Source organism: Cricetulus griseus, assembly GCF_003668045.3.
Source record: "Cricetulus griseus strain 17A/GY chromosome 1 unlocalized genomic scaffold, alternate assembly CriGri-PICRH-1.0 chr1_1, whole genome shotgun sequence".
Taxonomy (NCBI): domain Eukaryota; kingdom Metazoa; phylum Chordata; class Mammalia; order Rodentia; family Cricetidae; genus Cricetulus; species Cricetulus griseus.
Genome location: NW_023276807.1, coordinates 102,357,121 through 102,418,068, shown reverse-complemented (window position 1 = coordinate 102,418,068; position 60,948 = coordinate 102,357,121). Strand labels below are relative to the sequence as shown.

Here is a 60,948-nt window from a genome sequence, read left to right as displayed (position 1 = left end):
CACAGTTGAACTGAAGTGCACGTGTTTGGCTCCACTGGCAGAACTGAGTGATGTGGCCAATGCAGTTGCCATGCAGGAAGAGTCAGAACTGCAGAGTTCAACAGAGAAGAGCAGACAGTGTCCTGAGTGGTATGAGGAAGTGAACACTCAGGACACCTGCTTGCTGGTGTCTACAGTTTGAACCTTTACCTCAGCAATGGCTCCCAAGATCCCCAAAACAGAGACAACAGGAATTGCTATTAAGATCCACTTTGGTTCTCCCAAAACCAGCAATGTTTCAGCTCCAAGTGGGCTCTGGGTAGGCCAGCAGGAGCCAGCTGTTACCTTAGGCCTCTTGGTATTTATACCCCAATTCCTCAGAAGATTCCCTTAGAGATTAACAGTCTAAGTTGTGTATAATGGACCAGGATAGGTGTGCCAAGTCCTCTTCACTATAGTGATAGGACAAACCCAGGTACCATATAGGTGCTGCATGGCCTACTGGCTGGCAGGGTAAACAAACATAAGAGACCTAAGGTCTTACAAACACCTCACACAAAAAATGAGAAATAGAAAGCTATTTTATTAACACGCTTTACATTTACAGTTCATTAGCTAATCAACATCAACATGCAAAAATAAGCGCTAGATACAAACCTCTACATATGGTTGTATGTGAATTACAATGGTTCATCTGTTCTGAAAACCCGTCAGTACTTATTTTAGCTCAACTATCAGTTTTCTGTAATGAAAAGCATTTACACTCTAGGACTACAGAACCACCTGGCAAGGCCTCTGCAGAAACTCAGTCCAGTGGCTTTCCCGTGAATACATTCTCAAAGCAGGAGATAAGGCGGTGCTGGAAGGTGAAATATTGAACCTGTGCACAGACACAGCCCCAGACACCCTGGCCATGTGGGCAGAGCCTCCTCAAGTAGCAGCCCAGGCGTGTGAGGTGCATGGTGCTTTGGCAGCAGCTAGACAGTGAAGTCAGGAAAGGCCTCGGCACCACGTCACAAGTCACTGCAGCCAACCTGGTGTGGCAACACTTAGCCCAGGCTGTGGCCAACAGGAGTTGGCAAAGGACCAGCCTGCTCCTCAAGCTCCCCTGAGTCCCATCACTAGCAAAAGGAAGGAAATGGAGAAACACAGGGAAATAACTGATGAACCAATTCCTACTTCTGAGATGCTCTGGATTTCCTTGCTGTTCAGGTCACACTGTAGAGAAGTTTCCTTTGAGAGGTGCAAGAATTTGCAGAGGCATCAGTCGACTTATGTTACAAAATCCTACCAATCAAACGCTGTTGTCAAGCACAGACTTATTAAATCTCACTTCCTCTTTTTCTAAGAGTATTTGCCGTTGCTCACTGATCTTTGGTCGCAAGAAACAAATGCCAAGACAGGCTGGGGTCTGGGGTCTGGGGTCAGGGTAGGAGGGTATGGCTCCCACCCACCACAGCCTCTGGCCGGAGGCGTGCACATGGCAACGCAGGGCCTACATGATATATACTTTCTCAGCTTGAGAGAAGTGGAAGACTTCTTTGGTTCTTGGGCAAACAACTTTATCATCTTGACGGATAGAAAGCAGAGACTGAAAAACAAGACCAGAGTTAGGCATTACAATGAGAAAATCCTGCACAAAGTAAGTTAAAGTTCATTCCAAATAAGCTACCATAGAATAAACCATCTAATCTTACTTTTAACTTTTAGATTTACATGTATGAGTATTTTGCATGCATGTATGTACACGTTGCCTAATGCTTGTGAAAGTCAGAAAAGGGTGTCAGATCTCATGGAACTTGAGTTATTCATGGAACTGGAGTTATGGAAAAGTGTGAGCTACCATGCAGATGTTTGTAACCAAACCTAGCTCCTCTACAATAGCAACAAATGCTCTTAACCACTGAGTCATCTCTTCAGTCTCAAGCTATCTAATATTACAAAGTCACTTGAAGATACACTTGTCAAAGTTGTTCAAATGTGTTGCTACACCCACCCTGAGGTCCCCTTATCTTCCACTCTGCCAACCCAGCCTAGCCCACAGCCCCAGTCATCCGGCCCCTCACATTGTAGCCATAGACGTAGCCATTAGGCAGCATCATGGGTGGGTTGTTCTCATTCATCACATCACCAGAGATCTTGCAGACCAGGCGGGAGTTGGCACAGTGAGCCATGGGCAGGGGCTGTGCCAGTTTGTTCAGAGAGCGGCTGCACACAGGGCAGTCAGGGCTCTTGGAGCTGCCATCCTCTTTGTAGCACTGCCTATACACATGGTTAAGGAAAAACTGTACCAACAAGGTAAGCAACAAGGTAGGCATGTTGTGACCATGGCTGTCTAGACATAGGGCATCCTCATGGCCAAAGGGACACCATGCAGAACACAAATATGGCTATCATCGAAGGAAAAAAAGAATGTTATAGCCATTCAATAACAAATGCTCCAGGTCACCAAGACCTGACTGACTCAAGACAACCCACTAGCATGGACACCCAGTGGTACCATGCACCCTTGCTGGCCTTCTCACCCAAGTGTGAGACAGGGATATGCTGGAGACTGTGAGAAGGTGGCAGACAAACATAGGCTTATTCTCCAGGGTCCACCAGAGATGGTGAGAAGGATGGGCCTTGAGCCCCAGCTTGGAGCACAGCACAACAGGTACCAGCTGTGATCCCAGATCAGCCACTACTTTATGGGACAGCCAGTCACACACTGAATAGGTAGCAATCAAGCCAGGCACATAAGGGACAGGTTAAGCCAGAGAGGTAGGGTTTAGCCACACAATAGATCCAGGTAATCCACATGAGTCACTCACATGAGGGAGCTGGGACAGACCCATAGAGATGAGGTCAACCTGAGTTCTGACTACAGGAATGGGTTGGAGTCAAACATATTTGGGAAGGTCAGCCACACAAAGGACGAGAATCTACCTTGTGTGTGTGTGTGTGGGGGGGGGTTCGTCCAATCACAGGAAGGACTAGGTCAGCTAAGCAAAGGGGAATCATACAAGGGTTGGGTCAGTCACCTGCAGGGCTTGGTATGCCAAATATAAACAAAGGAGGGATCAGCCTTTTTTGTCTTTCCTAGGGAGGGAGGCTGTCCTTGCCAGAGCCATAACCATTACGAATCAAGCTGAGAAGTCAGGTTGGCTGGGCAGCTGGGGCTCAGGTCTTAAGGACTCTTGGGAAGCCTGCATCAGATACATAGCAACTCTTGAGATGCAAAAACCATGAAGAGTACACAGACCAAGGAAAGACCAAGCTGTGGGTCCTAGGCTCTCTCAATCTTTACCCCCAGAGGACAAGATGGGATAGGGAGGATACGGTGTCTTTATTGCCGAGAGCCCAGCCTGTAGAGTGAGGGTGAAGACAGAGCTGTTTCCTAGCTGGTGTAGTCGGTAGTTGTCATATCGGAACTGCTGGATCAGCATTCGCCACCGGGCTGGGTCCAGAAGGTCCTGAAAGACAATGAGGAAGCGCTAGGATCCTCCCCTGGCAGTTACTGGCAGGCCCAGCCAGTACAGACACCCCAACAGCCATTGCAAGACCCCTGCTGGCTTAATGTTCCAGAATACTCCCTGTTTTGTATCCTGTGGTCTTGCAACTATAAAATAGAATCACAGAGAATAAAAACTGAAAGGGAGGTCACTCCAGAGAAAAAAATGCTAGACAGATAATAGCAGATGACCTCAGCCCGGAAGAACTATGCCTGGCTAATGTGTGTGTCTTAGGAACACATATACACGAGCAAAGGAGATAAAACCTAAACACCATCAGGGTCACAACACACTTTACTTCCACCTTTCTATAAAACATCGTTTTCAGTATTACTTCTATAAAAGCAGTCTATGGAAGGCCCTCATAGAAGGAATAGCATCAGCCTTCAGGGTCCCTTTCCTCAGGCTAGACCACCACTTCCTCTGAAGGAAGCTTCTCTGCCTTCCTCACTACTGCCCTGGTTCTTCCCTCCTTAATTTACCAAAGCCATTCATTCTTCCACTTCTCTTTTAGATTGCTGTACACCCTAAATTGCCTGACTGCCCCTAAGACAAAGGTTTCCACTATGATCTTGGTCTTTCTCTTTCAGGTCACCAAATTTCTGTCACTGGCAGGACTTCACATGCTATCCCTATTAACCAGCTGACCTTGACCCCATTAGGAATCTTCTCTCTGTGCTCACTGGTGGGAAATCGGGTATGCCCCACCCCTCCCTTTGCTATGAGCCCTTGCATCAGACAGAAATGGTTCATCTTCTAACTCAGATGCCTCAGGTCCAAACCAAACCTTTTCCAATGCACTGAAGCGAAGTTTATGACACCAGTTTAAAAAATGAGTTTAGACATTCCTGACACTCTGGCCTGATGGCATTTCAATACACAATGCCCCATACCTCAAAGCTGGGCAGGTTTATTACTAGGACCCAGAGCAAATCTAACATCTTCAAAAAGGTACTAACCGGGTCTACTCAGGCATGCTGGCACTGTGGGTGAGCCTGCAGGGCAGACACAAAAGCCTCTGACAGAGACCAGGCTCAAGGCTCAGGGAACAAAGTATGTAACTCTATTAGCAAAGCCTGTACCTAATGCCTTCAGAGGTCTACACTCAACAGAGGTAAAAGCCTTAAGATGCTCACTTGGCTAGGCACAGATACCCCTAGTGAGGCTCAAGTTCATACAAAGCTGTCTGAGTAATGGAGCATGACCACATCTTCTCCCAGAACCTTCCTCACCAATGGTCAGAGAACAGAGGGCTGAAAGCAACAGCCTGCACCTGGAAAAAGACCAGGAACAGCCAAGGAAGAGCAAGATCACCACCCCGACCCTCTAGTGCCCTTTAGACCCAGAACTCTGGCCTTACAGAAAAAGCAAGGAAGTCAGAGAGAATAGAGCAGGAGACAGGCTGAGGACATGGCAAAAAGACTACAGGAAGAGAACACCAAGGAAGGGTGGCAGGGTGTGGAGACCCAGAGCCTGCCAGGTTGAAGCCTCCTGACTTCAACCTGTTTACCCCAAACTTTGCACCAGCTGGATGGGAATAAAGCAAGAAAAGCATAGCTGGGTAGGACAAACTTTGAGGTTTGGAGAAGTGATAACAGATGGGCCCTCAGGAGCTAGCCAGCACCCTCTAATCCATCCCAGTGGACCCGACTCCAATGTCTAGCAGAACTTAGATAACAGCTCCAATGTCTAGCAAAACTTAGATAACAGGATCATGAACATTACCTTGTATGGGGAGATGTGTGTATCTGGCGGGAAGGCCAACATGCCCATGACCTGGCGGACCTCATCTAGCTGGCTCCCTTCAGCCTGACTGAAGTGCTTTCTTGCATGTCTGCAAAACAACAGTTTGGTACATTTAAGTTTGTATTCCCAGTCTTTCAATAATTAATCTCTTCATCAAGTCAGAGGTTAAAAGACAACTTGTGAGTTAGATATATATCCTTCTACTATGTGGATCCCGAGGTTACACCCAAGTCACCAGGCTTGGAGGCAAGTGCCTTTACCTGCTAAGCCAATTCTCTAATGCCCGAATTTCCAATTTTAAGGAATCCCATCCCAGAAGATGTCCTGGGTGGGGCCTGAGGGGTTAAGACATCAGGAAATGGGTTCAATTAGTGCTAGAATTATTGTCTGAGCTCTCAAGTGATTCCAATTGCCCTGAGTGCTTACCTTTCAGGCCCAGGGACTTCCAGCCCAGCATTTTCAATTGTAAGTTGTTCAGAGTGACTCGGGCCCACAAATGGACTCCAAGGCCTATCTAGTCCATCATGTCAAGCAAACACACACTGTGGTCTTTCACACGTGACATGGCTGGCTTCAGACCAGGGCCTGTTTTACCTGGAAGGGCTGGACAGTCAGGAGGAGTATGAGACTCTCTTCTACTGGCCAAGCCCTGAAGGCCTTAGGTTTCATATCTTTCCACAAGGCCTCATTCGCTGTCATGTCTTGTATACCCTGAGTCCCTCTTGCAGAACCAGTCCCTCTAACCAGTGGCCAGTGACACAGCAGAACCCACAGAACCAAGTCTCTATGTAGGTCAGCCCTGTGCTAAGTCAGGGGGGGGAAAAAAGAGCTAGAAGGCCCTGGGAACCTGAGGCAGCACTGAGGTGAGTATGGTTAGATAGAGAATAAAGTAGACAATGTCACCAAGCAGTCCCCAGGGAGTAGCAAGATGGTCACAAAGCCAGAGAAGTAAGAGGTATGTCCAGGTTTAGGATACAACCACATAGTCTACATAGCTTCCCACTCAACAGAAGCAGTGAGCTGAGACCAGTATCAGGCCTAGGACTCTGACATCTTTTACCTAAATCCTAAGTTAAAAGAAGCAGTCTCACCTTAATGATCACAGACAGTATAAGAAAAACAAAATAGTTTCGCTCTTCATCATCTCCCAAGGGCTATAGGTTGAAAGCTTGGCTGTCAGCCTATGGCACGATTTGAGGAATCAGAAAGTTTAGAAGGCGGGGCCCACTGGAGAAAGTTAGTTCACTTGGGGGTGTTCTTGAAGGCCCTTGCTATTTTCTTTCCTGGTTGTTCTGAATTAAGCAGCTGTGCTTCACTATGTATTTCTGCCATAGTTCTTCCTCATTATAGGTGCCACACAATGGGACTAAGTGACAAAACATAAGCCAAATCGACCTTGTTTCACCTTTGAAGTTGTTTGCCTCAGGTATACATCATATTGATAAAACTGGCAGTGGCATATAGTTACACCAAATCTTTCTTTGAAAACATAAATGACTGACACACCTGAATCAACCAGTCAGTCCCCAAAGTCTGAGGAGAGTGACAATCCCTGAAACACTGTAGAGACACAGGTCAAGTCTCAGGTATCAGGCACAGTGCCCTTTCCAAACTCCTAGTGGTTCAGGAAGCTGAGGAAAGGACTGCTTGAGCTCAGTAAGCTCAGGAGTTTGATGAGTAGGCAGCAAAATGTGATCTTATCTTTTTTTATTTTATTTTTTTTAGGGGGAGAGAGTCTTACTATATGTAGCCCTGGCTGGCCTGGAACTGGCTATGTAGACCAGGCTGTCCTCAAATTCACAGGGATCCACTTGCCTCTGTAGTCTAAGTACTATGATCTGAGGCATATATCACCACTCTAGGCATGACCAGGTCTCTTAAAAAAAGAAATGAGAGAGCAGAAAATAACTTAATGATAGAGCACTTGTTTACCATGCTCAAGGTCTAGAAAGAGGCTGGGCGGTGGTGGTGCACGTCTTTAATCCCAGCACTTGGAAGGCAGAGGCAGGCAGATCTCTATGAGTTCGAGCCTAGCCTGGTCTACAAGAGCTAGTTCCAGGACAGCCTACAAAGCCACAGGGAAACCCTGTCTCAGAAAAAACAAAACAAAACAAACAAACCAACAACAACACAAAAAACCAAACCAAACCAAACCAAAAAACCCCCAAAAAACAAAACAAACAAACAAACAAAGTCTAGAAAGAAGGGGCATCAGTAACAGCAGCAGTAAGGTCCATAGCCAGCTCTAGGTCTCATGCTCCTAGGGATAGCAGTCCTGGGTTCACTAAAAGATAAATTTGGGCTGGGCCTGCAAGACGCACTGCTCCCCTTATCCAGGGTTCTCTGGTGGGACATGTCACCGATGAGTGTCAGCAATAACAGACAAGACATCTTCTAGAAGATATATATTCCTTCATTGCCCATGCTGAGAGATGCCACCAGCTCAGCACATGTCTAGGGAGCAGCATGTCATGTTTTCACTGGTCTACCATGTGGCCCTGGCCACAGTGTTTATCCCTGTTCACACTCCAGGACTAATTGGGCAGGAGCCTTGGCAAAGCTGGAATTGGAGAACCCCAGCAACGCAAAGAAGTTACTGCTCTAGCTTTGGCACACACTAACCAGATACCTGGTGGACATGGGAAGGCTTCATGAAGCTGACCGAAAGCAAGTAGTTCGGGGGGAAGGAGAGGAACTGGCATGTGGGACTCTCTGTGACACTCCAACCAAAAAAGTCTGATGTCTGACTGCTAGAGACCCACTAGGGACCTGCTAAGTAGAGGCCACATGATCAGCCAGCCACTGTTTCCTGGACTCTTAGGACAGAGATAAGACCTCAGAAGCTCAGATATGCCTGCAGAAAGGTATTCTTCCTGACTCAAGAATGCTCTCAGATGGCCACAATGAAAACTTTGAACTGACCAAGGGTCAGTCCCTTGGAGCATACTTGTTACTTAAAGCTGATGGTTATTTCCCAAGTGGAAAAGATGGGACCTGGAGCCCCAATCACAGGTTTACATGGTGGATGGGATACCAGTCTAGCTTACTTGACAGCTATGAGGGTCTGAACTGTCACACGAAACTGTCTGGGGAACAGAGGGCCTCAATCTCTGGCTTAGAACACAGAAATGTAGTTAGCACGTAGGATTGAAGCCATCAGACTAGAGTGCCCTAACCTGTGTGTTTCTTTCTCCAGCACTCCAACCAAAAGGACAGGGAAAGAGGAATGACAACTGAGTGTACTGTCCTAATGTAAGAAACCTTGTGTATAGCATATCCTACCGCACAGCATCCAGACGTTTGTTCTGCCGGACAAGTTCAATGAACTCTTGAATCCTGAGGCTGAACTCCAGGCAGCTCTGAGGGCAAAGACAGAAAGGGTTAGAAGGTGCCACCTGTCAGCAGTGCCATGGCCTAGGCACCTGGGCTCAGGATCCACAGATACTGCAGTGTGGCTCCTCCACTATTTCTCTGATGTGTGCATTCAAATTATACAGATAGCATATGTAATGTGATGAGCAGGCCTGTCACTAGGCACTTTTAGAGTGTTTCTGGACAACTGCTAACACTCCCTTCTACCTCACTTCTTAGACACTAAGGCAATGCTCACCTGCTCAACATTCAATCAACACCTTAATTTCTCAGGCTCTGTCTACCCAGATTGTCTATCCCTGGTCCACATGGAGCACTCATAGTAAATTTAGCAAGCCTGTAGAAACACTGCCTAGAGAGGTCAAAGCTTGGGTGATCACTTCATGGAAGAGATAAAAGCCCAGTGTTCTTTCTCTGGGAGGGAATGAAGATGGAACTAAGTAGGCCAGATTGTTACATATCAATTCTGGCTTTCATTTTAGGGGTTCCACTAAGATCCTCACTTGTGGCTCTACTCTTTTGTTCCATCTTCGCCTTGTGCTCACTTTGGTAACCCTCAGTGGCAGAGTGTGTCACTCTTGGCTGGTGACTACATGCACCTCAACAAACTCAAATAGATGGACTAAAGCATCATTCAGTTTAGAAAACACAGCTCCTCTGGTGGAAGCAGGGGGTCCTAGGATAATTTTCAGTGAGGTTTAAGTTCTATGGTCTGTGTTTTACTTTTAAAGAATGTCTTAAATGTAAAAAGCATATATTCAGTAGAACATCACATACCAGAGTTCTGCAGCCCTTATCTGACTGGGTGGGGAACCCACAGGCTGCCTCAACTCTAGTGCAGTGTGCATGAACATGATACACATGTGATGGGACTCCATACTTCACTCCTGAACCAAACCAACAGACGAGGCTACTCCTCAAGGTTTTTACCTAAAGGTGAAGCACCATCACCTAAACAACATCCCAAACCCAACAACTCAATCTTATAAACCAAAAGGCTACAAGCAAGTAAGGGCATGATGGTCCTGGGTAGGTAGCAAAGCTTCTACCAAACTTTGGCCTCTCCTCCAATAGAGACCCACCCCTACCAGAAGCCCAACCAGGAAAGCCCACACACCTTCATCTTCCGGAGTCGGGACTTGTTATCATGGCACCATGCAAGGCAGGTGGCTGTCTCACGCCTCTCCAAAGACTCCTCCACTTCTTTGGCTGTCAGGAACATCTCGATATTCACAAGGTCCTTAGAGGAAGGGGCAGCTCAGGTCACAACATGCCTGTGGCCTACAAGCAGGGGCAACTGGTTTCTACCCTCTTCACCCCTGTCTCCTTTCTACTCAAGAGTTTAGGCTTGGCTCTAGTGCACACTTGCCTCCAGTCCAACCTGTCTAGGGCACTGCTCATAGAAAGTACCCAGGGAATAAGATTCCAGGGAGCATAAATGGTCCTCGAGGACTTGGACACTTACACGTGGCAGATGCCTACTGATTAGGGGAACCAGACCCATCCTGTTGTAAGAAAGAAAGCCCAACAAAGATCATAAGCACTAGACTGCTATAGACACACTTGGAGTGGCTCCCAGCACAGAGTACAGGCACTCTGTGGTTGATCTTGGCAATTTGGTGAGTTTTAGAATCACCATGGAAATTAATCTCTGGGCATGTCTGTAAGGAATTACCTAGGTCAGGTAAATTTTAGAGCTGAGAAAATTCATCTTAAATGTGGGTTATGCTATTCCAAGGTCTGGGGTCTCAAAACTAAGACAGAGAATGCAAACTGGGCACCAGTAATCATCTCTATTTCCTAACTGTGTACACACATAAACAGCTGCCTCCTGCTTCTGTTGCCGTGCCTTCTCTAGCATGCTGAATATTTCCTGTAACACTAAGACAAATTAAACCTTCCTTCATTAAATTGGTTTTGTTAAGGCATTTTGTGCAGCAACAACAAAAATAACTAACACCCCAACCAAAACCCCAATGCCCCCACAGCCTACATCCTAAAGTTCTCTTTTGCTTTGTCTGTCTAAACATACCTGAAAGTGTGTGTAGGTGTGTGTGTGTGTGTGTGTGTTTGGGGGGGTGGGGGTAGAGGATAGGGGAGAGTGATACAACACTCTTCTCAGTGCCTATGTTCTTTGAAAAGGGCCAAAGACAGAAAATCTCCTGAGCTCTGGAGGGTTCATACAAGGTCAGGCCCCCTCTTCATTAAAAGGGTCCAGCAAGATTAGCAAGGATGAGTGGCCTGGGACAATGAGATGTATGCACATTATGAGAAAAGCAGGGAAGCTACTTGAAGAAAATGGAAATTTCTTTTAACTTTTAAAAATCACACTGATTAGTGACCAGTATTCAGAGGTTGGAAAATGACTCAAAGGAGTTTGTTCTCTTTCCACCCTGCTGTTCACAGGGATCAAAATCAGTTAAGTTTTGGCAATTAAGTGTCTTTACTTGTTGAACCATCTCCTCAGCCTGAAAACACAATTTCAAAAGTGAAATTTCTTTCCTGTCTGGGATGTACGCCAACAAAAACATATTAACAAAACAATTTCTCAACTAACAAGAATGCCAGCACAAAACAGTTGATAATTCCTAGTTGAGCCATGTACAGTATGCTCTGGCCAGGATCTACTACAAGGGACCTACCTGATAGTCCTCCTGCCAATCCCCATGACATCACATCCCAAGCACTGGACTCTACACATGCAGGACAATGACCAGAGGAGGGAGAAAGGAGTTTAAAGTTATGGGAAGCTCCTTCCAGAGACATGGCTGGGCGGGGCATGTGAAGGTAACTGCTGAACACAGTACAGACACAGGCTTTAAGTAAAAGAAATTATAGCAAGACTCCCTTTTCCTATTTTAAGGTAAACAATTATAAGCGGCAGACTAGAGCTAATACCAATGCAATTAAAACCAATGGCCTGGATGGTGTGAGATAGCACACCTGGGAAAAGATGCTTGCCACCAAAGCCTGACAATCTCCAAGACTCACATGGCAGAAAGAGAAAATTGACTCCCAAAAGTTGCCCTCTAACTTCTACATGTCATGATGTACTACCTCAAAATAAATTTAATGAAAATTTAAAAATAATAATGGCTTACAAGAAAACCAAGAAAAAAATGGGGTAACCCATGGGCTGAGTGATACACTCTGGTGGTCAAGCACAGGCCATGTATTCAATGTCTAATGGCAGTGGCTATAGCCAGTGGTCACTAGTCAGGGGCAAGAAGGTTAACAATACTTTTCCCTGATTATATGGGCACGACACTGACTCCAGGGAGCTCCTGTCAAGAACACCAACTGGCTGGCCTCTTCAGGCAATACAAGGCCAACAAGTTCAAGTTCAGCTGCAAATTCAAGTTGGCCAAAAGCAAGTTAATTGTATCCTATGATCTTTCGGTGACTAGGGGGCATGCTAACAGGTGGGAAGAGAAAGGAATGTGATGGCGCTCACATCCAAGCAGGGGACCAAGAGTTCAAAGAGCCCCCACCTCAATGCCGCTCTGGCGAGCCAACTTCACAGCTGTGTTGTAGTAGCCACAGCGCAGCAGATGTTCTACCATCATGCGGTCCATGCGCTTCCGTTTCCACATGCTGGCTGCTGCTGGCTGGTCACTGCTGTGCTCCTTGAGGTGCTCGATCCTACGTTTGCAGAGTTTGGCACTCTCATCCTCAGCCTGGATGGATTCCACTGCCTAAGTCACAACAAACACACTTGAGATGATTTGTTCCATGACCACCACCAGCCATGAAAACATATGTATGCACTTCCTTTTCTGTATGCGTTCAAGAAGACAAGCAAGGTAAAAGATGAGGATGTTGTTGGACTACATGATAAAGGTAAAAGAAATCAGGCTCTACATTTGTCTGGGGTGAATTTGTATGCGATGGTAATTACTGAGGGGCATGACACACTACCACCACCTCACTTACTTGATGAGCACATTGAGGCCCTATTTCCCTCAAAAAGGCCTAAAATGCATGTGTATGTATCTTTTTTGTTTTAAGCTACACTGTCAGATGCTTAAAATTTGAAATCTGTTGTACTTTCCTTGTCTTATTATTTACTGGACTATTTTATTTTAAGACAGGCTCCAATTATGTAGGGGCCTGGAGCTTGCTATGTAAACCAGTCTATCTTCAAACTCACAAAATCTTTCTGGCTCTGGCTCTGCCTCTTGATTGTGGGGATTAAAAGCATGTGTTATCTATCATGTTTGGTCTGACTTTTAAATACTTTGTATTTTTGTTAGAGCCCCCCCACCCCCCAGTTTTTGTTTCTTTGAGACAGGATTTCTCTGTGTAGCCCTGGCTGTCCTAGAACTAGCTCTATAGATAGACCAGGCTAACCTTGACTTCAGAGATCCACCTGCCTCTGCCTCCTACGTGCAGGGATTAACGGCGTGCACTGCCACCACCACCCAGCTACACACACACACACACACACTAATATACATATACATGTGTATATTAAGTCAATTTTATTCAAAATTAATTTCTAGGTAGCTCAACCTATATGGCCCAACATGGCTGCTACCACCCTGTGTACCACTGAATTGTTGGAAGGCCAGTGACACAGAGGAACCACATCTACGTCATTGCGAGTAAAATTTCATAGCCATGGAGCTAACAGCTAAACTGAGACACCACAAACCAGGCTCCTGCTGACTTTCTGTTCCTGCTTCCAGGTTGGCTGCTGGGCTACAGTTCTGTTGGGAGTGGGCATTTGCTTGGTTATTGTTGGGGTTGATCTCAGTCTGAGCTCTTTAGTCTCACCATGTGACACACTAGGTTAAGTTTATCTTCACCTGTGTTATGTAGGTCTATGAGCCAATGATTTCAGTAGCCACTGTCATTCTCCCTGTCCTTTCTCTGCCTTCTCTGGGCTCTAGCCAACCATGGCAGAAGTCCATGATCTCTCATGGACTTACCTTTCTGTCTACACTGTATCCTAGACTATTTCTTTAGAACCCCTTTCCCATTGCGGTACTCTAGCACTTAACACCACCACCTGCCTGGTTATTGTTTGTGACATATTCTCACTATGTAGCCCTGGCCAGCATGGAGCTTGCTATGTAGACCAGGCTGGCCTTGAACTCAGAGACTGCATGTCTCTTCTTCCCAAGTGCAGGGATTAAAGATGTGTGCTATCATGTCCAGCCCTGGCTACAGTTTTTTAACATATGACATTCTCTGATTCTTTTCAAAACTCGAAATATTTGTATAATTTCTGTTCCCTGCAGCCAGCCAGCCTTCCTTCCTTCCTTCCTTCCTTCCTTCCTTCCTTACTTCCTTCCTTCCTTCCTTCCTTCCTCTTTCAAGACAGGGTTTCTATGTGTAAACAGCCCTAGCTGTCTTGAAACTAGCTCTGTAAACCAGATTGGCCTCGAACACACAGGGATCCATCTGCCTCTCCCTCCCAAGTTTTGGAATTAAAGTTATGCACCACCATCACCTGACCCTTGCAGGTTTAAGTTGTGTTTTGGCCCACTTTCCTGGGCCCCCACAGTCATCTGTCACATGATCTCTCATGCTCAAGACAATGCTCCTAGACAGTTGTAGTCCCTGACCTTTTCTTTTATCTGACCCCTATCTATGACCAGGATTGAGTTCTATAACCCTTTTAGGAAGATGTTTTGAAGACTATTCAAGTCTTTAAGGGTCATCCTAAGTGGCTAGGTCATTTCAACAGTCCGAGGAAGTTCTGGAGTGAAACCCAGCCAGTGCCCAATCCCAGAGGACAAACCTTCCTCTTGAGGACACTCAGCTTCTCCACCACACCATCCAGTAGGCTGACCACAGAGTCGACAGCTGGGCAACTACTCAAGGTCTTCTCAAGCTCAGCTACCACCATGGTGACGTGGCTGGTTTCCCGATCAATGTTTTTCTGGGCAGCTCGGAAGCGTTTATTCAGTGTCTCATAGGGCACCTAGACAAGAAAAGGCAGAAAGAACCTCAGCCCCGACCTTCAGTGCACGGATACATCCCAGGCACTGCACACGGGCCTCCTTCATATCAGCACAGGCAGCCTAAGACCCTCAGCTCTCAAATCACAGCACCCTGGACCAGGACCCACAAACATGAAGACTGACATGGTCCAGAGCCCGGAAGGGAGACTGACACTAAGACATATGCTACCCTAGTCTTTGAATAATGCTGAGTCACAATCTTTTCACATAAAAAGAAGAAAACATCAAGTATATTCAGACAAAATAACAGCAGTTTTTTTTTTATCTAGAAAAACAAACAGTAAAAAAGTAACCAAAAAGATGATGAGAGAAAGGGTTTCTCATTCAGTCAATGGGGAGCTGGAGGTGAGGACAACACTGGGCAGGGCAGTTAGGATGGGTCCAAAAAGCATCATCCATTCAGGTTAATGTGAAATCATATTTCATGTGGAATTACAAATGCACATTAACATTTCTCCTCCATAAAAAGTTTATCCTAACTATAAAACAAAAACAAAAAATAAAAACCATTTCCTACAGAAAAATTGCAAAGTAAGGGATATGTAAAGAATTGTCAATTAGATGTGATTTTCTGCCCTTCCAGAGAATCACTGTCACACTTGTCTCTCATGTCCTGGACCATGACTGCAGGCATAACACATTAAGCTGTGCTTGAGCAACATGCCCCATCTCTGTGGCAGGCTATGCTACAGCCTTGGCTCATCTACTTTCAAGTACTGCTAGCATTAACCTTGCTGTCACAGCAAACTCACCTATGAAAACACACTTTTTTTTTTTTTTTTTCTTTTTTGAGACAAGGCTTCTGTGTAGTCCTGGCTGTCCTGAAACTCTGTAAACCAGGCTATCCTGGAACTCACAGAGATCCACCTGCTTCTGCCTCCATAGTGTTGGGATTAAAGGTGTGTACCACCACACTCAATATCCAGATCACCTTCGATCTTAACCCCACTCAGCAACATGGGCAGACTCATGGAGTCTCTGTACTCCTCAACATGAGGCAGGCATGGACCCTGCACAGTCAGCCACTGAGCTCATGGTGAGGCCTGACAAAGGCAGAAATGTAGACAGAGATACCTAGGCATGGTTCACCTTGGAACCTAGGCTTCTTGAGAGTAGGGACTGTAAAGACAAACAATGACAGACATGGGAAAAGGACTAGGCTTTATTTCCCCTGATTCCAAACCTGCTTTTCTCCAGCACTGTGTTGCTGTTACTCCCTAGTCAGCTTCAGGCAGGGACATGCAATGTGTACTAATTCCTGTCTAATCTTAAGGCTTCATTGGTATCAGAGGCAAAATGCCACTAGACAAACCTTGTTTGTTATGAGAAAGGTACAGCAAAATGGCAGTGAGCAAGTAAATCTTGCAGTGTTGGGAATGAAGATGGAGAAGTTGTCAAAGAGCAGCATGTTCACTACTAAACAGGGTAATAAGAAACAAGAGACTAGTGTGGCCAGTGCAGCTCCTGGGTCAGGGAGGGAATAGCACAGGATGTGCATCCTCTCTGGAGGCTCTGTGATATGCTTCCTAAGTGGTCAGCTTGCCACAGTATGGGTGGCCAAGGCAACCTGCATCACCTTGGTCAGCCAACACTGTTTGCCTTCATGGATATGTTCTCCTGAGGATTCAGCACTTCTCACCGAAGGGGGAAAAAATGTGTGTGTGTTCAAGCCTGTATGCAAAAGAGACTCTATTCCTGTCTATCCAACAGATAAGGATGTATCCAAAATAGCTTTTGTCTCATGCTTTCCTACTGTGGACACTTAGGAATGACCTAATAGAGTAGACAGTCATAAGACCCAGTGTGAGACTCTGGCAGCCACCGAGACCCTGAGCCATGATGGTACCTGGCACCTTTGCCAAGTCCAACTCTCCCTGCAAGGAGGCAGAATTCTGGCAGGCAAATCACAATTAAACCTAGCCTACCAAACAACAGGGTATACAGTTAAAGGCTTCATGTATACAGATACCTTCCCCAGACCTAACACAGTCCAATCTGTGGCCAGGAGTACCCTCTCTGGTTGTTGCTGGATGCCTGAAGAATGTCTGCCTTGCTATCAAGCCTATTTGGTGCAATAACAAGACAAAACAAATACTACCAATAGGTTGCAGACACAGGATACTGTCCTTTATGACCAAAGGATAAGGGTTTAGTTTTGCCTAACATTATGTCAACATACAAAGTTTATAAGGTCAAAATAAATGAAAAGAGCATTTGCTAAAACCCCTCTGGCAGGAGTCATGCTTTAAGAAGAATGAGCTGTCGCCACAGCAGATGGGACATTGACTGACACCTGCATGTGCTGCCAAGCTCTGGGATTTAGTCCTAAGTACAGGAGAAAATACTAGGCTCTCAAGAGAGAAAACACCACTATCCAGCTGTGGTCATGGGTACTCCCACAAGCAACATTTAGAAAATTCCACCATGTGTGGCTTAGCTGTAAAGAGCACTTGCTACTGTTGTAGAGGACCTGGGTTCAGTTCCCAGCACCCATATGAGGTGGCTCACAACTGCAGGTAACTCCAGTTTCAGGGATGTGACACTCTCTCGGGGCATCCTTGGGTACCTACATGCACATGGTACACACACATACACCCAGGGACATACATATAAATTGATATAAGCAACCCTTTAAAAAAGAAAACAAAAACAACAGACTACAAACTATAAGGCAGGAGCACTGAGCAAGCAAAGGCAATCCCACTAGCCCCCTGTGCAGTGCAGGAGTTTGTCCTTTCTCCCTTTTGACGGCCATCCTTTAGGAGGTTTCCTTCTGACCTGGACCCACACTGTCCTTCTATGCAGTAATACCAAGTTACTAAAAATTAAAATGAAACAACAAACAAAAAATCCAATCCACACAATAAACAAAAGCCCCCCAAATTTATCATAGCCACACATTAAAATTATATTTCAATAAATATAAAAAAACATGATTATAAACCTATACACAAGTTCCATCTAGGTGGCACTGGGTGAAGTGAATAGACTCTCAACAGAACAAGAACCCTGCTGACTCTTCTGCCCCATGAAGACCCTGAGTGAAACCTAGCATATAACACCTACAGGTTTCAGGTGTTATAAAACCTGTCAGCAGATCAGTTGACTACTGGGACTAAATCATCCACATAGCCCCACACTTACTGATGTGGTCTACCAACAGAGGTAATGACAACAAAACCCATCAGTTCAGGATGTCCATCTAACTTTTATCTAGAGAAAAGATAGTCATCTACTCTTAAGTTCACGGCTCCATTTAGTATCTTTTGAGAAAACAAAATCTAAGATCCAATATACTAAAGTGAGGTGTGAACAAAACTACCATATCCATGTAGAATCTATGAGAAGGCTGTACAGCATTGTACATGGTTCACACAACCCACAACACAGATGTCACTGGGCTAATGTGATGGTATAGACCTGAAAGGTACTGTGACAGCTCCTAACTCTGTCAGCTGAGTGCGTGCCCTCCTGGGGTTCTGCAATGAACATTTATCTCTTCCCAGCCAGCCACCACTACTAAGTCTAATCTCAGAGTAGCCCAATGTCAACTTCCTTTAGTCAGACTTAAGACACATGCTTGTCAGGCACACCTCTTTACTCCCTTCTTTAGCTTACCTTCCCCCTCCCCAGGCTCCAACATGATGGACTGGTGTGCTCCTCCTAGCTCCTGGGCCAGGTGCCTGAATCTCATCTAAGACTAGAGGATGGGTTAAAAAAAAAAAAAAAAAAAAAAAAAAAAAAAGAAAAGAAAAAGAAAAGAAAAGAAAGCTCTGTCTATTCCTAGGAACATGTCATACTATGGCCAACAAATCAGGAAGAAGCTTCCCAAACCAACTTCTTCCTTGTACCCACACCTTTCCCAGATCTGGGAGGCAGTCCTCTTCCCTTTGCCCCTTTCTAGGAGCAAATGCTTCCCCACCGGCTGTGCCAGGCAATTCCAAACTGTAAGTTCCAACAGCTCCTTCCAAAGGGCTCTTGAGAATGAAGAAGCAGGATTCTGAGCCCAGCTAAATCACCACTCACAGATGAGGCAGGATAAGGACACTTCCAGATATTTCAGGCTGAAAAGTTTAGCAAGCACAAGCCTTCTCTGGGAGGAAAACTGCTGAAGACAGTACTCAGTGAGGTGAAACAGGAAGTCTATGAGGGAAGACAACAGACACAAGACATGGTAATAAAAAAGAAACCAAGAAAAGATGCAATTCCCCTAAACAAAGATGGTAACCAACATGCCTATATATGTAATAGACCTTAAGGAAAAACTGGAGAAATGAAGACAAAATCCTAAATATATACTCTTAAAAAAAGAGACAAATGAGACAACATCAAGGATGTTTCCAAAGTAGCAGAAAACAATAACAAAAAACAGGATGGCATGTAAGCCATGTGACCAACACTTGCATTCCTGGCACTTGGAGGTAGGAGGAGGATTACAAGTACAAAGCCAGTCTAGATGATATGCAGCAAATTCCAGGGACACCTAGGATATATAGATCTTGTCTCAAAAACAACAAAAATATCTCCTAAACTCAGAAAAAAAAAAGTATGCAAAGTGTCTAAAATGATATGCAAGAATATAAACTCTGTGTGTGTGTGTGTGTGTGTGTGTGTGTGTGTGTGTGTGTGTGTAGAGAGAGAGAGAAAGAGAGAGAGATGGCTCATTCCTAGAACCTACATCAGGCAGCTCAAAACAGTTTGTACTCTTCTGGCCTCCAACCCTCAACCCCCCCCACACACACACACACAAAGGGGGTGGGGTAAAAAGAAAACTAATCTTTTTTTTTTTCTTTCTGTTTTTAGAGACAGGGTTTCTCTGTGTAGCCCTGGGTGTCCTGGAGCTCACTTTGTAGACCAAGGTAGCCTTGAACCCACAGAGATCTGCCTGTCTTCACCCCCTGAGTGCTGGAATTAAAGACATGTGCCATTTCACCCATCAAGAAAAGGAATCTAAAAACAAACCTGTAAAAGATGCTATTATCACTAGAGTGGAAAAATACAAATCAAAACCACAATGAAGCATTACCTCATATCTGTTAGGATGGCTCTTACCAAATCAAAATGCAGTGTAGTAGCACATACCTTTATTACCAGCTCTCAGAAGAGCAGAGGCAGGCTAGTCACTATGAGTTCAAGGCCAGCCTGGTCTACACAGCAAGTTCCAGGCCAATGTCTCAAAACAATACCAAAATCACAAAATGTATTAGCAAAGTGTTTTGCTGGTGGGGATAAGAATGGTGTTGTTATGGTGAACCATCAGAAGATTACTATGAACTGTTGAAGTCTCCTCAGAGTTCTGCATTCAGAACAACTTCAAAGCTGCTGGCTAAGATGGTCTAACCTCACAAGACTATCTAGGACTTCACATAAGCCTTGCACTTTCCCATTACACAAAGGACTGGACAACAAATGTTATAACTAGTTTTCTTAGGACTTGACCATTATCTCAATTTTCTCAGGGTCCACAGTCACCCCAAGACAACAGGAAGCAGTTTAGAGAACACAATGCCCACGTTCTCAAGAGGTAGGGTGGGTGGTTTGTTATCAGTGGGTTATGGATGTTTGCTATCATTTCTTGGGGATATAGGAATATAGGATTAAAAAGACAACTATTCATCTCAAATATTTTACACTGGTATGGAATTTGTATATTGATACAAATTTATGGTTATTTTTGTTATACCATATACATGTTTCTCCTCTTGTTTAAGGCATTGTACCTATGCAGCTCATTTAAAAATGTAACATAAAGTTCTAGTCCTTGAAAGCTATTATTACAAACTATTTAAGATAATAAACTTATGTTAGGTATATTTTCAAGGTTAAACAGATATTTTAGATAGGTGATCTTCAAATACCAAATAGCTACAGAATATGGCACTTAAGATGTTTAATAACCTAAAGCTTTTCATGAGTGTGAGACATGTCTGTTCCTGGCAACACCAATCTACGTCATAAAAGGATGACGGGCGTCAAAGAACCTCCATATGGAGTTCACTTTCCCTGTGGCAGAGCTAGCCATTTGAGCAAGAAACTGCCCTTGCCTTGATTGCTGAACTTTGCCAAGATAAAGTGGGACAGTCCTTCAAAATTCCTGCTTCACAGAAAAGTCTTTAAGATATTCTAGGCCTGTAGGCCGAAGATGGATGCCCCAATGGTACAGAGGAACCTTGGTGACTGTCCAGTCAGCCAGGTGCTTCTGTAATTTCTATAGTTTTGGAAGTTGCTTGTTCTGCACTTACTGTTTATTCATGTGATATTATATCCTTTTCAGGTCTCTGATGGAGTTGAAGACAAAACAGTTATAGTTTTCCTTGTTACCAAAGTCAGAGAAGAAACTTACATAAGAGATGTAAAATTTAAAAGGCTGAAAAACATAAAAGTTTAAATTGTTTACCTAAGAAAACGTTTTGAAGACTAAACATAATTTTAGGTTGGTAATACAGTAAATTAGGTACATAACTTTGAACTCCCCAAGATAGAATAGATATTTTCTCTGAAATGAAAATGGACTGGATATTATAAATGTAATTATTACTTGATAATTGTTCTTAATGTATATAGTCTTACTATGTTAAAGTTAAAAACCTTTCTTTATATTTAGACAAAAAGGAAGAAATGTTGTAGAATATTTGTTTAACTATGTAAATATGTGCTGGGTGTTGGTGGCGCACGCCTTTAATCCCGCACTTGGGAGGCAGAGGCAGGTGGATCTCTGTGAGTTCGAGACCAGCCTGGTCTACAAGAACTAGTTCCAGGACACACTCCAAAGCCACAGAGAAACCCTGTCTCGAAAAACCAAGGAAGGAAGGAAGGAAGGAAGGAAGGAAGGAAGGAAGGAAGGAAGGAAGGAAGGAAGGAAATCCAAATAACTATGTAAAGATATGTTGCATTTGTTGTTTATATAAGGATATGTTGCTATTTTACCTTGCCTGCCTATGGTACATGACTGGTTTCATAAAAAGCTGAATGGCCATTAGTGTGAGAGGAGGTACAGGAGGAACTTCCAGGCAGGGAGAGTGAGTAGGAGGAAGAATTTTGGCTCAGGGAGAAGGAAGAAAAGGGAGATGACAGGGACACACCAGAGGCCAGCCATCTAGACACAGAGGGAGCAGGAAAATAGAACATACAGAATTAAAGGTAAAAGCCCAAGGCAAAATGTGGATGAATAGAAACAGGTTATATTAAAAGAGCTAGCAGGACAAGCATAAGCTAAGGCCAAGCATTCATAATAATAAGTCCTCATGTCTTTATTTGGGAGCTTGTTGCCCACCCCCTCAAAACACAAACACACACACACACACACAACAAAAAAAAAAAAAAAAAAAAAAAAAAAAAAAAAAAAAAAACTACACACAACCACATAGCAGGCCCACTTCTGGGTATGCATCTAAAAGAGCGGGAGCTCTACAAGATGTTTGCATACCATGTTTACTGCAACATCCCCAACAGCAGCCATGTGGGTGTTCATTGACAAATAATGAAGAAAATGCAGCACATACATATAATTCAGTTTTACAATGGAAAATCCTGCCACGTACCAAAATATCAATGAAACCTGAGGATGCTGTGTCTGACCATCCCCCCCCCCCACTTTGTACTAAGTCTTTAAAACCAGTCATCTTAATTCAGAGCCTGTAACGTTCCCAGTTATGTAAGTTCACAGCTATGTAAGTTCACAGCTACCTTGATAGAAGATAGTATACATAGTGATGGGTAAAAGTGTCTGGGCCTCACATCTAAATGAGCAAGTGCCACAGGCAGAGAGAGCATCAACAGCATCTGGGGATTTCAATTTCTCCACATTGTTCCCCTGCAGCCATTCTAGCAGAAGGAAGTAGTATGTCCCAGTGGCTTGGGTTGCATTTCCTTTATTACTAAAGACACTGAGTATCTTCTTGTGTGCTTACTGGTTATCTGTGTATCTTTTCTGAAGAAAGCCTTCAAATTGTTTTGGTTTTTGGAATGCATGTAGGTACACATACACCAGTGTGTGTACAGGCCAGAGGTTGACATTTATGGTGTCTCCTTAATCACTATTTTATCAGGGCAGGGTCTATTGCCCAATCTGGAGTTTTGTCAGTTTGGCTAGTTTAGATAGCCATGGGATAACCCTGTCTCAGCTTCCCACATGCTAAGATTACAGGTGGGCTACAGGTAGCCTACCATATCACAGCTTTATATGGGTCCTGTGATCTGAACTCAGGTCCTCAAGCTTGCACAATGAGAACTTTGCTTTATCCACCGTTTGTTCATTTTTAAAATTTAAATTATTACTTAACAGGAAGACTTCTTCATAGACTCTGAACACCTGCTCTTATCAGATAGGTGACTTGCAAATGTTTCTTCCTATTTTTGAGCAACTGTCTTGGTCAGCTCAGCTTACACAAACAATCTTTACCATATAAAGTTAAAAAGGCTGCAAGTCTTGGAGCAAGGTCCTGGCAGAGCTGGGTCTAGCAAAAATCCTCTTGCTTGTTATGGCCTCACATTTTCTTTTGGTATACACGCAGAGAGCTTTAGTCATCTATCTTATAAGAACACTAGGTGGTAGGAAGATGGCTCACTGGGCGAAAGGACTTGCTTCCAAGAATGCTGATCTGAGTTTAATGCCTGGAAGGAGGGAACTGATTGCTGAAAGCTCTTCTGACTAGTGCCACTCAAGGTAATGCTTGAGTAACACGCACAAAACCCTGTGTTCCATCCCAAGCACCACATAAAATCAGGTTTGGTGGCACATGCCTGTAATCCCAGCACTTAGAAGGTAGAGTGGGAGAATGGAAGTGCAAGATCAGTTGATAGCAAAACACACATGTGATATGACAGTAAACAGGGAAGTGCTACAGGCAGAAAAGCTCAAGGAGGGATGGGGAAGAGAAAGGATGGAGGGAGGTTAATCAAAACTAAGTATGCATTAAAAAGCCATACGAAAACCTATTTTGTAAGCTAATTATAAACTGTAATAGAAAGTTTGAATGTAGTCATAGGTAAATAATATTGGTCTCAAACTCATAGTTATTAAATAAAAATCCCAGTACCTGGTATGGGATGCCTCCTCTGAGCTGTTGGCCAGAGAAGTCCAGAGGTCCCTAAACCATGAACTATTGCCATTGCTCGTGGTTACCAATCAGAACTGGATGGTTAAGAACCCACTGCTGAAAATACCACACACTTTGGTGGCAGGACTTGGAAAATCAAGATGGAATGAGCTGGAAGCTTCCTTCTTGCTGGATAGCTTTCATAGTGCTGGAAGATTCTACATAAGCTGATAAGAGAGGAAAAATAGTCATCAACAGACTTACTCAGCTATGGAACCTGTGTGCTACATTACCATCCAGGAAAGATTTGACCACTTCTGCAGTAGTGGTGTAAATGTTATGAGGGTAACCAACCACTTTCTGATTGGATTTTAGACCCACACGACACAGGAGGAATTCAGATTTAGTACTGTAATGTTTATAGTACTATAGACAAAAGTCTATAGCTGGTTTCCTAGTGGAGAACCTATTAAAGTTGATTTATTAAATGGTCATTTTTAAAAACTGGTTTCTAAGTATTTATTAACTATACATTAGTATTGCTCTCAGTCCTGGTCAGAGAAGCTTCTCTTTGTAGTGGGCAACAGTTAATGCAAAGGCTCGTAACTGATCAAAGTGCTGAAAGTACATGACTGTTGTGTGGTGGGTCCTATACGGGACCTCTGTATCATGCCCTCCAAAGCTCAAGGAATACTGAAGGAGTAGTAGAAAGAATTTAAGAGCTACAGGATGGGGAGGAGTGCTGTGAAACAGTTTTCTGGACATGGCATGGCTGTTGTACTTATGAGCTCACAGCTCACAGTACCTATACAAGATGGGGCCCCCATTAACATTCCTTCAAGGATTGGGGAGGGGCTCATGAGACCCCCACCACTCCATGAGGAGCTACTGACAATTAGAGGTTGCTAGAGGAGTGGGTGTCATTTTCTTCAGCGGCATATATCCACTGTTGCCCATGCTCCAACAGATAACACCCATTTGTGCTCATGCAAATCCCTATACTCACTGGCTCGAAAAATATAAAACAAGAGAATAAGTAGGGAACTTGCTGGAAAGAAGGTAGATTTAGTAGGAATAGAGGAAGGTAGTAGGGGTAAAACATACGTGTATGAATATATCAGAAAAATTTTTAAATTTGCAATGGAGGATTGGAGATGGCTCAACAATTACAAATACTTGCTGCTCTTGCACATGGGTTTGCTTTCTAGCACCTATGTGGTGATTCACAATTGTCCATATCCAGTTGTGGTGGATCCCTCATTCTATTCTGGACTCTGCAGGTACCAGGCACACATGGGGTACACTTACATAAATGAAAGCAACATATTCATACATACATACAATTTTTAAAATATTTAAAAACTGCAAATGGGAGAGGGTAAAAATAAAACTTGGAAGAGATGTTTAATGCAAAAATGCAAAACTAAAAAAAAAAGGTTCCCATCCTTGGATGTAGATCACATTTTATCATTCCAAATCCAATCACTTCTTAAAGGTCACATCTCAAGGACTCTGGCTTTAGCATACATTATTTAGGGGGTGGTGACGGTCATCTTCACTCCAAATGACAGTCTTCATTTTCACAGCTTCCCACAAAGCAGTCTTTCATTTGGGGCTCCTTGTACTCAGGTGTTGAAAAACCTCAAGGTCAGAGTTGTCTTTTATATTATTCTAGAAGTTTCATAATTTTAGGTCTTTCACTTAGTTCTTTTGACTTATTTTTGCTTTTTGTATATTTTGTGATATAGGGACCCAACTACATTTTGTATGTGAAAACCCAGTTGTCTCAGCACTTATTGAAAACACTATTCTCGATCTATCATCCTGACACACCTGCTAAAAATAATTACTATAGATATATGGGTTACTAGCTGGATGTGTAGTGTAGTAGTGGTAATACAGTGCTTGGTTTGCACATGTAAAACGTGTTGGGCTCAAGCCTCAGCAACGCCAAAATAACCAACTCAACAAATAAATAAAGGCCTAACTTCCATTTTGGTAGCTATGTCTATTCTTTTTTGTTTTTTTTTTGGTCATTTTTGAGAGAGGGTTTCTTTGTGTAGCCCTGGCCTTCCTGGACCAGGATGGCCTCAAATTCAGATTTTCCTGCCTCTGCCTCCCAAGTGCTGGCATTAAAGGCATGCAGCACCACCACCCCTCTTGCTATGTCTATTCGTTTGCCAATATCATGCAATCTTACATCTCCATAAGGAGTTCTGAAATCCAAAAATCCAAGTTCTATAACCACTGTTTATCAGAATGCCTTGACTAGTCTGGGTTCCCGAATCATACTGTTGATTTACAAACAGCTTGCTAATTTCTGCAAAAAAAGCCATCTGAGATTTTGGTGCAGATTATGGTGAGCCTGCACTTTGACTCAGGGAGTAAAGTTATTCTTAGCAATCCTGTTGTATTCCTACATACTGTATTATTTTTGAACTATAGTAAATCAAACTTTCTTAATTTCCTTTTTGGCTGCTCACTTCTAGGTTCAGAAATACAACTTATTTTTATATACTGCTTTATGATGAACCAACTTATTAAGTCTAATAGTTTGTGTGTTGATGTACATTCCTTAGGCTCACATGATCATGTCATCTGCAAATAGTCTTACTTTTTCCTTTCCAATTTGAAAGACCTGGCCTGTTGTCTGTCTGTCCTGACTACAATTTCCAGGCCCAGGCTAAATGGAAGTTGTGAGGAATGATGTCTTCCTGTCTAATTGCTGATCTTAGGGAAAGCTTTCAGTCTTTGACCACTAGGTATTATGTTAATTTCTGTTTGTTTTTTTTTTGAAGCCTTTTATTGGGTTAAGGAACTTGATACTTTGTGTTACTTTGTCTCAAGTGCTTTTTCTGTATTTATTTAGATAATAATGTGGTTTGTTCTTTATTCCATTAATAAGTCCATTATACCAATTTCCACAAGGTGAACTAATTGTGAATTTCTTTCCACAGGTGAACCAACTATGCATTTCTGGGATAACTCATTTGGTCATGATATGTGTAGATTATATTGGTTTGAGAAGTGTCAGCCCAGACTAACTAGTCTCTTCTTGATCTCATTTTCCTGCTTCTACTTCCCAAGTGCTAGGACTACTGGTGAGCTTAGATTTAGATATTGCTGAACATTTTATTTTAGCATATAGTTATTCACAAGGAGTGCTGGTCTATAGCTTTCCTATAGCTTTCCTAAGTTACTTTCTGTTTTTGCTAAGGGTAATACTGGGCTCACAAAAATGAGGTAAAAAGTGGCCCCTCTTCCAGTTTCTTGGAAAAGTTTTTTTAAGAAGTTGATAAAAATTCCTTAACAGAGCTCACCAGTAAAGCTATCCAGTACTAGACTTTCTCACAATTGGGAAGTTTTTAGCAACTATCTTTGCATGTTATGGGGTCATTAAAGTTTTCAATTTTTTGTTTGTTTGTTTGTTCTTCCAGGTTTCAAGACAGGGTTTCTCTGTGTAGCCTTGGCTGCCTGAAACTTGCTTTGTAGACCAGGCTGGCCTCAAACTCAGAGAGATCTGCCTGCCTCTGCTTCCTGAGTGCTGGCATTAAAGGTCACATTGCCCAGTTCAGTTATCACTTTTTAACCTTTTATACACTTTGTATAGCTCAACTCAATACATTTTTCTCATTTCCACAGGTCTGACTCTTTCTTGTGCATCTGAATCACCTCTCCTTAGTTTATATTTGGAGGTTTTTTTTTTTTTAGAATTCTCTTATTTGATTTTCAATTTATATAAAGTTGTGCTAAATATTTAAATATTTACTTAACAGACCTACTTAATTTCTCTCAATGTATCCCACCAACAGCAGGAGTCGATGGCAATTCTTTTTATTTTTCCAGACAGAGTTTCTCTGTGTAGTTTCCTGGAACTTGCTCTGTAGACCAGGCTGGCCTTGAACTCACAGAGATCTGCCTGCTACTGTCTCCTGAGTGCTGGGATTAAAGTTGTGTGCCACCACTGCCCTGTGCTTTTTTTTTTTTTTTTAATATTTATTTATTCAGTCTGGCACTAGTGGTGTTTCAGGCCTTTAATCCAAACACAGAGGAGGCAGAGGCAGAGGCAAACAGATTTCTGAGTTTGAGGCCATCCTGGTGTACAGAGAGTTCCGGGACAGCCAGGACTACACAGAAATACCGTCTCAAAAAATGAAAACCAGCCAACCAAAGATTTAATTATGTGTATTAATGTTTGGCCTGCATATATGTGTACTTGCCACACGCACGCCGACTGAGAATTGTGAGCCAGCATGTAGATACTGGAAAATGAACTCAGGTCCTCTGTAGTAACAGTAAGCGCTCTTAATCTGAGTTACCTCTCCAGTCCTAGTGTGACAGTTCTTAAAGTCAGACTCTCTCTAGTTAGCTGTTGTTGGATTATGTTTTCTTCCATGCATCTTTCCCCATCAGTGACTCACCCAAAATACTTGTTTTCATCATTGAAACCCAATCTGGTACACATAATTTGCTGAGACCTGAAAGAAACACCTGCTCTTCCACCTGCCACGCATCACCCTCTTTTCCTCAAGTTTTCTCTCATACTTGCTATGAGTTTTCTGACAGCATACCCCCCCACACACACACACACTTTAGTTTGTTTTTGCATTTCTAGTTATTTCCACCAGTATAGGAAGGAGAGATTTTCCTGATGGCATGAGGCTTTTACTGTTCACAACTAAGAAGCCCCAGAGGGGATATTAAAAAAAGCGCGGCTCAGAGGTGGTAGAGAGATGGCTCAGCAGTTAAAAGCACTGAGTACTCTTCCAGAGAACCTGGGTTCAGTCCCCTATACCCATTTGGTGGTTCACAACTATCTCTAACTCCAGCTCCAGGGGATCCCATGCTTGCTTCTGACCTCCATGGGCTTAGACATGCATGCAAGCAAACATTCATATAAAAGACATAAAACTAAAGAGAAAAAAAAAAGCCTCAGAGTAAGTATCCAAGTATTTGCTAAGAAGCCACTCATACCTTTGAGGAGTCATGGAGACTCTGCGTTGGCCATACAAAGGCAAATATAAAAGACAAATATAAAAGTCTAGATCCCCTACTTTAAAGGGCTTCTTTAAAAAATAAATTAACATGTTTCTGGTCAATTTCTAGGAAGCTATAAGATGTGGCTGACAAAAATCAAGATGGAAGGAGAGCCATCAGCATCAGCATCACTCCCTAGGTCCACCATTATATCCATCATTAATCTGCTGGTCACATGCCAGCAGTCCAGTAGAGAAAACCCAAGCAAAAACAAGCCACAGACTGTGCACAAGACAGCATGGCTCTCTCATGCCAAGGCATGACACCAAAGGTATCACAGCCCATCTTATATGGTCAAGTCCTCAACACAGCTCAGTGACCCAACCCAACCCAACCCAAGCCTTAATGCTCCAGCACATACCTCAAGTGAGTAGGCTAACACAGAGCCCACCAGCAGTTTGAGTGCCTGGGTTTGGGGTCAGTAGGGTCCTGCTCTTCTTGGTATTTCCCTTGTTCTAAGTAAAAAGCACTGTACAATGAACAAAATGTACCAGGCATTATTACCATCTATATATAAAAGGCACTCACATACTTAATGCCTGTCTTCCACCAGCTGTGCCCTTTCTTAGGCTCCTTCAGTGTCATCACTGCCAGCCAAGGTTCACCCTGGCCACCTCTTCCCATTGGCAGGTTGTTATGGACAGACATCTCCTCAGGATTTGATACAACTCACCACTGATAGTATAGAGAGCAGTTGTTAAGCTCATTCAGTATCTGTTGCATGCCAGCTGCCCACTGAACATAAAAAAAAAGATTTAAAAGAAAAAAAACGTGTATGGGTGTTTTGCCTGCCTGTTAATCTCTTCTAGGAATGGAGTTATATATAGATGGTTTTTAGCTGCCACATTAGTGCTGAGAATCGAAACCAGTCCTCTGCAAGAGCAAGTGTCTGTTAGGTGCATCTCTCCAGCTCCCCACTAAACTTTCTTAACAGTTGTACTTAACTTCTACTTCATATCCTTTGCCTTCCTTTTGTTTTCCTAACAACTTTGTTGAGGTATTATTCATGCTTCAAAATTCATTCATCTAAAGGATAGGTTTTGGCTTTTCACAACAATTTTACAGATTACTGCATTTATTACCATAATCTCTTTTAAAACATGTTCTTAATCTCAAAAAAGATACTGTTATAATTCTATTTCATCCAGTCTGGGCAATAGCCACTAATGTACTAATTTCTGTCTTTGTAAATACTGACTGTTTCTCTCATATATAAGAGGTCTGTAAAGCCTGATAGTAGGAATTTCAGACCTTTCATTGGAGGCCCTGGTCCTAAAAAATGAGACTTGATTCCCAAACCACAAAACATTGGTCAGAACCTTCCACAGGGTCCTGCCCAGCTATGATGAGTCAAGGACATGTATCTTCTATCTGAGAGGAGGACTGGATTTTGTTTGTTTGTTTTTGGAGACAAGTTTTCACTCTGTAGCTCTGGCTGTCCTAGAACTCACACTATAGACCAGGCTGGCCTCAAACTCAAAGATCCACCTGCTTTTGCCTCCTGAGTGCTGGGATTAAAGATGTGGGCCACCACCACTTGGCAAGGACTGGGAATATTAATGAGCATTTGAATGCCTGAGATGATAGCTGTCTACCTAACTTTCTGGCCTTCCTTTTCTCCAGTTACTTTTTGTTCCACTCATACTGAACATTTTTAGGCAGATCATATGCACTCACCCTTCAGCAAATGACCCTTACATATGCCTGACTTACAATATGATCATATTTACCTTCCATTTCCCACTTCAAACTTACTCCAAATCCCCCCAAACATCTCTCTCCCAATTTCATTATTTTTCCTTCTTCATTTTCTCTTTAGTAACCCAGTAAGTCCAATTAGTGCTGCCCACATGTACATGGGTGTGGAGTCACCTACCAGTGTCCATACCTACCAAGAAGAATGATTCTATTTCCCCCAGCAGCTATCAACTGCAACAGCTCCTCAGTAAGGCAGTTGGGAACCTCAAGAGTCCCTCCCTATCCATTCTGCAAGATCCTGTTTCAACAAACTGAACTAAAAAGTTCAGCTTTAACCATGCTAAGCTCCTTACAGAGTTCAAGGGCATGCTTTTCAGGCTCCTGGAGCAGGGTTCTAGGTATACCAGCAGTGTAGACAGAGGATTCTTTAAGTTCACAAGACTCATGTGATCACCAAGATCCCAACTACCAGGGTCAAGCTTGGGTGCTGTTCTAGTATTCTGCAGATAGTTCAATAAAGAATGAGAGTTAGTTGTGAACCTGGGAATGTGCCTAAAGACTTTGGAGGAGTCACTAACTCTGAGAGGTGAACACCAGGATACCCATTGCCAGGTTGTTATAGATGGACATAAAGCTGTCCAATGGCCCTGGCTACAGCACGGGCAATGTGGGTAAAAGCAGAGATGGTAAACAACATAAGCTCAGAAAGACTGTGACACTTTCACATGGATAACTACAGGGCAGTCATTATATTTGCACATCTTTTGATTGTGAGGGATGGAGATAGGCAGGATAGGGACAGATGACTTATTTCCAGTCACCAGAACAAGACAATGAGCAGAGGCAGGCAGGTCACAAATGGTAACCAAGCCATGAACAACACAGCCCATAAGGTATGGCACAAGCATAGGAGTTTAAGGTGAAAGTACATGAAAAAGCAATTGTGTACTCCAAGTGAGCTGTCAAGGCCCTCAGAAGTAGGGGCAACTGCTGAGTTCATGCAGAATCCACACAGCTGGCTGACTCCAGGCTGAAATTTATCAGTAAGAATGCTAGACATCTATGAACAGGAGGTCGATGTTGCAATCCCAGGGCACAAGTAGGTTAGAGGACAGATGCAAAAGGAAACAAAGAAGGATGTATGTGCCTGCCTAGAAAAGCACCCTGGAATTCAAATAAGTGAACAAAAGTGACACAAAGTTTTAAGGAATTTTCCAACCAGACAGTGGAGAAATTCATTTGCCAATGGCTGTTTATTGTGACTCTATGCCAGATACTCTTGGATGTGCTAGGAATAGGCAGTGACCAAAACATATTCTAGAGGAGATATCTGAAGAAAGAGAAGGGAAAGAAAAGACATAAGTGTAGACAGTATCAAAAGATCTAGACTATTGCAGGATACTGCTATGCCTACTACCTAGCACAGTGTGTCTGTCTTACATCAAACTTTTATGGTTATCAGTATCTCTCATACTAGATGATCCTCCCGATCCAGCTAAAACCAAGTTTTCAAAACTGCTCTAGAAGTTGTACAGGTCATATATCACACTTTCTGTGTCATAATTCAAGCTATGAATTTCCAAGGTCCACCACTCTGTTATCAAATGCAAGACAGAAAATTTAAGTATTCCTGTAAAAATTGCAAGAACACATGAGTTTATGCTTAGAAACACTACTACTAGATTCCTGTACAGCACAGAACAGCATTAGCAGCTGTGTATATGTGTGACTGTGTGTATAAGAGAACTGCAGGAGCTGGGGACCTAATGAGGCTCTAAAAGAGGATCAAGGTACACCAGGTTGAGATTAAGGAAGGAGTTGGGATCCAGAACCAGCTATCCCAGTGTCTTTAGCTCCTGACACCAGACTGAACAGTTGCTTCCTAGTTTACATAGTAAGTAGATAGAGAAGGTTGAAACAACACTAGGCTACAACTATCTTGGGGGTGGGGAGTAAGAAATATTAATGGATTAATGTCTTCAGTAGAATAATTGAAGGAAAAATCTCCTTCTGTAACTAAAGAAGCTTAAAAACTAACCCAAACAAGGAATCTAAGCTTAAGATGTTGGGCCACAAATCCCAATTTGCCCTTGCTTCAAAGGGCTGTAATTTACAAACTGGCATTAGAACAGACTTCAAGAGAAAAGGGTTGAAGTCAGAATTTAAGAGGATGTTTCATGAACCACATTTCCAGAGCTTTTGAAGAACACAGAAACAAGTTCCCTAAAGCAACATTCAGTCCAGAGGTCCTCATGATGATGACTTTGTACCCAGGGCAACCTGGCAATGTCTGGAGGTATTCTGAGGATACTCCTACACCAAGTGGGCAGAGGTTAGGGATACTATGAAGCATCCTGAAATTCCAGGCCCTAGAAACTGGGATATTGAAGCTAAAAGGTCGCAAGGCCCACAAAGAAGCTGGTATCAGTCCACCACTATGGAGGAAATATAGTGTAGTTGATTTTTCTCTGTCCTGCTGGTCCTCTTGGACCAGTTTCTCTGCAGTTCTCAAATGCCCGAAGCTGCTTAGGAAATAATCACTCGGGGGTTAATATTAAATATAATTGTTTGGCCAATGGCTCAGGCTTATTACTGGCTAGCTCTCTCTTATAAATTGACCCATTTTTAATAATCTGCATATCACCATGTGGCCATGGCTTACTGGCAATGTTCTGGCATCTTACCCTTTTGGGCAGCTACATGGCATCTTCCTGATTCCACCTTCTTTTTCACTGTAACTTTGTTTGGATTTTCTCACCTGGCTCTATCCTGCATGGCCATTAGCCAAATCAGCTTTATTTATCAACCAAATACAAAAGGACATCCCATATCAATACAGGAACAGACAAGAGCCATGCCCAGGGTCAGGGCATGTCAGCAATAATACCTCACAGGGAAATGAAGAGAAAGAAAAAAGAAAAAGAAGTGCCTGCCAGGTGCCTGAGACTACTGCTTAAGCCCACCTGTAGTTCCCAAGCCTGCACATCTGAGGAGGCCTTACTTGGAAGGTGAAGAATCTGTCAATGATCAAAATACATAAATTATTAAATTTTCAGTGAATAAAAAGAAATGTAAAGGTCTGTGCAGTATACTCCAGCCCCCAGTCCTCACTTCCTATGTCACACCTGTATCTGGACCTTCCTGAGAACTGTTCACAAATACATCTCTCCTGGTGTCCTGATTGATTCTGTGTCAACACATACTTCTGAATCAAAGCTGTAAAGCTTCCAGTATTCACCATTAATTACTCTTGAAAAAGTACAGGAAATGGAGCTAAGTATATAGCTCGGTTGGCAGAGTGCTTGCCAATCATGCAGAAAGTACTGGATTTGAGATCCATCACTGCATGAAGTGGGTGTGGCAACACATTCCTGAAACTCCAGGACTCAGAGATGGGGGCAGGAGGAGCAGAAATTCAAGGTCATCCTTAGCTAATCAGTGAACTGCAGGCTAGCCAGGACTATATGAAAGCCCATCTCAAAAAACAAAGAACAAAAACAAACAAGCAATAATAATTTATTGGGAAAATTATCAAAGACATGCTGTCAACAGAACAGAAATTATATGCTAGGATCTAAAGGACTTGAAGGGAAGTGCAACTTTTTGCTGGAGGAAGTAACATTTCTACTCACAAAAACTTTGCTTACTGTCATTCTTCAAAAAAAGAGATGGCAATCTTGTTTAATGACACCACCACCTCTATTACCTGCATGAGAGGATCCACGTAATCATTTTAGTCAGAAGCTGTGCAATAGCTTTGGAATGCAAAGTGCATTCATGATCACCAGAAGACTTAAGTCTGGAGGAATGCTTTCCTGACCATCCATTTCACTGTCTACTGCCTTCAGTAAGCCAGAGAGGGAGCTTTGGAAACCTTTTCTGTCTGTGGGTCCCAAATTCACCAGCTAAACCAAAAAAACACATTCTCCCCCAGCAACTTCCTTGCAACAGGCCTGGAGGGCCTGACTAGGCCCCAAAGTAAGTGGTTACAAGTCCACGAATAGCAGTTCCCAGGTATAGACCACTATGAGCTGCAGGGTTTCCATCTGTCAACTAAAAACTGCACATCAAAGCCAGAAAACTACAGGCATGGTAATAGTCACCAGTAATCCTAGCACTCAGCAGGAAGTAGAAAGAGAATTGTGAGTTCATGGTCAACAGAAGCCTGTTTCAAAAAAAAAAAAAAAAAAAAAAAAAAAGGCCTGAGGCCGGAGTGTATAGGGTATAGTTCATTCAGTAGCAGAGCATTTGCCTAGCAAGCACAAGACCTAGGTTTGTCACCAGTACCCACCACCACCCAAAAAAAAAAAAACCTTCGTTTTGAAAACGTGGCAAAGAGACTAGTGATGCCAGCATTGTTTGCTTCCTTCCTTGGTCAAATAGAGCATGGGATACAAAACAGCAATTAAGTATGGCTGCTCATCTACTACTGAGGAACGGTAGGGCCTTGCTTCTGTCCTCCTGTTAAGACCAACCATACCACACCAGAACAGTCAGATGTCACAGGGACAATGACAGCAGAAAACTACCAGTGAATGCCAAGACTTCCATGTGTAATGTGTGATCACTCCATCCTAAGGAGAAACAAATGCTCCCTAGGGCTTACATCTGATGAGGAAATGCCAGCAATCAGGTGCCTCCCACACACACTCTGGGTCTCCCTAAGCACAAGGCAGCCTAGCTTAGAACCTGTGCTCATCAATCTTGGCTAAACTACCCACCCACCACCAAGCCACAGAGCAACCGCTCAGTCACCACAGAGATAGACACGGTGCCAAGAGCTCTGGAAGAAAAGCTGCCCAGCCCTCGGGAGAACTGCAGAACCCCAAGGCTCAGGCTGCCTTCCTAAAAACTACCGAATTTGTTTTTCTGAAGGCTTTCTTCCCAGGTGCTTCACCACAGTCCATCCGGCACCATCAAACCCTCTTTTAACTGAAGAGCCATTACCAGTCTTCCGTTGGGGATGAACATTTGTCCTAAAGGAACGCACTGGCGCAGCGACCACCCAAGGTCACGCCCAGGAAACCAAGGGCAGGAGCTGCGCTTGAGTTATGGGGACGCCCAGCGAGGCAGGCTGCCCATCGGGTCGCCAATGCTCCCCGCTGGCCCCCTAATTAGCGCCAGAGGCATGCCCGCCACGCCCCAGGCCGAGCTTCCGGAAGGACGCCGGGTGCCACCGCGACCCATGCTCGCGACCAGGGCCCCCCAATTCTCCAGTGCCCGCAGCCCGGGTCGTAGCCTCGCTGTCCGCACTCGGACAGCCCGCAGCCTCTAGGCTCTGAGGGCTGGGCGGAAGGCGGGGCTCAGGCACCGTCGCCCGGAGCTCGAAGGCCCTCAGACCCGGCGGCCGCGCGCCATCGGGCCGCAGTGCGCTAAGAGCTCCTGGGGGCCCCACCGAGAGGCCCCGGCCCATTCCTGACGCCCTAAAGAGCCACAGCCCCACCGCCCCCGACCCCGCCCCGGCCGTGCAGCCCCTTCAGAAGCAGCTCCAGCCCCGCCCCAGCCCCTGCGACCCCACGGCCCCACTAAAGGTGCGGTGGCGGCTCTGGCCGCACCCAGAACGCACCTTGAGGGTCGGGTACTCCTGCACCTTCAGGGTCATGGACAGCTGGGCCGCCGACTCCTGCACCGCCATCTTGGGCCGGCCGAGCGGAGGAGGCGGGTACGCGGCACGCCGGGTAGTGACGTGCGACGCGCGGGGGCAGGCGGAGCGGCTGGGAGTCTGCACCAATCGTGTCACCGGACCGCCCGAGCAGAAGAAGTCCCGGACCAATCACTGTCCACGGGCTCGACCAATCGCGGGCAGCTGTAGAGAGCGGCTTCCTCATTGAATTGTCCGCCGCCTAGGCCTCAGATGCGGGCTTAAGTGGAGCCCAGACACCTACGCCGTATGCATATTAGCGGTTGGGTCTCGGGCAGCGTGCGTTGAGTAGCTCGCTTGTAACCGCACTCCCCCCACACACACACCGGTCACTTTCAGGTAGTGGTCACAGGCCCTGCTTCAGGCTCGGTGGCCGTCATCTCTTGGTGGTCACTTGGGGGGTGCGGTTTTTGCCATCCGGGAACTACTTTCCTTCGTCTCCATTTTCACAGATTAGCAGCGCTGGAGTCCTGACACGGGCTTCCTAATGGAAGATAAAAGTGGGTGTTTACAATAGAATAGGACGGGGCCTGGGAGCAGCTGGGCTTTCCCGCAGGTGATACCACAAGGGATACCTGGCTACTGCTTTTGCCTGAAAATGTTAGCTCCTTGAATCGGATCCAAAAGGCACCTGGAGTGTCCAGGAGCTGTGCTACACTTGTAGCCAAGTTGGATTCCTGGAGCAATGGTACTTATCAGTTAACATCTTTCTAACAAGCAGTGGAGACTAAGCAATGCTGACCTTCCAGGGCCCCCAAATGAGAGCAATTGAAAAGTATCGGCATCCCAACACAACAATCCAACTCAGACCAAATCAAACCGAATTAGAAAAGGCCCGGGTTTAATGGATAAAACGCTCCCTGATGATTTTCCACCCCACTCCCATCCCCCAGAGAGAAGATGGGGAAGAGACACCTAAAAAATCTGTTTTCTGCGGGGGCAATTTAAATACCCTGTGGGAGTGGTCTGGAGCATCTCTGTGGGAGGGGTCATCATTTGGCAGGCTTTCTGAGATGAGGCAGGGTTTGGAGAAAGATGGGGAGGGAGTCCACTAGACCATCCCAGACCCTTTGGATATATGGATGCCAGGGGCTGAGGTGGAGCTTCCACCAGAACAACAATTATAGTGATGTAGGCTACACCCTAAAGCATAAGTTATGATGACCTGAGAATCAGCTTGCTCCCTCAGGCAATAGTGAGTTCTTTGAACCACCTTGAAGAAACATCAACCAGACCACTCTTGACTAAGATTGTTTAGTTATCATACCTCTTACCTCTGCTCTAGTTATTCCTCTATTTTAAGCTAAAATTGGCAGTTGATGGCCAGACAATAGACTTAGGGGTCACTGAACCCTTTGTACTGAATGTGGCCATATTAAATTCCTTTCTCTGCATTTCACCATTTTTTGTTGAATTGAAAATTTCTATGATTCCTGAAGAAGCCAGAAGAGAACATTAGATTCTCTGGAACTCTAGCATTCCAGATAGTTGTGAGCCAAGCACATGGGTGCTGGGATCTGAATATGGGTCCTCTATAAGACCAGCAAGTGCTCTTAACCCATGAACCATCTCTCCACACCCCCTATGTACTTTTAAAATTAAAAATGAAATTCGGCTTCATTCATTAGGAAATGACTTCGGCATTGATTAGTCGTTTGTGTTTTATAGAACTCAATTATTTGTTTTGTTTTTGTTCTTTGAGACATGGTCTCTTTATATATAGTCCTGGCTTATCTTGGAACTCACTATGTAGACCAGTCTGACCTCAAACTCACTGATTCCACTTGCCTCTGCCTCCCCAGTACTGGGATAAAAGATGTGTGCCACCACCACCCGTCAGAACTCAATTCTCTCTTTTTTGTTTGTTTTTCAAGACGGGGGTTTCTCTGTGGCTTTGGAGGCTGTCCTGGAACTAGCTCTTGTAGACCAGGCTGGTCTCAAACTCAGAGATCCAACTGCCTCTGCCTCCTGAGTGCTGGGATTAAAGGTGTGTGCCACCACCGACCGTCCCAGAACTCAATTCTTTTTTTTTAATTTGAAACTTTTTTATTGAAGATTTTATTATGTATACAACATTCTGTTTCCATGTATATCTGTACACCAGAAGAGGGCACCAGATCTCATAATGGATGGTTGTGAGCCACCATGTGGTTGCTGGGAATTGAATTCAGGACCCCTGGAAGAGCAGTCAGTGCTCTTAACCTCTAAGCCATCTCTCCAGCTCCAGAACTCAATTCTTTAGCAATGTTTTAAACATTAAGTTCAGTGTTAGAAAAGAAAGTACTTATGGTGGTTTGTTCAGTGAACCGGGAACCTGCTGGAAGATGCATGGGAACTTCAGTCACAACGTGCCAGAGCTAGGAGGAAAGAAGCATGTCCTAGGAGAGTTTCCCAAAGGCAGGGGATTGGGAGCCGAGGAGAACATTAGTCCCCAGGTGTGTGGGTGCAGACTCCACTCATCCAGGTATTTTTGAGTATTTTGAGACATCACTTTGAATAAAATGCTCACAGCTCAACTCTGCAGCTTACTGAGCTTTTGCCTCACACAAGCAGATCAAAAAACTAGGACCATTTTCAACTCTAAGAAGGCCCTTTGTCCCTTTCCCGATGGAACCCTCTTCCCTTTAGGTTCCATACCTCCCTCCCCAGATAGTCTTTAGTCTTAGATTTAGTCCTCTCTGGCCTGAGATGATGGAGAAATCAGTGACCCTGAGGCAGAGAAGTGCCAAGCCTTGCAGTCCATATTTGCATAGGTGGTATTACACACTCTCCTCTGTCACCATCCTGTCTGACACTCTATGGTCACATTTATGTACAGTGCCATAATATTTGCTGCACCACTGCCAATTTTATAGCTTCATGGATTCAAAACTAACCCAAAAAAAGTAACAGATTTCTTCTGAGACTGTAAGGACGATGTGTCTAGGGTTGTACTTCTGAGACTGTCAGGATGATGTGTCTAGGGTTGCAGGAATGAATTCTTCTGTTGATTTAAAGAATAAAAGGGCAGGAAAAAAACGAGGCCTCAGCACTCAACCATGTTTGTTGACAGCAGAAGCACACACACAAACACAAGGCAAAATACAAAGACAAGGCTCTCTGCAGTAGGAAGGGAACCAAAAGATGGCGCCAGAGTCTGCTCAGATGGTAGGGGATTTTATATTTGGGAATGGGGTGGGTCCCCTTTCTTCTTTGGTTACTTTGGGCTCTGGCTTGGGATTGTATGATCCACATACAGGGAAGCTGATTGGTTCCCACCACAGGAGCTCTCCAGTGGGAGATCTGAAAGTCAGAGGAAAGCCCACCAAGTCTATGTCTTAAAGAGTGAGAAGAACCAGGAAGTCAGCCATCTTAAATATTTAAGTGAAAAATACACGATCTACTTAGAGCTTCTTTTACCTGTTTGTCTTTGTACCAGGGATCTGATTCCTTGTTGCTTTTCTCCATAACAAGCAATCGTGTTTTAGTGCCATTGAACTTAATCCGGAATGTTCAGCAACAATAACTGTTTGTACACTGAAGCTGTAGACCTTACACAATCTGATTGGATCCTTCACTCTAGACCAGTGGTTCTCAACCTTCCTAATGCTGTGACCCTTTAATACAGTTCCTCATGGTGTGGTGACCCCCAGCCATAAAATTATTTTGCTGCTACTTCAAAGCTGTAATTTTGCTACTATTATGAATCATAAATATCTGATATACAGGATATCTAATATGTGACCCCCAAAGGGGTTGTGACCCACAGGTTGAGAACCTCTGTTCTAGAGTTTCTTGTGTTTGAAGATAAGACTGCCCTGGAACTATTTTTCTCTGGGCAACAAAATGTTTGGGGGGAAAAATCTTAAGTTTCAGTCTATGGCCACTTGACTCCTCTGCCTCCGCCTCGTGTGATGAGGCAGAGCATCATGACAGGGAATGTATGGTAAAACAAAATGTTTCTTCATGGGGGGGGACTAGAGAGATGGCTCAGAGGTTAAGAACATTAGCTGATCTTCCAGAGGTCCTGAGTTCAATTGCCAGCACCCACATGATGTCTCACAACCACCCGTAATGAGATCTGGTTCCTTCTTCTGGCCTGCAGGGACACATGCAGACAGAATACTGTATACATAATAAATAAATAAATAAATCTTTCTAAAAAAATGTCTTGACTGAGAAACAAGACCCTCAACTATAATACATTCAAAAGACTAGAAAAAGCTGAGCAGTTTTTATTTTTTGATTCTGCAGAAATGGTGGACATCAGCTTAGAGAAAAGGAGCTGGGAGTCTAAAACGTTTCTAGACCCAATTCTACAATGAAAGCTCGAAGACACTGGTTCCCCTGATAGGGATGGAATCAGCAGTTGGCCAGATCATCTTGGCAGCATATCAAAGTGGAACTGGCTGCCAGATTCTCCCAGCATCCTTCAGTAACTGCTACAGAGCTCTCCTGTAACGTACCCTAAACTTCCCAGCCCAGGGGCTGGGATTCCCACTCCCACGTCTTCCCTTCCCTATATAATCCAACCATTTGGTTACCTGGCCCTTTTGGTCTGCTCTTTACCCTCCTGACCTCTTGGTTTGGCTCTGACCTCTCCCCACCCCTTCTTCTCACATGGCTCAGGGTCATGTCCGTTCTGGACTCTCCCTCTGGCTATGCTCTCCCTTTTATCTACAACAAACTTCTCCTCTACCACACACTAGGAGCAATCATGTCCTTTCCTTTTTTATTTCTTTTCTTTTTTTCATTCATCTGGCCATGTCCTTTCCTTTCCTTTCTTAAAATTTCACTCAGGCAGAATAAGCTTCCTTCTGAAATCCTTAAAAACAAAACAACAAAAACCACCACCAAAAAAAAAAAAAAAAAAAAAAAAAAAAAAAAACCAGGGCTCCTACAAGAAGGTGCCACCCACATCAGTCTGGGCAACTGGAACAATTTCTCAAGTGGAGCTTCCTATTCAGGTAATTATAAATTATGGCAGTTGGCATTAAAACCAATTCTAATCTCATTCCAATACAGAAGAATGGGGGGATAGAAAGGAGGAATGAGATCAGAATAAGGCAGAAATGCAACTCCATGTCTAACACCTAGAACATTCAGAATCATACTGGATTGGAGCCCACATGGCCTCTATCTTCAGCTCACATTGCTCATTGCCAGTGGCATTCTTCAGCAGGTGTTCTACATTCCTGGCATCCCCAAACATCCTGGGGTTTCTACTGCTCATGGTTTCATACAGCACATTATTATAGGTTGCCTGTAAGACTCTACCACATACTGCCTGGTATCCCAGACTTTCCTTTGATATGTAAGTGGAAGCCTCCATAGCCATTTTTACATTCTGCATGCCTGCAAAACCAGCATCATCTGAACACCACTGAGGTCTGCTATGATCATGAGCAGTATCCAGGACTTGTGGCAATGGCTGCTGTGGCCTCTGAATGCCTGGTTGGCTAAATATTGGGATGAATAGATGGCTCTGTTCAAGCAAAAAAGTGTCTTTCAGAAGAGCTTTCCATTTCCACCCTTAAGCCTGTGATGGAAGGGATCTAGTTAATTCCTTAGAAAGGCATCTTTCCCATTGTCCTAATGTAATGTCCTTATCTTCTGTTTTTAGCGACTACACTTCCCCTGGGCATTACTTTAAATGAGCTCCTTCTCTGTTCAAACTGAAAGTATTAAAAGTCTGCTTTTTGCTTCCAGTTATTACTGTAAAGCTGACTAATAAAAGGAGCCAACAATAACCATACCACAGATTGAATGCTGAGCTGCCTTGGCATTTTCTCTGCTAAATTAGTTAGTCCACCACTTACAGGAAGTAGTCTGAGAGCATGGACAAAATGCAGTCAGGTTCTTCCTCTCTAGTTAGCCTCTGGTCCAATTCCAAACAGCCCTCTTGTTTCCATATGAAACTTCATAAGCACAGTCTTCACTATCTGTATTCCTCATCCATGTTTTGATTCTCTCAACTCAGCTTACACCAGAATCACCCATTGAATTCTGCTCATCGCATTCTAGGTTTCTCTAGGCCACATCTCCAAAAGAACCTTGCATGACATAGTTGGGATTAATCATAGCTATGATCCTACTTCTTGATACCAACTTTCATTTCAGTCAGTTTTCATTGTGATGAGAAAACACCTGAGAATAAGGCAGAAGGGAGATAGAGTCTGACTTATGCTTTCAGTCTGGTTATTTGGCTTCATTGTTTCTCAGCCTCTTAACTGATAACAGGGATCATGTGGTGGAGCAAAGTATCCTCTCATAGCAGGCAGGAAGCAGAGAGAGCAAGAGAAGGCTCAGAAGATGAGATAGATATGTTCACCAAAGACATGCCTCCCAGTGATCCACTTCCTTCAACCAAGCCTCAAGAGCACCAAAGAAGTCATTAGAGCCTAAGGATCCAGTTGCCTATCAGTTGCTCCACTAGGTGCAATTCCAAACGTGAATCTCATTTGGGAGAGTATACTTCATTTGCCAGTCATACCAGGAACTTTTCTTAGTGGCCTTTTTAGTGCAAAGAAATTGCTTAACTTGTGCCTTTTATTCTGAAAATGGGTTCTGTGCCAGTTCCACCCCTGGGTAGTCACTGAATTTGCACAAAGGAATGCCATGTTGGAAATTTGGGTATGTAGGTGGTTGTCTAACCTCTGTGACTTGGAACACCATGGCCTTGGCTATTTGGCCCTGCAGGAATGGTCATCCCTTAGCTCAGAGGGACTTTGTGACTCTGTTGCCACATAAATCTTTGAGGGAACCAAGTTGATTCATTTTTATTAATTTTATAGCATGTATTTATACAGTTTCATTATGACATTTTCATGTATATTTTGATCATATTCATTTCCCATTACCCTCTCTCTCACTACCTTCTACTAATTCCCTTCCTCTTCTCAATCAGTCCCCTTCTACATGTCTCTTTTGTTTGTGACCTAGTGAGTCTAATTAGGATTTCTTATAGGCATTTGGTTGAAGGGTTATTTACAGGAACATGGGCAACTTACTAGTGGCAATACCACTGAAGAAAATACCCTTCCCCCAACAACAGAATCCTCAAGAAGGGATGGTGCCTTCTTAATTTCTTCTCCCTCCATGACAAAATGTTAATGGGCCCAATCCTATGTCAATAATCACAGCTATTGTGTATTCATGAATGCTATAGCCATGCCATGCTTAGAACACAGCATCCCACACATTGATCCCTTTCCTCCAACACTTATATTCTTTCTGTCTCCTCTTCAGTGTTTCCTGAGCCTTGGGGATACATGACATAGATGTCACATTAAAAGTTGAACACTCAATAGTCACTTATTCTTAGCAGTTTGTGCCCTTAAGAGTCTGCAGTAACCACCTCCCACTGAGCAAAGCTAATAGCAGCATTAATCTATGGCCATAAACATAAATATAGGTGGCAGCTTGACAGGCACATCTTGTTCATCTAGTAAAACAACAGTAGTTGTAGTGGTAGCAGTAGTAGTTAGTAGTCACCACCAAAATCTATGACTTTCCCAGCCATAGCTGGGACTTTTGACCAAGTTTATAGTATCAGCAGAGATCTCTCCTGTGGAGCAGGCTCCAAATCCAATCAGACAGAAAGTGGTTGGTTACCCTGTCATTCCAGTGTTGCACCATGGACACATCTTGCTTGGTTGGTAGGTTGATTTAACACACAGTCCACAAATGAATAGGTCTGTTGACCACTCTTCTCCCCTACCAGGTTGAATATCAGCTTCCAGAACTATGAAAGCTAGCCACCAGGGAGGAATGGTGCATTTTTTTTTTGAGACAGGGTTTCTCTGTGGCTTTGGAGGCTGTCCTGGAACTAGCTCTTGTAGACTCACAGAGATCTGCCTGTCCTGGCTGGCCTGGAACTCATTGTGTATGTAGAGCAGGCTAGCCTCAAACTCATACAGTCTCTTGAGTCCTGGAATCTATTCCAGCTTGAGATAATGGTAGAGATCAGGGGAATGCATCAACCTGCACAGACACCACCCCAACAACACCCATGGGGCCTGATACATTGTGTCTTAGGATTTCTGTGATAAAACACCATGGCCCAAAGCAACTTGGACAGGAAAAGGATTATTTCATCATGCACCTGGAGTCTATCATCCAGGGAAGTCGAGACAGGAACCTAGAGGCAGGAGCTGATGCAGAGGCCTTCTAAGAGTGCTGCTTACTGGCTTGTCCCACGTGGCTTGTGCACCCAGGCTACCAACACAAGGGGAAACCTCCACATTGAGCTGGGCCCTTCCACATAAATCAAGAAAATGGGAGCCGGGCGTTGGTGGCGCACGCCTTTAATCCCAGCACTCGGGAGGCAGAGGCAGGCTGATCTCTGTGAATTCGAGGCCAGCCTGGTCTCCAGAGCGAGTGCCAGGATAGGCTCCAAAGCTACACAGAGAAACCCTGTCTCGAAAACCAAAGAAAAAAGAAATGGATGCTCCTTGGGCTGGAGAGTTGGCTCAGAGGTTAAGAGCACCAACTGCTCTTCCAAAGGTCCTGAGTTCAATTCCCAGAAACCACATGGTGGCTCACAACCATCCGTTATGAGATCTGGTGCCTTCTTCTGGTGTGTAGATATACATGGAAGCAGAATGTTGTATTCATAATAAATAAATAAAATCTTTAAAAAAAATGCACCATGGAATTTACCCATGGGCCAATATAGTGGGGATACTTTCTCAACTGAGGTTGCCTCTTCGAAAATGACTCCAGCTTGTGTCAAGTTGACATTAAGCAAGTGGGTATGCCTTGCCATAGACTGGCCTTCTAGGTTCTAGAGTTTGTAAACTGATTTGCAGGTTTGATATGACCCCAGACACCGGCAAGATCGGCTTTATTAGTGGCATCTTTGGCTGGGACTCTTCCAAGTCCACTGATGTCACATCATACCTTGTCAGACATTATAGGTCAGTTGCTGACCCCAACACCCAGATGGATGCACTCCATTCCATTGCCTTTGAGCTGCTCTCTGATGCTGCCTTCTGCACTATGGCTGGGACTAGTAGCCAGCCACGACAGAGATCTGCACCATATTGGACGCCATATTTAAAAAAAAAAACAAAAAAAAAAAACCCTGCTCCTGCCAAGGTGCTCCACAAGCTTTAACTTGACTTTGCTTCCCCAAGAGGCCTGACCTAGCACCTCAGCCTTGCCAACCTTGAGATTCTCTCACGGGGGATTATAACAAGGCACCTAAACTTCAGCAAGGCACATGCCTGGGAGATGTGTCCTCTTCCTTGTAAGCACCACAAACCTATGGGGAAAATTCTGTGTGATGCCAGTCTGTTATAATCCATACAAAACATCCATATGTGGTTGTGAGGAAGACAAGATGTGGGTTAGGGCCATCTGAAAATGAGGAATCTTGGGGAAAACATGGAAGGGAGGTGCATTTGATATTCCAGTGTCAAGAATAAAAACATAGAGCCAGAGAGATGGTTTATCAGTTACGAACACCTGCTGTTCTTGCAGAGGACTCGTTTGGTTACCAAACCCACACCCCACATCCCCCGTAACTTTAACTCCAGCTCCAGGGGATGTGGTGCCCTTTCCTGGCTTCCTCAGGCACAAGCATATACCCACAGTTAGACACACACATATAATTAAGAACTAAAATAAATCCTTTTTTAAAAATAAAAATATAGTTAGGGAAGAGGCGCAGAGGTAGATCACGTGTTTAGCGTGCGTGAGGTCCTGGGTTCAATCCCACCACTGTTAAATGAACACACGTACCAGGAGATGTGAACTCACCTTCCCAGCCTTGAACTCACCAGCCCAAGTCCAAGAGTCCATACAGGCTTCTGTTCCAATACTCTGCTGGGACCAGTTTATGAGCACAGCTTCAGGCTTTAGTAATGCAGATGCCTTTGAGTCATTTCTTTTCCTGTAAGTAACCTCAATAAAACTCATAGGCTCACCAAGTTGTACTTTAGTAGTGTCCTTACTTTTGGTCTGTCATTGTAGTAAGTAGATGTTTATTCATGTCCTCCCAGGAATAGTGTCATACAGCACTCCAGGTAGAGTGACCAAAGTTCTTATGACTTCCAATCAGGTTAGTATTTCAGGAGAACACTTCACCTGTGTCTGTGGGTGTGCTAAAAGGCAAGTCTGGGGGAGAGTTTGTGCATGGGCATAGTTTAGAGTCCCCAGGTATTTTAGTTAGGGTGACTACTGATGTGATTAAACACCATGACCAAATGCAACTTGGTGAAGGAAGGGTTTATTTAGCTCATAGTTCCATATAGCAGTTCATCTTCAAAAGCAATGGGGAAGGAACTCAAGCAAGGCAGGGACTTGGAGTCAGGAGCTGATGCACAAGCCATTGAGGAGGGCTGCTTACTGACTTGGTCCTCATGACTTGCTCAGCCTGCTTTCTTATAGAACCCAGAACTACCAACCCAGGGGACCAAACATAATAGGCTGGGTCCTTCTTTGTTAATCACTAGTTTTAAAAAATGCCCTAAAGACTTGCCTGCAGCCCAATCTTAGGGAGACATTTTCTTTTTTCTTTTTTCTTTTTTTTTTCCCAGGTATAATTGCCTCATTCTTAGGGAGGCATTTTCTTATTTGAGGTTCCCTTCTCTCAGATGACTTTTGCTTGTGTCAAGTTAGCATAAAATTTCCAGTACAATTGACCCCTTGTCAATTTAACACACAAATACATCACTGTTAAGCCACAACTTTTCCTTTCTTGGTCATTCCCAAGAACACACATTAAATAAACATCACAATATAAAACATTTTACAAGGGTGGTGGTGGTGCTTGCCTTTAATCCCAGCAGACAGATCTCTGCGAATTTGAGGCCAGTCTTGCCTACAGAGCAAGTTCCAGGACAACCAGGGATACCAGATAAACCCTGCCTCAAAAGATTTTCTTTTCTTTCTTTCTTTCTTTCTTTCTTTCTTTCTTTCTTTCTTTTTTTTTTTTTAATTTAAAAAGTACCACAGTCAGGGCTAGAGAATGGCTTAGAGGTTAAGAGTTCCGGCTATTTTTCCAGAGGAACCAGGTTCAATTTTCAACACCTACATGGCAGCTCACAACCACAACTCCAGCTCCAGGTGATCCAATATCCTCACACAGACAAATATGCAGGAAAAACACCAATTCACACAAAAAGTAAAAAATAAATCATTTTGTAAAAAGTCCCACAGTCTTACAAATTCAAGCACTTTAAGAATATAGTCTCTGCACACGGGGTGTGGGCCTAGGCCCTATCCCAAAGGATACAATAGACTCTGATGACACCCTATGGAAGACCTCACCCTCCAGGGGGAGCAGAAAGGATATGTGATAGGTAGGGTTTTAATTGGGGGGGGGAGTTGGTAGGGGAAGAGGGGAGGGAGAGGGAACTGGGATTGACATGTAAAACAATCTTGTTTCTAATTCAAATAAAAAAAAATCTGAGGAAAAAAAATATTGTCTCTGGCTGGAGAGATGGCTCAGAGGTTAAGAGCACTGGCTGCTTTTCCAGAGGTCCTGAGTTCAATTCCCAGAAACCACATGGTAGCTCACAACCATCTATAGTGAGATCTGATGCCCTCTTCTGGCATAGAGTTGTACATGCAGATAGAGCACTCGTATACATAAAATAAATTTTAAAAAAATACAGTCTCTAGTTGGGTGGTGGTGGTGCACGCCTTTAATCCTAGCACTTGGGAGGCAGAGGCAGGCAGATCTCTCTGAGTTCAAGGCCAGCCTGGTCTACAGAGTGAGTTACAGGATAGCCAGGACTGTTATAGAGAGAAACCCTGTTTTAGAAAGAAAAAAGGTGTAAGGGGCTGTAGAGATGGCTCAGCAGTTTAGAGCACTGGCTGCTCTTTCAGAGGACCAAGGTTCAGTTCCCAGCACCCTCGTGGCAACTCACAACCATTTGCTACTCCAGTTCCAGGGGATCTGATGCCTGTTGTGGAATATTTGTTCAACTAGGCAAAGATATGTTACATTTGTATATGCTGCATTTGTTTAACTATGTGAAGATGTGTTGTGTTTGCATTAATTAAATAAAATTAGCCTGGGCTCAGAGAGGTGGGGTTAGCAACTATTTGACGGGAAGTAGCAAGGAGGAGCACAGCATGGGTTTTTTCAGTTGAGACAGGGTAGAAGCAAGTTTTCTGGGGCTGCCAGCAAAGAGAGAAAGTTAATCAGTTGCTACTCTTTCTCTGAGCTCCCAGGTTTTCACCCTATTCGAGTTTTATTAGAATGATAGAGATTTAATTAAAGCTACCTTTAGTGACGGAAACAGAGCTATTGTCTGGGGCAATAGAATTGCCCCCGGCTATGTCCTGAGCAGCTAGGCCACTAGTATTTTAAAGCCCAGCCACTGTAAGGAAGGTAAAACAGCATTTTAGCACTCCAATGAGTAGCATGACTGTATGGATGGAGGGGCCAACCAGCCCACTCTGCTGCAGCTGCTGTCTGGGCCTCTCTCACAGCAGCTGGCCTCCACTGGCCAGGACTCTGAAAAGCAGGCTTGCTTTTGGAAAGTGTGGGAGGGGCTTGACTTTCCCTTTGGCATGGTAGACAAATGTGGAAGTCATCAGATTTGGTGAGATACCTTGGAAACCCTTTAGGAAGATCTTTCCGACTTTAGGAATGGAGAACATCGCCCAGGATGATGTGGTAGACTTGGGGGAGCCCCTTTTGAAGGCCTTACCCTGCCTGGGGAGTGGAGGGGGGATGGCTAGGGGCAGGTGGGATGTTGGGGGGGAGGGGAAGGAGAGGGAGAGGGAGAGGGAGAAGGGATTGACATGTGAAACAAGCTTGTTCCTAATTTGAACTAATAAAAGAATTTAAAAAAAGGAAGTTAAATACAAAAAGGAAAAAAACAGGAAGAAAAGAAATACCTTAAAAAAAAAAAAAAAGAATGGGGAACATCACAGTGCAGGGTGCTAGTGCCCTGTACAGCACTACTATGGGTAGTTTGATGGAAAATGTGAATGAGGGGATAAAAGACCTAGCTGAGACTGACATAATGCTGATTGTAATTGCTATCAGTTTGATAATTAATATTTTCTCTTTTAAAAAGTGGTTTGAGCGCCAGGCGTTGGTGGCACACACCTTTAATCCCAGCACTTGGGAGGCAGAGGCAGGAGGATCTCTGTGAGTTCGAGGCCAGCCTGGTCTCCAGAGTGAGTGCCAGGATAGGTTCCAAAGCTACACAGAGAAACCCTGTCTCAAAAAAATCAAAACCAACCAACCAAACAAACAAAAAAATGTGGTTTGGTAACTGTGCCAAATATGATAATTTGATTGATAAGCTTTAGAGAGATATACTACTGATAAGATACAAGCTTTAGAAAGACCTACTAATGAAAATAAGAAAAATATTCACACACAGAGGAATTTAGAGTAGAACCTACTACACCATTGCATTATGAAACTGAAGAGGAGCAGCCTAAGGTTATTAGAATACCAACCACAATATATCCAGTTACCATACAAGAATGATCACCAGATGATAAGAACCCCCAAGGCTATGTAGAAGTTAATTGAAATCCCATAGAATGTTAGATTTGAGAAGACTTAAGGAAGCAGCCATTTCATATTTCACATTCACTCTTTGTGAAGCAGATGTCAAATTCGTGGGCAACCAGGAACAGAATTATTCCACAAACTGGAAAGATTTAGCTACAGCAATATTAAAAGCTGGTACTTAGTTACAATGGAAAACATGGTGGAGAGAGGAAGCTAGGGCCATAGAACAACAAAGTAGTAGGGCTAGAGGTATTGAAATTTTCAAAGACCAGCTTCTCGATGAACGTCAGTATGCTGATTTGCAAAGACAGTCTATACTGGATAACATCTTGGTTCTATTCCGAATAGTAGCTTGAATGCTTGGGACAGGGTTCAAGAATTAGGAAGGAGGACTGAGTCATTTACTAAAATTATACAAGGCCCAAAGAAGCCTTTAGTGATTTTTTTAAAACAAAGATTGATTTCATCTGTAAATAGAATATCAGATTCAGAAGTTAGACTAATATTAATTGAATCTTTGGCTTTTGAAAATTCTAATTCAGAATGCAAAAAGAGTGATTAGGCCTTTAAAAGCAAGATCAGAACCATAGAAGAATGGATGAGGAATAGAGTTGAGATTAGACCCTTGATATTTTTATCAAGCAGTGCTTTCTAAAAATATCAAGAAAAATAAAAATGTTAGATGTTTTAATTGTGGTGGACAAGGCCATCTGAAAAGGGACTATAGCCAAGGTGCTCCTAGAAACAATATTTATTCTAGAAATAATCTAAACAAAAGACCCCAGCCTTCTGGAATATGCAGGTGTGGCAAAGGCTGTCATTGGACTAACGAATACAGTTCAACAAGGGACAGAAGAGGTAACTCTTTGCTATCAGGAAATGCCCTAAGGGACCTCTTATAGGTTCCAATATCTGATTTGGTTCAATCATTCCTGTCAGCATTAAGGAAATCATTCCACAGAGCAATTAAAAGATTTAATGCCTGTTGTTAAAAACCATACTTCTCTGGATGCCAGAACAGCTTCAGTAGATAAAAAAAGATTTTCAGGAGAAACCATAAAGCAAGTAATTTGGCAAATTTCCAGAAATAATCAAAGACCAAAGCTAAAAAATATGAATAAACAGCATAGAAATTAAGGGTTTGGTAGGCACAGGTACACTTGTAAAAATAATTTCACCAAAATCTTGGCATCCAGACTGGCCTTTTAAGGAAATAAATGTTCAGCTTCTAGGAATTAGAACTGCATTTAAGGTAAAACAAAGTGCAGAGTGGGTCAAATGAATAGGGCCAGAAGGAAAGATAGGAAAATTAAAACCATATGCGTTTAACATAGCAATGAATTTATGGGGATGTGATTTGTTGCAGCAATGGATTAACATTTCCCTAATCTCAGAAATAAACTATAAAATAAGGAATGCTTCTGAGAGAAATATTAAAAAGTATTATCAAGGACAGTCACAGACTGTTCAGATTGTACATAAGCAAGGCATAACAGTTTTTGTCTTTCAAAGGTACCAATAGCCCTACCTTTAAAATGGTTAACTGACAAACCTGTGTGGGTGGAACAATGGCCTTCAACATCAGAAAATTTATAAGCAGAGAACAGTTGGAACAGGAGTAGTTAAATGCTCAACATACTGAAAAACTGACCAATCACCTTAGCCTTTAAATCTTGAGTTTTATTAGAACAATAGAGGTTTAGTTAGAACTACCTTTAGCTACAGCAACAGAGTCATTGTTTGGGGAAAACAGAATTGCCCCCAGGCTACAGCCTGAGTGACCAGGCTGCTAGTACTTTAAAGCTCAGCCACTATGATGAAGGTGAAACAGCAGACGCCTTCTTCTGGCCTCCTCAGGCACTGCATGGACATGGTGCACAGACATGCATTCTGGCAAAACACACACATAAAATAAAAATAAAGTCTCAGCCCGGTGGTGGTGGCACATGCCTTTAAAATCCCAACACTGAGGAGACAGAGTCAGGCAGATATCAGTGAGTTTGAGTCAGGCTGGGCTACAAAGCGAATTCCAGGACAGTCAAGACTGTTACACAGAGAAACACTATCTCAAAAACAAACAAACAAAAGTTTTAAAAATATGTTTAACAACAACAACCAAAAAAAGGAGTACACTCTTGAGCATTGTCTGCTTAAGATAATTTAAGAAAAGATAGACTTGCTTAGTTGGGCATCATGGTAATACAAGCCTTTAGACCAAGCACTCCAGAGGCAGAGGCAGGAATAATCTCTGACATTACTGTGTTTAAGGGATCTTATAAAACAACACTTGGGAGGCAGAGGCTGTCAGATCTCTAAATTGGAGTCCAGACTGGTCTACAGCTCAAGTTCCAGGACAGCCTGGCTACACAGAGTAACCCTGCCTCAAAAACAAAATAAAACAAAACAAGCAAAAACCCAAGAGATCTATAAAACAAAACACCTCGGGCTGGAGAGATAGCTCAGAGGCTAAGAGCACTGATAGCTCTTCCAGAGGTCCTGAGTTCAATTCCCAGCAACCACATGGTGGCTCACAACCATCTGTTATGAGATCTGGTGCCCTCTTCTGGTGTGCAGATGTACATGGAAGCAGAATGTTGTATACATAATAAATAAATAAAATATTAAAAAAAAAAAAACAAAACAAGCTGGGCGTTGGTGGCGCACGCCTTTAATCCCAGAACTCGGGAGGCAGAGGCAGGGGGGATCTCTGTGAGTTCAAGGCCAGCCTGGTCTATAGAACAAGTGCCAAGATAGGCTCCAAAGCTGCACAGAGAAACCCTGTCTCGAGAAAACAAAACAAAACGAGAAAACAAAACAAAACAAAACAAAAAACCAAAACACCTCTAACCTGTAAGCCCCACTTTCCCTAAGACAAATAACTTCTTGGAATTCTGGGAGTTGTTCTTATAATTTCCTGGTCTTGTAAAATTTTAGTGAAACTGTTCATGTGAAATAACAAACTGAAAAGCTTTTCCTTCTGTAAACAAGCTTGCTTGCTCCTGATTTCTGTGTAGACAGAACATATGCTTGACTACACGTAGGCATAAAGTATATGTGTGCTTGCCCCTGTTTGCAAGAAGGTAGGAGGCAAATAGCCTTGTGAATCTTGCCTTTATAAGCCCCAACTAACGTAATTCAGTGCTACATCTTGGGACTCTCAAATCTTGGTGTAGACCTGGTGCCAGTACCTGAAAAAAGACTCTTCTTTGTTTAAAATTTACTCAGTTTACTGGCAAATCTCTGAACAACCCCAGACCCATAACAAGCTCAAGGCCAGCCTGGTCTATATAGTTATTCCTGGCCAGCCACAAATATATAGTAAAACCCTCTCTCAAAAAAATTTTTGGGACAAGAATGCCTCTGGGCATGCTCAGTTCACACCATAATGTTTTAGCTCAAAAGAAATACATTGTGAAGATGCATTGATATAGGGGTCTGCATTGTTTAGCAGCTAACAGGACTTTATTATTGTGTGGGGAGTACATGATGTGTAAGATTGAGGGGAACACAGAATGTACATGGAGATCAGAGCATAACTTTTTGGATTTGGTTTTCTCCTTCCACCATTATGTAGGTTCTGTGGATTGAACTCAAGTTGTAGTTTTTTTTTACTCTTTGGGGGCCTTCCAAATAAATACACAGAGACTTATTCTTACTTATGAATGCCTGGCCTTAGCTTGACTTGTTTCTAGCCAGTTTTTCTTAAATTATCTTTTGCCTCTGAGGTTTTACCTTTCTCTATTTCTATATATCTTTTCTTCTTATTCCATGTCTGGCTGTGTAGCTGGGTGGTTGGCCCCTTCTTTTCTTGTTCCTTGATCTCTTTCTCTCCTATTTATTCTCTCTGCTTGCCAGCTCTGCCTATCCTTTCTCTGCCCAGCTATTGGCCATTCATCTCTCTACTAGACCAATCAGGTGTTTTAGACAGGCAAAGTAACAGAGTTTCATGAGTTAAATAAAAACAACATAAAAGAATGCAACACATCTTTGCATTATTAAAACAAATGTTCCACAGCATAAATAAATGTAGCACATCTTAAAATAATATTCCACAACATTTCCCCCTTTTTGTCTAAATAAAAATGAAAGGTTTTAACTTTAGCATAGTAAAACTATAAACAACAAAAACAGCTATCAAGAATTATACTTACAACATTCAGTTTATTGGTATTTAGCAAATTCAGAGAAAACACTCCATTATCTATCCTATCTTAGTGAATCCAAAGTTTTATACCTAATTTACTTTCTATCATAACTAAGGAAAACTGTAATTCTAATTATGTAGTCTTTAGCTCCATCAAAGCCCCAGAGACACCTTGCTGTTTGGACAGTCACCCAAAGTTCCTCTGCAATGTTGGGTCATGCATCTTCAGCCTACAGGCCTACAGTATTTGGCAGACTTCTCAGTGAAGCAGGAAAACTGAAACACTGTCCTGCCTTGAATCAGCAAAATTCATCCGTCTCTTTCCTCTGTGTCCTGCAGAATGTCTGGCAACTTGTCTGTGAAGCAGGAACCCTGAAGGGATATCCCACCTTGTTTTGAAAAGTTTGGCAGTCATTTTCCTCTGAGTCATGAAAGTCTAGTTATACAACACACAGTCAAGCAGTCAAGGCAAAAGCAGTTCTTTGCCCAAATGGCTAATCTTGTCACAATGAAAGCAAACTCCATGTGGAGTTTTTTTGATGACCATCCTCCTTTTATGAAATAAACTGGTGCTGCCAGGAGTAGATGTGTCTCATTGTCATGAAAAGCCCTAAGTTAACAAAACATTTTAAATGCCATATTCTATGGTTCTTTGACGCATTTGAAGATCATCTATCTGTCTAAAACATACCTGTTTAACCTTGAAAACATACCTAATGTGACTACAATTTTATTATTATAACCTCATTTCTTAATTATACATTGACCTCATTTCTTAATTATACATTGCATTTTAAAATGAGCTGTGTAAGTCCAATACCCCAAATAAGAATAGGAACATATATACAGTATAACAAAAATATCTTTAAATTTATATCAATGTACAAAAATCATTTAAACATGAGTAGAAACATATGTATTTATATATAGTGTGTTGTAACAAAAAATACCTTAAATTTGTATCAATATACTGCTGGGTTCCAGCCTGTATCAGTCCCATACTACAGAGACCATCTACTCTGAAGGCTTTGGGACTGCGATTGGAACCAGCCGAATAGCCCCAGGCATGACCCTGAGTTGGGGAGTGTGGATCAGGGAAGTCCTAGCTACCCAGCAGCGTTAAGGAGGGTTCTCAGTCAGTACTGGAGACCACGGTTTATTCAAGGATCCTCTTAAATCACTCTCCAAAAGCAGGGGTACTGGCAGAAGACATTTATTATCATGTATAAAGATCTGACTAGGAAACACTTCCTTTAATCCTAGAGATAGTCCTAGAACACACTCAAGCCTTCAGACATTCCATAAGGACACTTTCCATCAGCCTTCCAGCTTGTCCTACTAGTCCCCAGGGACATTTCACTAGCCCTCGGGATGGGTGTGGGTTCACCCAGGGCCTAGGTCTACACAAACTACTAGCCATTCTCCACCCTGGCCAGGCCTTCTAGAGGTAACCAGCCAACATCTAAAAGACAATAGAAGATTCAAGCTCCTAGAATTGAGCTGAGGCCTATTCCAAAATATTATATTCCGGCCCCGACAATATACAAAAGTCCATGCCAATACAAAATATTTGAGATTAGTAGTTGTCTTTTATCCTTATATTCCCCTAAATTATAACAAACACCCATAACCCACCAAATTACCAAAAGCCTCCCACATCCCTCTTATGGGCATTGTGTTTACAAAACTGCTTTCTGTTGTGTGTGAGTGAAGGCATCTTTAGTGGTCCCTGAGAAAACTGAGATAATGGCCAATCCTGGGAAGATGAGCTTAATCTTTGCTGATATATATCACCCGTCAAGATTCAGGAGGACTCCTTTGATCAAACCTGATCCCTTTAACCTGGAATAAATCCACAGCCTCTTGTTTCTCATAGAAACAAAAGCAAACCCTCGTACCCAAAGAATTTTTGACTTCCATTTCTCAAATACATTTTTAAACTTCTTTTTTAAAGTTAAGATAGCCCTAAAGTATCTAGCTTGGTTCAATTTTGCAGTCCTGTCCACAATCTCGTGTCTCTCAGCAGCTGTCTTTTGTTCATTAACATTCGAAAAACTCAAAATCAACACAATAATACACAGGATCCAGACTCCCTGTGTATGTCCCACCTCTACATGGCTTAGTTTTTATAATTTTACTTCTCTCTTTAAAGACTTTATTATTTCTTAGACTATTTCTATTACTGTCCATATTCTTTCTTTTTTTTTAATTTTTTTTTATTAGTTCTAGTTAGGGAACAAGCTTGTTTCACATGTAAGTCCCTTCTCCCTCTCCCTCCCCTCACCCCCACCATATTCTTTCTTAAGCCTACTGCACATTGTAAAACACACTGGAACCTATTTAGAGCATCTGGACCTCTTTTACTGCATATCTCTAGTCTATTTTGACAGTGTGAGCAAACTTTACACTACTAATCTACAGCTGGGTCCTCCATTCTGCTCTATCAGCTGGCTCCGCCCACTTCTCAGTTGGTGAGAGCCTAAAGCTCATGGCCCAGTAGGAGGTGTGTAACTAGGAATTACATTCAACCTTCCTAGCTGTAGGAAGCTGATAGCTGTGCTTTTTTACTTACCTTGCCTTTCTATTTAGTGCTGCCCTGCTGGGTGAACAGCAGCACCTCCTAAAGGAGTTGTGTCCTTTTCCTTTTTTGCTTTTTCAGTTTTCTCAGACACTACATAGAAATTCGACCCTCATGATGGTATGCCAAAATGTAGTAATAGTAGTAGTAGTTGTTGTTTTTCTCTCTTTGGGGACCCACCCCAAATAAACACAGAGACTTATTCTTACTTATGAATGCCTGGCCTTAGCTTGGCTTGTTTCTAGTCAGCTTTTCTTAAATTATCCCATCTTTTGCCTCTGGGCTTTTACCTGTCTCTATTTCTGTTTATCTTTTCTTTCCTCCCTATTCCATTTCTGGCTGTGTATCTGGATGGCTGGCCCCTTCTTTTCTTGCTCCTTGATCTCTTTCTCTCTTTCTATTTATTTTCTCTGCCTGCCAGCTCCACCTATCCTTTCTCTGCCCAGGTATTAGCTATTAAGCATTTTATTAGACAATCAGGTGTTTTAGACAGGCAAAGTAACAGTGCTTCACAAAGTTAAGCATAAGCAACATAAAAGAATGCAAATATTCCACAGCATAAATAAATGTAATGCATCTTAAAATAATATTCCACAACACCTTTATCCAGTGAGTCATTTTTTCAGCTTCAGAATGACTTCCTAAGTTCTAAACTGAAGTTGTTCTGTGGTTATATTGAACCACACATCTTTATCAGAGGCAATGAACACCTGCTGATTCTGTTTTAAAACTTAATTCTTGAATAATACATACACTTCACATCAAATGTTAAGACTACAGAGCTGTGTGGTTTGTTGGCAAGAAAATAACATGACTTGATTTTCTCTTGAAGTTATTTAGTAATACAACCTATAATTATTTTCTATGATTAGCCTGAGTCTGCCCAAACCACATAATTATTACTTTCACATCTGCTCTTAAATGTCTCCTAGGAAATGGCTTCTAGTTGCCTCTAGGCTGGAGGTCCAGAGGCCCTTTCTAGGATAGCCATGCCCAGAGGTGTGCAGGGGGGTCTTGGTGGACTCCACCGGGTGTGGGTGCTTAGATCTGAGCTTGCTTGGTTGCACCTGATATGGTGGTAGGTACCAGCCTTAAAATTACAAGGCTAGGTAAGGACAAAGCTTAGTGTTTTGGATTTAGGAAGGCCTGTCTTATGTTCAGTGTCCCTAGCAGAGGTCAGCCCAGCTAGCTCTGGTGACCAAGAAGAGCTATAGTGAGATGCACCTCGTGATGTGTTTCTGTAGCCTGGCTACATATTAGTAGAACTGATCCAGTTTCCCTCACTCTGAGCAGTTGAACACAGTAGATCATTAGAGAGAATGTCCCCCAGATAGTCATTAAAATCACCCATCTATGCGGTCACAATGAAAATGTTGCAAGGTAAGTGTGGGTGTGTGGAATATTCCTTTACATTGTGTGACTATGTGTTGCTGTGATTGGTTTAATAAAGAAGCTGAATGGCCAATAGCTGAACAGGTGGAGGTAAGGTGAGAGAGTCAAACAGAATTATGGAAAGAAGAGTGGAGTCGGGGAGGCGCCAGATGACAAAGAGGAAGCAGGATGTGTAGAAATCAAGGTAACAGGCCATGAGCTATGCGGCAGAGGGTAGGTAAGAAATATGTGTTAATTTAAAATCTAAGACTTGGGTTGGAGAGATGGCTCAGAGGTTAAGAGCACTGACCTGAGTTCAATTCCCAGCAACCACATGGTGACTCACAAATACCTGTGATGAGATCTGGGGGCATCTTCTGGCCTGCAAGAACAGCAGCAGGTAGAACACTGTACACACTATAAATAAATAAATCTTAAAATAAAATAAAATGTAAGAATTAACTAGTAACAAGTCTGAGCTATCGGCTGAGCATTTGTAATTAATATTAAGTTTCTGTGTTGGTTACTTGGGAATGGCTTGCGGGACAGAAACTTCAACCAACATGGGTGTTCTTGGTTGTAATGTCTCAAACAAGATTCTGTGAGAGGTGGCAGAAATGAAGATATTCTAAGAGAGACACTGACACTGTGTCCTTCCCTTTGGCTATCACACTACTGAAGCAATGGTCCCCTAGAAATTGGAATTTCCCCAGGAATCTCAAGCTGGAGGAAGAAAATGGCTGAAATACACTATTGGGAAAAGGAACTTGTCCCAGAAAGATATTTCAGAGTTCTGAGAATTGATCTAACCACCTTACAGGATGAGTTAATGATGGGTCAGTGATGGGCAGGACCACACTGGACCAGGTCTGCTTTGTTATGCATAGCTTCTGTTCTCTATTTAAAACTACACTTCATGCTAGGACACTAAAGATGGACTTAGAGGTCACTAAACCTCTTTAGCTATTCCTCTTCCCAGTGTGTCTATATTCAATAAATCTGTTTTCTCTTCTTTAGATATGTGTCTGTCTCTTCAGAAGATGGTGGTTGAGTCTAGATTAACTGGGTTATAGAGTCCAGGCTTTGACCCCCAAACTGCCAATAAAACTCCCACCAGAAACATCAAGTCCTCTCTAGAGCCATGGGGGAGGCAGGCACTGATTGCAGTTGTTAGAAGAAGCAGTGAAAGAATGGCACTTTGCTGGGCTTCAAGGGAAGCCACAGCTTATAAGACCTGCATTAGTTACAAGGGGAGAAATAAAATGCAAAATATATGCTACTAAGAAATGTGGGCTAGAATGTGGCAAAGCAGTAGAGCGTTTGCATAGCACAGACAAGATCCCATGTTCAATCCTCAGCACCACTTTAAAAAAAGTAGAGGCTGGAGAGATAGATGTCTCAGTGGTTAAGAATACTTGCTGCTTTTCTCAAGGACACAGGATCAGATCACAGCACCTAAATCAGGTGGCTTGTAACTGCCCATAACTTCAGTTCCAGGAGATCTGACATCCTCTTCTGACTTCTGAGGGCATCAGGGGACACACACACACACACACACACACACACACACACACACACACACACACACACACACGAAAAATAATAAAAACAAATCTTTTTTGAAAAAGCAAGCAGTAATAAAAGAGCAAAGACAAATGTTGGGTAGTGGTGGCGCATGTTTTTAATCCCAGCACTCGGAAGGCAGTGGCAGATGGATCTCTGTGAGTTCGAAGCTAGTCTGGTCTTCAAATCGAGTCCCAGGACAGGCTCCAAAGCTACACAAAGAAACCCTGTCTCGAAAAAACAAAACAAAACAACAACCAACAATAACAACAACAACAAAAAACAAAAGAGCAAAGACAAAGTTAGAAATGATGACCCTAGACATTTTAAAGATGCTATAACAAGCCAGGCAGGAATGGCACATGCCTTTAAGGTATATCTTTGAATTTAAGGCCAGCCTGGTCTACAGAGTGAGTTCCAGAACTGCCAGGGCAACAGAAAAACCCCGTCTCAAAAAAAAAAAAAAAAAAAAAAAAAAAAAAAAAAAAAAAAAAAAAAAAACCAAAAATAAAAAAGATGGTAGAACCATATGGAACATGTGTAATATGATTTTTAAAAATTAATAGACAGTCCTATTCTCTGACCTAATGACAAACAGTAAGGTGTTATGAATATGGAAAGTCAGAATAGCAAAGGGAACCTGCCACAAGCATGAAAGGGTTGAAATGAATCAAGAGCTCTCTGTTTCAATCTAAGCCTAAAGAAAGCTCCTGGGATCCACACCCTGCACAGCTGCTAGTTAGAGTGACTGAAGTGGGCAGTGGGCTCTGCAGGCCACAACTCACAACCAGGCTTTTCTGGCAGGTATATGAAGGATAGTGTGGCACTAATCTGTGGCTTGCCAGAGGGGCGGCATCCTCTGCTTCCTTTACTTAAAAAGCTGCCATAGTGGCGTATGCACCTGTGCCCCTAGCACTGTGCATGCTGAGGCAGGAAGATCACTTGAGTCTTGGAGGTTGAACTCGAGCCTGGATCAGTGGGCTGAGGAAATGTAGGAGCTAGGGGCCCAGAGGCAGCCACAGTATTGTGAGGTCCACCAGAGAGCACACACAGACACTTGTAAAGCCAAATAGAAAGTATGTATTACAATACTTGCCCAAATCATGCATCCCTGGGCCTCACCATTTCTTGCCTTTTGTGCACAAAAAACCACATCCTGGTTGACACACTTCAGTTAGAACAGTTAGTGAGAAGCAAAACTATAGAAACCAAAAAGCAAAGTTAGTACATTTAGGGACTTTCCCAGATCCTGAAACTATGGACTAGACCTTTGTTCCCATTTTAGCAGGTACTGGGGCCTATGTGGGATATGGAACTAAATTCCTAGAGTAAACTGCCCTCTGAACCAGCCATAAATTCCTATATAATGTGTCCCCGACCTAAAAGTTATGAGAACTGCCTGATCACTTGACTGCTATCTCTCTGCTTCTGTAAATGCTTGCTTGCTGCAGATGTCCAGCGCTGCCTTTCTGAGTATGCCACAGTTGCAGTTTTTGCCTTTAAAAACTCAAATGAGGGGGAAGCCGTGGCAGCAAGCTCCCAGAGGTGAGACTCTCGCCTGGCCCCAGTGCCCAACCTGTCAGCCCGGCCCAGCAATGATGAAGGCCATCCTCATCTTCAACAACCATGGGAAGCCATAGCTCTCCAAGTTCTACCAGCCCTATAGTGAAGATATACACAACAGCAAATCATCAGGGAGACTTTCCATTTGGTGTGTAAGTGAAATGAGAATGTTTGTAATTTCCTAGAAGGAGGATTATTAATTGAAGGATCTGACAACAAACTGATTTATAGACATTATGCAACACTGCATTTTGTCTTCTGTGTGGATTCCTCAGAAAGTGAGCTTGGCA

General features: G+C 43.3%; 1 protein-coding gene and 1 pseudogene across 3 annotated transcripts; one reads left to right on the top strand and one right to left on the bottom strand.

The window, feature by feature from the left end:
- Positions 1-542: 542 nt before the first annotated feature.
- Positions 543-36,047, bottom strand: Maea (macrophage erythroblast attacher, E3 ubiquitin ligase). Of its 3 annotated transcripts, none has more exons than XM_027387218.2 (9): positions 35,900-36,047; positions 14,338-14,520; positions 12,083-12,286; positions 9,709-9,831; positions 8,502-8,578; positions 5,199-5,307; positions 3,301-3,434; positions 2,046-2,241; positions 543-1,570 (listed from the first exon to the last, which is right to left on the bottom strand). In XM_027387218.2, exons 1-9 carry the CDS (start codon positions 35,966-35,968, stop codon positions 1,475-1,477), a joined length of 1,191 nt encoding a protein of 396 aa, XP_027243019.1. In that variant the 5' UTR covers positions 35,969-36,047; the 3' UTR covers positions 543-1,474. The 3 variants fall into 3 exon arrangements, with proteins under 3 accessions (XP_027243019.1, XP_035308370.1, XP_035308369.1); XM_035452479.1 differs by lacking the exon at positions 35,900-36,047 and adding an exon at positions 28,997-29,104; XM_035452478.1 differs by lacking the exon at positions 35,900-36,047 and adding an exon at positions 18,418-18,683.
- Positions 36,048-60,690: 24,643 nt separating this feature from the next.
- The window catches only part of LOC100770829, a 583-nt pseudogene continuing 325 nt past the window's right edge, over positions 60,691-60,948 (top strand).

What these genes read in the sequence shown, in the direction of transcription:
- Maea (XM_027387218.2), bottom strand. Translation starts at nt 35,968, where the DNA reads ATGGCGGTGCAGGAGTCGGCGGCCCAGCTGTCCATGACCCTGAAGGTG. An exon ending in CACACATCTCCCCATACAAG is followed by an intron (nt 3,435 to 5,198) that starts GTAATGTTCATG and finishes ATTGTCTTTCAG; the next exon opens with GACCTTCTGGACCCAGCCCG. An exon ending in CTCTCGGCAATAAAGACACC is followed by an intron (nt 2,242 to 3,300) that starts GTATCCTCCCTA and finishes CCATGTGTATAG; the next exon opens with GCAGTGCTACAAAGAGGATG.